Raw genomic sequence first — 72089 nt, forward strand, 5'->3', positions numbered from 1 at the left:
CCTTATTCTTAACCCTATAAAAACTAATAAAATCTATACCAAAAAAACCCTTGGGAAATATTTATGGCAAAAAGAATAAAATAAATTTCTGATAAATATCTCTTATACAAGCAGGTTTTGAAGTCTGGCACAGATGCCTTTCTAAAGAAGTACAGTTCATAATACTAGGCATAGTGTTTCATTCCTGCAACAAAATATAATTTATTACTAGATCCAACTGTAATAAGCTACATCTTAGATTTGCCTATAAATGTGAGATTCTTCTGAAATTTACTTTATTTTTTGAACTGCTTTTTCCACAGTAGAAAAAGATGGCCAATTTTAAAGGTCATGCTCTTCCTGGAAGTTTTTTCCTTTTGTTTGGCTTGTGGTGGTCTGTGAAATACCCATTCAGGTACCTCTGTCAAAGGAGGAAAAGCATTTCTCTTGGTTCAAAGACAGGATTTCAACGCTTAGAATTTACTGAAGGCATACTCAAGGTTGTCTTTGCTCTTATTGGTAAGTTTACATTTTTTAAAAAGACATTATTATTCTAAATAAGTATGATTATGATTTAATATAGTAGATTCTGTAATGTATTGGGCCTTTTACTTGAACTGTTTCCACATCTCTTTGAATGCTGCTTGAGATTGCTTAATCAGGGAATCTGTGTAACGGTTGCAGGCTGCCCAGACATGCAGTCTCCAGGACGACCATTGGTTGGCTCTAGGACAGGAATAGGTTCCTTCAAATCTATTGGCTGCCGCCTAGTGGCCAGCAGTATAAGTAGCTGCATAGAAGCCTTGGTTACTAGTTCAGTTCCTGTTATTCAATAAAGCAATGTTCCTGTTTGAACTCTCTCGTCTTGCCTCCTGCTTGCAAGAAACCCAGTACACAACAGATTCTATCTAGTGTCTATGGAGATTCTCAATCAAAGGTGCTCTTTCAAGAGTACTGAACAAGCTTCTTGGATGCATCAGGGGAAAAATCCAGCAAAAACAAAGACAGCACATTGCAAAAGTCTCACTTTAGAATTCAGAGGTTTATTTTATTGAATTTAGAACACACATCAACAACCCATTGCAATGAAGACCAACATTGGACTGGCCGTCATGACAGTGACGACTAGAGGCCATGTGGCTCTGAACCAGGACCACTCCCAAACTTTTATACCTTTCTACAAACAGATGACCAGCTAAGCTTGCATTACCAAATTCTGTTCCTTGTACTTTCTGTTGACCATGTCTTTCCACATATACCTGTGTACATTTGAAACTTGCACTCATTTGTTACTTTCAGTTCCTATTTCCCATGGATTCAATTTGTATGTTCTAAATATACATTTGGAAACAAGCAACTTTGCAAAATTCTATTAACCAAGGCACAACTTCACCTTAAATTCCAAATATTTCTTTAGCATTATGAATAAGCGACAGTAAGAACTTTGGCTCAGTATAATATTTTTACATTAGGCCTAACTTTAACTGCCTATGCCTATCTGTCCTAGAAAAGCTAAGGCACATATTTTCTCTTTTGACACGTAAGAAATGAAACTTCTTCAAGGAAAAACAAAGAAAGTTCAGTTGCCTCTTGAAAAAGCACCTTTGGGTTTCTATCTAGTGTTGAATGTTGTTTCCCTGCACTGAGATCAGATTCAGTGACAAAACTGAATAACTAACCTGTTTATTTTGTACCTTAATCTTTTAAAGAAATATACATCTCATTTGGAATTGTTATTATAATGCATTTTGGCTATATGTTTATTTAGAGTAGGATATTATTATATATTGGGGTTGTTATTTGATGGTTAGGTATGAATATCTTTTATATCTTAGGTTTTTGTCAAACTGAAACCAGAGATTATTTTATTATATAATTGTAGCTGTATTGAAGAGAGTTACAAGTAACCTTTTTTCTTTATGTTGTATTTGTAAATTTTTTGTATGCTACTTTTTGAACTTTTCCCATTGATCCTCCTTCCTCCTTTTCCCTTTTTTGTAGTTTTATATTTTGACATTTTATCTCTAAAATTAATAAAAATTCTAATATACATAATGTAGAACTCCAAGAAAGAGTTAGATCAGACATGTCAAACTCCTGACATCATGTGATGTCGCGCAATGTATCGGAGCTTTTTTGCCATTGCCAGCAATGGGGTGGGCATGGTTTCCCAATGATGCGTCCGGCCGATAGGTCAGCAATTTGAGACCCCTGAGTTAGATCTTTCAAGGAGAAAATGACCATATTGTAAGATCCCAGGCCCTTACTTAAACTTGAGATACCATATCAATCTAATCAGATAACCCAGAGACTTCTTGATCAAGCAGCACTTTATTTGATCAAATTAAGCAGCTGGGTGGCCAACAATCTGGAACGCTGGCAGAGTTATGTCCAGAAGTGCCACACCATAGAAAGTTAGTAGCATTGCTTTATAAACTTTGTTAGCCAACAAAAATCAGACAACAGAGCCATTACATCATAAAGAAGACATCAATCATTCCTGTACACTCCCTTATTCCCTTCTTCAGTATATCCCATCCATATACATGTTTCCCAAGCTTGCATGAGATTTCCTGGTGCAAAAGCTGATTACAAAAAGCAAGAAAGCAACAGTTAGACTAAACAATTTTCTTTTATTCCAGAATCCTTCAATATCTTGCTAAATTTCAGTAGAGGACACAGCGACTTTCACTTGTCCTTATCAGGATAAACATGCTGGCTACATTTATACTTTTTGACTTAATTAATAAATCACAAAGCAAGGAATTTGGGGAGCTGAAGTCCTCACTTTTGAAAAATGGTTTCCAAAATGGTTGGGGTAGCTTCCATAATCAAATGTTAACAAATAAGTATTGCAATAGTGCCCAGTATCTGCAGCTGAGGTGTAGGATGTGAGTGGAGATCTACTTCTCCAAGCTTGTGGGTTGGTTTCTGAATGTTTCATTACCAGGCTAGATAATATCTTCAGCAGAATTTAGGGAATGTCAATGTTGGTGTTCTTTTGCTTATAAGGGCTTCATATAAGAGCACGTGAAGCTCTTATAAGCAGAAGAACACCCTGACATTCTCTAAATTCCACTGAAAATGTTATCTAGCCTGGTAAAGAAATGTTCAGTAACCAACTCACAAGCTTGGAGAACAAACCTCCATTCTCAGATTAGTATTACTTGCCTGCAATTAGTGCAGGTTCGCATCCCACCAGGCTCAAGGTTGACTCATCCTTCCATCCTTCCAAGGTAGGTAAAATGAGGACCCAGATTGTTGGGGGCAATAAGCTGACTTTGTAATAATGCCGCGGGGGGGGGGGGGGCGAAAGCCCTAATGAGGAGGCATATACACAGAATGAAGGCTATTGCTAAGCACATTGGTTTGTGCTTAAATTGTAAGCCGCCCTGAGTCTTCGGAGAAGGGTGGCATATAAATGGGATTAAAATAAATAAAATAAATAAATAAATGATGAATGAATTCAGCTGGTTGTGGTTTATTCAAGAAACAATAAGTAAAAAAAATCATTACATAAAATGAACTGTTAATTTAAAGATTGTCTTGGTTACAAAGCATAGTTTCATTCTTATCCCAGTTCTTGGTAGCCAATGGCTCTACAATTAGGCAGGGTAAAGCAAGGGTATAGATGTAAGGGTGATCTGGCTGTGGCATCTGTCATCCCATTGATTGCCATGGTTGATTCGATTGATCTAGCTGGCTAAGTGGGTGTCCTCTTCCTAACTTATAGTTCCATTTTCATCCCTCTTGAAGCTGTGTGCTCAGTGAAAGAGGATGACCATCCCAGACAGAAGGAGTGTACTAATTGTTATGTATTGGGCTCAATGGTAAACCACATGGTAAGCTGGAGCAGCTAACGGCTCTCCAGCAACCCAAACTTCAGGTCTCCAGTGCTGCTATTGGCTACCCCTAGGCAGCAAATGGCTGCTTTAAACCTATTGGCTGGCGTCTAGTGGCCAGGCTATAAATTGCTGCAAGCTGCAGCCCATTTCTCAGTTCAGATCCTGCAAGCAATAAACCATGAGCTTTTTTAAACTCACTTGCCTAAATCTACTTTCCTGCGCGAAGAACTCACTACACAACACTGGCGACGAAGGTGGGATCCTGCTTCTCTAGAAGAGCTGAAGTTCACTAGGGGAGAGGCAGCTCATGCCTGGAGGGAAAAGGCATTTCCCCCCCCCACTTCGGTCAGCTAGCAAGCGATGCTAATGACCTCATGCTCAGTGGATTCAGTCCCTGGCCCTCGGAGAAGCAGGATCGGAAACTGCAGGAACCAGCCGAAGACAGCATGCCGAAGGTTGGAAGACTTCGTGAATTCGATGTCAAGCATCCGGAGGGATGGCTTTCCTACTTGTCCCAGGTAGAGAGCTACCTCCAGGCAAACCAAGTCGCAGAAGACGGGCTAAAGGCTGCCACGCTGCACTGCATGTGCGGCCCGGCCACATTCGACCTGGCCAAAAATCTTTTCACACCAACGCCACTGGAGTCAGTTTCCTACGCTGACCTCAAGAAGAAGCTGGGAGAGCATTTCCAGCCAAAGATGTCAGTAATTGCTTGGCATTTCAAGTTTGAACAGCAATTGGAGAAATAGCATCTGAATACATCGCGGCCTTGAGGCAGGCCGCACACCTCTGTAAATTTTCCGACGTGGAGGAGTGACTGCGAGATCGGCTCGTCTGCAGCCTACGGAATTGAACGCTCCAGCAAAGACTTTTTGCCAGACCGAATTTAACATTCATCGAAGCCCAAGACGAAGTAATGGCAGATGAAGCTGCTGGGGGTGCAGTCCAAACAGTCCAGCCCGCCAAAACAACAAAGCACGAAGAAACAGACCACCACGAGTACGCCAAACACTCAGAGGAATCTTCGGAGGAAGAAGATCCTGAAGTCAACAAGCTTCACAAGCAACCCGACGCACAGCACCGCAGCAGCAAACAGCAAGAGAACACTTACAAGGCAGTTCTCTTACCTAGATGTAAGGGCTGCGGTGGCAACCACCAACGCACTGATTGCAGATTCCGGTCAGCCACGTGCAGGGCCTGCGGCAAAACAGGCCACATGGCAACGGTTTGCAGAGCTCTCTAGAGGGACCGGCCACCCAAATATCAGTCGGAAGATCTGATCAGGAGAGGTACTGGGGCCCAGGGTCCATTTAGTGTGGGGTTTTGTAGAAGCCGTAGAAGTGTATGCTGCACTGAGGCCCAACGCCCCCTCAAACCTAAACTCAAACTGCAGGTGGAGCTACAAGGAGTCCCTTGTAAAATGGAGTTGGACTCTGGCTCTGCTGTCTCCATTATCTCCCAGGACACCTTCAACTTTGTGTGCAGTCGCAGTAGGCAATGGGCCAAGCTAAGGCCCTCCAACATAATTTTAACTGACTTTCAAAATGCTCAAGTCAAAGTTAAGGGAGAAGCCACCTTGGCCGTAAAATTTAAGGGGTTTTATGGGCACCTGGATGTCATAGTAGTAGGGGGCCAGAGAACGAGTCTCATAGGACTCGATTGGTTTGATGCTTTAGGCATTCAAATAACTGGTATCAATCAGACACATACTGCAAACCTTTAGTCAGTCTGAGAGGACTTTGCAGACGTTTTTGATTCAGCCCTAGGAACATACACAGGCCCGCCTATCTCATTCAAGCTAGATCCCAATGTAGTCCCCATTAGGGTTAAGCCTAGAAGTGTCCCTTTTGCCCTAAAGCATAAAATTGATTTAGAATTAGACAAGTTTGTAGAACAGGGCGTTTTACAACCAGTTGATGGTGGGGAGTGGGAAACTCCTATAGTCATGCCACTTAAGGCCAATGGAGAAATTAGGATATGTGCAGAGTATAAATGTACACTGAATAAAGCCCTTAGTTGCTATGATGTTTAAGTCTTGTAACTTGTACTATTTGCCAATTATTGATATGATGTTGTCTGATCTAAGAGGGGAGGGGTGTTATGTATTGGGCTCAACGGTAACACCACATGGTAAGCTAGAGCAGCTAACGGCTCTCCAGCAACCCAGACTTCAGTTCTCCAGTGCTGCTATTGGCTGCCCCTAGGCAGCAAATGGTTGCTTTAAACCTATTGGCTGCCGCCTAGGGGCTAGGGTATAAATTGCTGCAAGCTGCAGCCCAATTCTCAGTTCAGATCCTGCAAGCAATAAGCCATGAGCTTTGTTAAACTCACTTGCCTCATCTTCTTTCCTGCATGAAGAACTCACTACACAACACTAATCTTTGGTCAAGGATATATGTGGTGAAACCAGTGGCAAGCCTTGACCATTTCTCCTGGGCTTATCCAACTGTCCCTATCTGTTGGAAGATAGAACTTTGTTTGCTACATAGTCCATCCAGCACCTCCACAACCAACCTCTTCCACTGATGTTAGTTCACTGTTACAGCTGACATAAGATTCAGGGTGACCATCCAAATATTTTAGGAATACTATAGCAAAATATCTTGGGTGACTCCTGTCAATCTTAGGAATGTAATTTAAATATGAAATACACTTTACGAATATAAGCATGCAATGAATTTCACAGACTTGGTGCTATGGTCTATGATTTGTTCACATTATAGGTATTGCATAGAACTGCAGATGTTGTGACATTTATTTCAAGAAATGAAAATGTGCAAGATAGTGTATGAATGTTTCCAGACAGACCACTGCCAATGAAGTATGTTTTGCAGTGTTATTTTTTCTCTGTATGATTTTATCAAAAAAAATTCGGTAAGAAAAAATATGGAGGATCTGATAAGAAAATGTGGGAAGTTTTACAAATAAAATATGTTATTTATGGAGCCACTTAGTTTTATTTCTGAAGCAGGCCTATTGCACAGTAGCACTCTTAGCTGGAAGCAGCTTAATATCCATTAGATAAAATAACAATTTGATATATATTTTTTGCATAATAGCAAAAAAAAGTTGCCTGTGTATTCTTTTGTTATTTTATACAGGTATGATGGCAGAGCAGTTTGTTCCTGATGGACCTCATTTGAAGCTATATAATTATGAAAAAAAGCAGTGGAATTACTTAATGAATTGGCAGCATGCAACCATGTACCTCTTCTATGGCATCTCAGGACTAGTGGACATTGTGACTCACAGCACAAATGCATTACCTGAGGCCTTAGACCGAATGATGCTCTCACTTGCTGTTTTTGTGGAAGGTGAGCTTATGGTATTTCACTGCACTGTTTATGTAGAAAACTTTTCTGAACCCAAATGAAAAAGAGTAGACTAAATAAGGTAACTATGTCATTGTAATCAATATGAGAAAGGATGTAACAGAAATAGAGAACAAAAACAGATGTTTAAAGACTATGAAATAATGAATTAATAAGCGTGTTTTAATAAGCATCTGTTTCTTTATTAGTGATACATGCAGAGTGAAAGATTTGTTTTATTTAAAAAGATTAAGAATTCATTATGTTTGAAATAATTTAGCACTACTATCTGAGGATTTAAAGAGATTAAAGAAAAACCACTGTACAGTAGGTACCTCAAAGGATAATGTTTAACATATTAATCATGTAAACAAACAAAAATATTCCATAGTAGCAGTCCTGAATTACACGTATCTAGCATCTGCTTAAAGTACCGGTATATGGCTCAAGTAAATAGATTGTGTTATTTATTTGTTTGTTTGTTTATTAAACTTTATACAAAGTTAAATACAACATCTTCTGCAAATTTGAATGCATACATCCTATATAGGTTTAAACATTCAAAATAAGAACATCATGACCCATGGCACTTATACTTTATAACTCCTGTGGTGGCAATAACAGCTTCCAAAGTTTTTTTTATATAAGACTCTTTGGAATTAAATACATAGTTTGAATGAAACAAAACCCAAAGGTTTTTAGCAGCAATCATGTACGAAACCTGCAGAATAAAAAGTAGTTGACTTCTCATTCCCTTTCAACAGGTTTTCTATTTTATTATCACATCCATGGGCGTTCCATGTTAGATTTTCATGTTCATCAGTTACTTTTAATAACTATCTTTGGAGGTGCCATCTGCATATTCTTGGAAGTCTTTTTCCACAATAGCATTGTTCTTGAGATGTTCCGAACAAGTCTTTGCATATTGCAAGGAAGTTGGTTCTGGCAGGTAAGTAAATAATTTTTGTTTTTCTTCTTCTTTTTTATTAAAGAGTTTTACAAAAAAAGATTTTACAATACATATCCCCAAAACCCACCCACCCCAAACCACCCCCCTTCCCCCCCCACTTTCCAGAGCTGAATATAGGGTTATAGATATAATAATCATATTCTAACTAAAATTATCCATAATATAAAATTAACCAAATTCATAATGTGCTTTAACTCCCCTTTAACATAGATACATACAAGGTATTAAAACATAATGATAATATCTTAAACAAAAATATAATAAATACTAACACTACAATTAATAACAATATCCTTCTAAAATCTATTCATAAGCTAAATGGAACTTTTTAGTCCCATATTTATTCTGAATATAATCTATCCATCTCCTCCAAACTGAAATATATCTTGTGAATGATCCTTCAAATAAGCAGAAATCTTAGACATTTCTGCAAGATTCGATACTTTAAATACCCATTCTTCTATAGTAGGCAAACTATCCTTCTTCCAGTATTGTCCCACCAGTAACTGTGCTGCTGTTATCAAATTCAACATCAAATTGGTTTCTTTAACATCACAATCTACAACAATACCCAATAAAAACAATTGTGGAGAAAACTTTATCTTTCTCTTAAAAATCTTTTGAATGTACCACCAAATTTTAACCCAAAAAGCTTTTATATTTCTGCAAGTCCACCACATATGAAAATAGGTGGCTTCTAAACTACCACATCTCCAGCATTTAGACTGTAAATTAGGATACATATTAGACAACTTCTTGGGATCCAAATGCCATCTATAAAACATTTTATAAAAATTTTCTCTTAAATTTTGAGCCTGAGTAAATTTAACATTTCTAACCCAAATTAAGGGACGCGGTGGCTCAGTGGGTTAGGACGCTGAGCTTGTCGATCAGAAGGTCGGCAGTTTGGCGGGTCAAATCCTGAGTGCCGCGTAACAGAGTGAGCGCCTGTTACTCATCCCAGCTTCTGCCAACCTAGCAGTTCTAAAGCACGTAAAAATGCAGGTAGAAAAATAGGGACCGCTCCGGTGGGAAGGTAACAGCGTTCCGTGCGCCTTTGGTGTCTAGTCATGCCGGCCACATGACCACGGAGATGTCCTCGGACAAGCGCTGGCTCTTTGGCTTTGAAACAGAGATGACCACCGGCCCCTAGAGTCGGAAACGACTAGCACGCATGTGCGGGGGAACCTTTACCTTTACCTTAACCCAAATTACCTCCCAAGTATCCAACGGAATTGGTTCCTGAATATTTTGTGCCCACTTTGTCATACAATCTTTAACTAATTCCGTTTCTGAATCCAATTCAATTAAAACATTATATATCCTCTTTATATGCGCACAATTTAAATCTCTAATTTGTTTTACTAAATTTTCATCTGTAATTGTGATGCCAACCTTCTGATCCAGCTTCCACCTAGCTTTCAATTGGGTATATTGAAACCAAGAGTAACTTATATTTTCTTGTCTTAACTCATCTAATGATTTAAGTTGCCAATCATTCCCTTCCAGTCTAAGTAATTCCTTATAAGAAAACATATCCAAACTCACTCCCATAGAGACACCTTTTTGTTTTTCTTCTTGATGCATTTAAAAAGAAACTTTTGAGATTAGAACCAGGATCATCAAATGAGATTCTCAAACAGCTGCTGGACACCAGCTTATTCACTGCTTCAACCTGTCTCTGCTTCTCTTTAACTGCTAAGGTGACTGCAGTGTAATGATACTGGAGACTACTCTGCATTATTGTAAATATTGGATGACTGGTGTGTAATACCTGATTCACACTTTCCCCTGTCCAAAATAAGTTCTTCATCTTGGACCATGATCCCCTGCTTATTTGAGTTATCATCATCCCAACTAACTTGACCTGTCTCCTTAGTGTCCCTAATAAGGTCAGCAAGCGTACTTTTAAGATAGTCAAGAATGCCAGCAAGGAGTGTGATGTGGATGCTATTGTACATTTTGGCACTAACGATCTGTCCAAAAATGATGTACTCTCTGTGCAGAACAATTTCCAGAGCTTGCGGCAGGAACTTAGCAGGATAGTTTTCACAGGTTTTACCAGTGTATAAGGAGCAAAATGGAAAAGGCCAGTGTATAGCAGAATTCAATATGTGGCTAAAGGAGTGATGTAAAGGGGAAGGCTTTGGTTATATTAGTCATGATGTCTCCAGTTGGTCAAATGAAAAAGTGTACAAAAGAGATGGTTTGCATCCATCAAAGAAAGGAACTGAGTTGCTTGGCAATAAATTCACAGATTTTCTGGAGAAATATTGAAACTGAAAAATGGGGACAGTGAGTTAATTGACACAGAACAATACTTTCCCTGGCAATCTAAAAATTATAGGCTTATCAGTGCATGTAACATAGACGTGTGTGTGGACAAGAATATCAACCTTGCTATCAAGCAAAATCAAGCTTTTAATAGTGAGTGCCACACAAAATGCACTAATCAAACAGGTGTTAAGAAAATAGGGGAACTCAGGCACCTCACAGGTTATGTAGAAAGTGAACACAGGGTTAGTCATAAAGGACTCAAATGTCTTTACACCAATGCACAGAGCAAGAGCAACAAACAGGATGAATTAGAAATGCAGGTAAATGAGGGCAGATATGATGTTGTTGCCATTACGGAAACTTAGTGGGATGAAACCCACAAATGGAACACACATCTAGAGGGATTTAAATTATTTGAAAGAAACAGACCAAATAAAAGAGGAGGTGGAGTTGCTCTCTATATAAGAAATAACTACATCTCTACAGAAATGGAGCACAACAATGATGAAAACTTTCTGGAATGCATTTGGGTCAATATAAAAGGGGATAAAATGCCATAGGTGTATATTATAGGCCACCCAACCAAACAGAGCTAATAGATGAACTTTTTGCTTGTCAGTTAACTAAGGTATGTAGGAAGCATATCACAATAGTAATGGGGGACTTTAATTACCCTGATATCAACTGGGAGACAAACTCTGCACCAAGTGGAAGATCAAACAGATTCCTGACAAACCTAGCAGACAACTTTGTCTCACAAAAAGTAGAGAAGGGAACTAGGGAATCAGTCATATTGGACTTAATTCTCTCTAACAGAGATGAAATGATAAAAGGTGTTGAAACCACAGGAACTTTGGCGGGGGAAGTTACCATGCAATATTGGAATTCAACATTATGCAAGAACAAGCAATAGAACACAGTCAAGCTATAGTTTTGAATTTTAAGAGACCTAATTTTAACAAACTTAGAGAAAGCTTGGGAAGGATTCCATGGATGAGAATCCTCAAGGGGAAAACAACTCAAGAAGCTTGGGAAATTTTGAAAAGTGAGATTATAAAAGCCCAGTCTAGCATAATACCAACGAAGAAGAAAAATAACAGCTCTCAAAAGAAACCAGCATGGCTGCATAAAGAACTCTCTGATACAGTGGCGTAGCGTGGGGGGTGCAGGGGGGGCCGGCCGCACCGGGCGCAACATCTGGGGAGGCGCGCTCACACTGAGCTGCTCAGGGAGCCCCAAGGGCTGCACAGAGTTGGCTTGGCGTGACAGCAACACCATATTAACACTAAAAGCACGCGCGCTGCCCAGCGTGCAATCGTATCTGTAACAGCCGTTTTGTTCTCTTTCCCCTCTTCCAAACAATAACGAAACCACGCTAATACTACATTGTGTTAATAACAGGAATAATTACACCCCGCCCCTTTGTCCCGAGAGACACGTGGTCTCGATTGTGGCTTGCAGTAGACTCGCGGCGGGGGGCTGCAGCACACCTCGTCATTTACCAGCCCTCGGAACTGTTTGGCGGAGTGTCCAGCGCTGCTCGCCGTTTGTAATAAACAGGGGTCTTCAAACTTGGCCCTTTTATGACTTGTGGACTTCAGCTCCCAGAATTCCTCAGCCAGGCTGAGAGGAGCTGAAGTCCACAAGTCTCCTGGGAGCTGAAGTCCAAAAGTCATAAAAGGGCCAAGCTTGAAGACCCCTGGTAATAATAAAGAATGAGGCCCGCAGACGGCGAGAAGGCTGAAAAGGGCGTCGCTCCTGGGTGCATCTTCTGCTCGGAATTGCGTCTCCCGAAGGCAAACTTAAATCTTCCTTGAGCTGGTTTTCGCTGCGCGCGGGCGCGCGCAAAAGAGAGAGAGAGAAAAAAGATCTCCGGAGGGGGAGGGGCGGCCTGGCGGAATGCGCCTTGTTCTAATTGTGGAATATAGGGCAAGGCTTCCGCCCCGCCCGCCCCCCCCCCCAGCCTGAGCCTGCCTTGCGTGGCTGGTGGCTCTCCTGCGGTAATTGCAGCAGAATCCCAAGCAGACATTTCTTCCTCTAGTGCAGCGTTTCCCAACCTTAGGAACTTGAAGATGCGTGGACTTCAACTCCCAGAATTCCCCAGCCATGCTGGCTGGGGAATTCTGGGAGTTGAAGTCCACGCATCTTCAAGTTCCTAAGGTTGGGAAACACTGCTCTAGGGAATGTGGCGGAGTTTTCTAACCTCGCAGGGAAGGGGTAAATCGGACCTCCTTTGTCTGCTTGGTGTGTTAGGACCAGTGGCATAGCGTGGGGGGTGCAGGGGGGGTCGGCTGCACTGGGTGCAACATCTGAGGGGGGCGTATTAGATGCATTTTACTTTAATTACATCAGTATTTTCATAACAAACAATACATGTGCTTAGGGGTTAAGGGTTTCTTTAACTAATCTAGTGGAAGAAACTCGAGTGCTAAAATCCATGGGTTAGGGGGCGCAAATTACTTGCCTTGCCCCGGGTGCTGACAACCCACGCTACGCCACTGCTCTGATAAATTGAAAGACAAAAAGGACAAGTATAGAAAGTGGAAAGAGGGGCACATAATTAAGGGAGAATATCAGCAAATAGACTGAGCCTGTAAAGGTGAAGCGAGGAAATCTAAGGCTCAAAATGAACTAAGGCTTGCAACAAAAGTCAAAAATAACAAAAAAAAGATTATTTCAACATGTAAAAAACAAGAAAAATGTTAAGGAAATGATTAGTCCATTAGTGGGAGAAAGTGGCAAGAAGGTGACAAGCAACAGGGAGAAAGCAGTACTATTCAACTCGCTTTTTGCATCCGTATTTACACAAAGGGAAAAAACAGTCCAACCTATCAAAAACAGTACTGTAAAAAACAGATTAGAAACACAAGTTAAGATAGGCAACAAAATTGTAAGTGAGCACCTGTCCACCCTAGATGAGTTCAAATCACCAGGACCAGATGGACTACACCCCAAGGTTCTGAAGGAACTGCCAGAGGTGATCTCAGAACCACTGAATTATATCTTTCAAAGATCCTGGAGCACTGGGGAACTACCAGAGGACTGGAAAAGAGCTGAAGTAGTTACCATCTTCAAAAAAGGGGAAAATGGATCCAGGAAACTACATACCTATCAGCCTGACCTCAATACCTGGGAAAATCTTGGAAAAGATAATCAAGCAAAGAATCAGCGAACACCTAGAGGCAAACCAAGTCATTACCAAAAGCCAACATGGGTTTGTTAAAAACAGATCGTGCCAGACAAATCTTATTGCATTCTTTGACCAGGTGACAAAATTAGTGGACCAGAGGAATGCTCTGGATATAATTTACTTGGACTTCAGTAAGGCATTTGATAAAGTAGACCACAACTTACTACTTGATAAGATAGAAAACTGTGGGTTAGACAGCATCACCACCAGATGGATTCATAGCTGGCTGACTGGCTGTACTCAGCATGTGAGATAGATGGGGAACTCATCAAATTTGCAGACGACACTAAGCTGGCAGGAATAGCCAAAACTCCAGAAGATAGGCTTAAGATACAGAAGGATCTTGATAGACCTGAACATTGGGTGCTATCTAACAAAATGAAACTCAATGGTGAAAAAAGTAAGAAAAACCAAATGCACAGGTATAAGTATAGGTGGTACCTTACTCAATAGCAGCAACTGTGAGAGGGATCTTGCAGTCCTAGTGGACAATCACTTAAAGATGAGCCAGCAGTGTGTTACAGCTGCCAAAAAAGCCGACACAGTGTTAGGCTGCATTAACAGTGGGATAGAATCAAGATCATGTGAAGTATTGATACCACTTTACAATGCCTTGGTAAGGCCACACTTGGAATACTGCATCCAGTTTTGGTCACCATAATGTAAAAAAGATGTTGAGACTCAAGAAAGAGTGCAGAGAAGAGCAACAAAGATGATTAGGCTAAACATATTGTTGTTGTTGTTGTTATTGTTATTATGTTACAGAGGAGTGATGACCACTATTTGTTCTTCTATCAGTGCCTGCTTCAGACATTTTATCTCTGTCTGCTTGTTTCTTTGGAGGAAAAGAAAGTTAATTGCCAGCATTTTCCCCTGTCCTGCCCCTGGAGCTCTGATATAGTCCAAGATAACAAATCTTGGACAGTTATGGGAGACTTTTAAATGATCAGAAAGAGGTTTTGGTTGAGAGATGAGATGAGTGGGAGGGGAGAGGAGATCCTTAATTAGCAGAGCAGTGAGGCAAAGTACAGGTAATCCTTGACTGATGACCACAGGTGAGATTAGAATTTATGTTGCTAAAAAAAAGAATATTGTTATATGACTCATGTCCAACTTTATGACATTTTTGCCACAGTTGTTAAGTGAATCATTGCAGTTGTTAAGTGAATCATGCAATGTTTCCCCATTTACTTTGCTTGTTGGAAGCCTGCTGGGAAGGTCAAAAATCGTGAACGTGTTACTTTGGGATGCTGCAACCATCGTAAATACATACCTGTTGCCAAGCCACGTGAGTTTTGATAATGGGACCATGGTGATGTTGTGATAGTTGTAAGTGCAAGGATCGGTTTTGTAAGTCACTTTTTAAAAGTGCTGTTGTAACTTCAAATGATCACTAAACAAATGATGGTTAAGTTGAGGATTACCATACATTGGGTCATGTGGCACATTTAGATAAGGTCAGGATTTTACAGGTTTCTTTTCCTCTGTGAATTACAGGTTTATTTTATTAAGCCCATTTTAGTGTTTTCTTTAAACCCACTTTAGGATTTATGCTACACGTGTTTAAATGTAGAAAAACAATTATGTTATATACTTGATGATTGAAAGGTCTTTAGGATTTAGCAGCATTTTTAGAAAGTCTTTATGGATGCTATGATCTGATGATTCATTGGCAGAGTTGCTAGAATACTTTCATTTGTTGCATTTCTTTGGGCACAGGACTACATTACTTTGAAATTATTTCATATTTCCCCTTTTATAAGGATGGATAGCTAACTTTAATATTAGAATAGAAAGGAATAATAACTATCACTATAACTTTTCTTTATTTTTGTATATTTGTATACAAATCTTGTATATTTGAATTTTAATTTAATTTCCATCTTATCTTTCTGTTATTATGGAAACTTAGGTAGCATATAAGGAACCTATTTAAAGGTTAAGAATTGTGGTTAGACTCTTCTAGCCTGCCCAATGATTGTGACCTGCGCAAGTCTATATAGTGAATATCAAATGAAGTTAATATCTAAATCAGCCTTCCTCATATCATCCTAGTATAGAGCAGGGGTGTCAAACTGCTGGCCCGCGGGCCGGAGCGTCACGGAGAAATCACGCCCATCCCATTGCCAGCAATGGGAAAAAGTTCCGATACGTCGCACGATGTCACGTGACGTCGTGAATTTGACATGTCTGACCTAGAGAATGCCTTTGTAGAGAAGGCTGATATAAAACAGTTCTAACTCTCTATTCTTATAATAGAGGTAGATAATCTGCTAACTTTTTGGTATATGCAGCCCTCAACTTGAGTTTATGTGGCCTTCAGCCTAATTAAAGAACTGTGCAAGAGATAAATTTTTCATCGGAACTATTGGAAATGAGAGAACAGAAAAAAAGTGGATATCAGAATGAGAATAGGCATTTTCAAAGAAGCAGTGGCATAAACATTTGCTTTTCACTCCACTCCCCGCATGACATGTTTCAGCACTACTGACTATATGGGAAAAAAGGGATCTTAACCAAAGAAGTGTAGCCTACCTCAGCCTTAAGCTATAATAAAGAGCACACAAGGCAGAAAGGAAATCTTATAAAACTGTATTTATTCATGGCAATTTATATAGCCACCCTTTCTAAAACAATACAGGATGATAACTAATAATAAACGAACTTAAAATATAATTGGACACAAAGCAGTTTTCATCAAAGGCAATTCAAGATTTGAAACAGCCATCCCAGAAAGCTCTACAAATCCTCCTGACCCAATGCCCGGATCTTCAAAGCATTACTTAAAAGCAGGAAAGTTTGGGGGCATGTGGATCTGGAGGGGGATGCTGTTACACAGGGTAAACCAGCTTGAGAAAAGGCATATTAGGTATGAATGACCAGACCACATGTGTAAAGTGTAAACTAGATATTTTATTGTTCTATGCTAATTTCACAGGAATCTTACCAGACGGCAGTTTGCCCCTGGGAAAGACTAGATAAAATCCAACAACATTCAAGAAGTCAGGCCTTGCCTGTTGTGTTTAGTTAATGACTGCAAACTAATTCCCAGTTTGACCCCTCCTGACTGAGATAGTCGCTTTCCAACAGCTCCCCAAATCTGGATATATTATCTCAAATTGGGTAAAAATGTGCTTTCCTTTGGGCAATGACACACAAACCCATTATCCAATCACAACTGGGACATTTAAATAAGGACTTTCTGATAGGCAGTTTTGGATAATAAAGGAAAAGGTTTGGAAAGCACTAGTTTAAGAGATGGGGCCTGAAGCATGGAACCCTACCAGATCTTATTGAGAAGCAGATATAATTGGAGAGAGGTAATCCCATTAAAAACCCAGTATTCTAATGCCCTTTTCTTTTTCTTTTTTTTACAGATTGGATATGTCCTTTACCCTCCAAGTGGTAGTCCAGAATGGAACCAAGTGGATCACAGTAATATCATGTTTCTCACCATGTGCTATTGCTGGCATTATACAATTATACTTCTTATCATGGCAGTCAATTATATTCTAGTCAGCTGGTAAGTGAATATTATTGGTATTCTAAAGAGCTCCACTTAAATGTCAAGATTTTCATATTTTATTCAAAATCTCCATTTATACAAAAATAGGTATTCCAATTGGATAGGAATGAAAAATTATAGTAGTTTACAGATGCAATGGCATTCAACCTATAACTTTTGAAATACACAATTGTTCCTTGATGCCTGCATAGAAATTGCAAACAAATTGCATATGTACAGTTGTAAACATATAACTGTGTATACAATTATATACACAGTTATTTAAAAGCTGTTCATACTAGTGCTGGAAGAATGCCAACTCTTTAATTTCTTACTGAGATTCTTTTAGTTAGCTTTTTTATTTTGATATCTATGTAGTCCTTCAGCTCAGCACACAGGTTTGGAAGACCTTACTATGTAATACTTAGATTTTGCCTATTATTTTTGTTGTTGTTTTATAATCTAATATTCCCAACAGGTCTTACTTCTCTGAGATTAGGATATAAGGACAAAATCAGAGGACAAAAACATATTGAGACAGTAGATTAAGCCATGCATTGGATTTCATATATCATAGATCTATATGACACAGATTATTATATATTAACGGGATGTCACTGGACATAATATCCTAGTGATGTTAAACATTAAGAATGAAGGGTACATTTATCCATCCATATAATTTATTGGCCACACAGTAATACCGGTATAATAAGAACAACTTTGGAAAAAGAAGGCTAAATATGTAAAAATAGATGAAATAGTAGAGTTGGTTTTCGCATTCAATGTGCCATCTTATGTAAAAATAACTATCCCTCTACTTAATCACTGATTAGCTTAGAATGTGTGATGGTTTAGCATGAATTGTTCTTGTAACTTTTCTTCTCCAGGGTGGTTCGTACCAAAATAATGCAAGTCCCATCCATGGAAATCGGATTGCTGAAAACATCTGAGCGAGAACAGGAGTCAGAAGATGAAATTTAATTCTACGGAAACATTTTCTCATAGTTCACTTTCTATTTTAGTATTTCTAGTCCCTAGTGTTTCTATTTTTTCATTATTTAGTCTTATACAATTTAAACATTAATTTATGAAAATGCCATTATGGCATTGTTTTTCTCAATTGAAGTAGAAACAGATGGCATTGTAGCATCTCAAATGAGAATCAGTTCTGGCCATTAATAATGGTGGATCCATTCTTTCATTGTTCTTGGGTAAAGTGGGAAATTTTCACCTATTGTTCAAAAGCCAGTTGCAATCCTAATGTAGCAGAAAATGGGATATACCGGTATGTTAAAATAGTAAAATGAATCAATTATACATTATCATTATTTATAAATATAAAGAATTTCTAGGATAGATTTCAAATTTATATTTGTAAATGTATTGCTTTGTTTCTTTTTATTATTGTAATTATTTATTATCAAAGAATACAAAAAGCCAAATATTTTGTTTCAGCAAATAATGATCTCCACAAATTACTGTGTATATTATTTTGCATATGAGAATTACCTACAGCAGAGTTGGCTTATTTTTATAAAAAGAAGAAAAAACTATGAGGTCAAAGTATGTTTTAGATGATTTCTGTATTTTGAATTCATTTAGTGCAAAGAAGACTCATGCCATGTTTCAAATCCCTATTTTGCAATGACGCTTACGCAAACCTTGGAAAGAGATTCACTGGGTTCAAGATTCACATTATGAAGCAACTTTCTCCAAGTCATTAAAGCACCTGTGCAAAGGGCACTTCTGGTGTGCATGTCTATGTGTCCAAAAAGTCATGATTGTGTTGCAATCACAGCCCACCCTTTTTTATGTGCATCACAGAAAATTTTGCTGCATACAGACAGAGAACCTATGAATCACTGTCAGATAGGATCACAGCTGGTATTTTTTGTGACATGAAGATAAGTATAGCTTTACAAAATGTGGAGAGGATTTGACTGCAGACAGTGTGTTTTTGACAAGTAAACCAAAAATTGTTATTTGTAAACAAATTGTGTCCCCTCTTTTCTCCTTATGCTAACATACCTTTGCAGTGTTGTACTGTAGCATGGTGAACATGTTTAGAATACTGTGTTTATCCAGAGCCCCGAGCCTACATTTGTTTTTAGTAATAAGTGATTGCTTAATCTGTTTTACTTTTAAGTTTCAATTCATGGGTATCTGTAGGGGCAGGGATAGTGACACAGTAAGCCATCACTCATTGAAGCAAATGATGTAATGTGACATCCTTGTGTTCCATTACAATCATTTATAGCATTACATCACCCTGTTCAGGATGCCTGTCTTTCAGTGAGTACTCCAGTTGGGAAATCCACTCAAATATTGACCCAGCCTAAATATCAGATTGCCTTTTTTCTCCTTGGGTTCATGTTTACAAAGAGCTTCTATTCCCTGTATCTTTCCCCAGCCAGACTCTCTTCCCACCAGTCACTGTTAACTGTCAATTGTAGCTCTTCCACCATCACTCCCTACCCAGCCATGGGCATCTACAAGCATTGCCTGAGTCACCTTCACCAAGTCAAAGATGCAAATTTTATTTATTTATTATTAAATTTTTATGTCACTCATCTCACTGATACAGGTAACCTGGGCAAAGACAGTACACCATAGGGTTGCTTATCTGTGCTCTTTGTTAACACAGATAAAAAGCAATCAATTATAGGCAATCTTCCCTCTCTCCCCAATATATTAGTAGATGCCTTTTATCCTTTCTCCAGTTTGGCATTTTAATATCATCTCTGGATATTGCGAGAAGGACTCTTTGCAAGAATTCTATTTATCTGAAGTAATATGACATGAAACAATGCTCAGGAAAGACTACAGGATATGTGCCTTTAGCTTTAACGTACAGTACATACTCAGGTTAGATAAAACATTAAGAATGTTAACATAATTAAAATATGTATATTATGTGTCTCTTTTTTTCAACAATTATACATTGGAAGAACTCTGTGGTTTTATATGTATATGGAATACAAAAATGGTCATATTCATTGCTATTTGAAATGTACTTTCTGTGTACTGAATATTTGTTTTAAAACAAATTTTCTAATTCAGGAATAAGGAGAATCCTCTCAGCTAATCATAGGTGGTTCAAGTCTTTTAAAATTATCAATAGTTATTAGGTTTTAATAATATTTCAATGTTTTATAGTGTATGTTGAAATAAAAAGTTTTGGTTTATTTTGAAGTAAGCACAAATGTATGCAATGAGCTACTTTTTATTCTAGAATCTATAGACAAATCTAAATATGTTTGTTCTAAAAATTGGATCTTATGACCTTTGGAAACAGCTGGTGATTTGTTACTCAAATGAGAATTCTGATTGATTTGTTGTATCTTTGTTTTCTTCACTATTACGCTGCTTAGCATCTCTCTCAAACAATGGTCATGTATCAATGGGGTCAGTTATGTAAGAACAGGAGTTTAATATAGCTAGACATGATGGTGTCCTGGAAGACATAGTTGCTATCTGTTTCAAATTCACTGCTCTGAAATCTCAGCAATCGAGCATTAGGCTAAAGAAAAGCATTGAGGATATCTCTCTTTTGTCTTCTCCCCATAGCATCTCCTAGCCAGGTGAGCATCACTGAAGATATCCATTAATATGGTAAAGAGAATGTTGTTATTCCAGAGATTCTATTACCTTAAGGTTTTTTATATGGCTCCAAGAATCCTGCTTTTTATAATGCTTATTTTTTAGACTTATAGGCTGGAGAAAGTAATTTTTATTGCAGCTTTGACATTTAGCCCAGTCTCAATAACAATATTAATATTTAATGTGGAATTTGACTCTTAGACTTGGAAACACTGATCAAAAGAATCTGGCATGCTTATCCTAAACATTCTAATACAAGAATATGTAGCTCATTAAGGATTTTTCATTTTGTCTTCTGACTGCTAATTGGTATTCGTGGATGTTGCCTGCCTATATGTCCTACATAGTGGCTGCTATTGTCCTTACACTGTATGTTGTAGATGACTTCCATCTTTTGATCTTGGACTTCTGGATCTTTTGGTTACTTAAGATGTTTTGGAGAATTAAATTGATTTGAAAAGCCCTTAATGCCACAACATATAGACAGCTGAGTGTCTATGAGCATCTTAGACCAATCTAACTAACTAAATAAAGCCACTAGAAAATTCCTGGAACTTGGAATTCAGACAAATTAGCTATCAATAGACACATAGGATAAACCACATTTTCACACCAAAGAGACAATTAAAAAAGCTCAGAAGGAAATTAAAAGAGCAGAACACGTTATCTTTAGCAGCCTACACTCAGATAAGCAGGGATTAACACCAAACAAGCAGAAAACAATATCCTACCAAGGAACTACCAAGGGCAAAATCACCTTGGAGAATAAATCCTTTGCTGTAATTATTGCTTTATTAAAAACTTTATTTGCATGACATGGGATTCCAATTGAACTTGCTTGTGACCATATTGCTTTTTCAAGTCAAGCAATGCAGGAATTTAGATCCAAGAGGGACATTAATATAGTGCATAGGATAAACAGAATAGTTCAAACAGTGAAAGAGATACTAAAAAAAACCCCTCATATGAATGCCATGGGGCCATATCTTGCATTATTTGCTTGGAGGAATAAACCAAGGACAGAGGTTCTTTTAGTTTCTTTGCAACTGTTAATGGGAAAATCATTAGAAACTATCCCCACAGTGCCCACTCATTTGGCTCCTAAAGTACACTCTCCTTTAGACCAGGGCTTTTCAACCTTTTCAGCCATTGTACCACTTTTACGATATGGCAACATCCGAGTACCACCAGGTACAGCAAGGTGTCAAAAACTGGCTTCCATACCTCAACCATTCATCATATGATTTAGCCTTCAGACCCCTTAAGGGTACCACCTGTGGTACATTGGCACCTGGTAGGTGGTACACAGCCATCCTAGAAAAGTGGTAGCGGGGGAGGGGAATGAGTTGAACCGGTGGCAGCATCGCACAAGCCTGAACGAGAAATGGCTGGAGCTGCAGGGCTGTCAGGGCTCAGCGGAAGCGCCAGGATCAGTGACGCTTTCCAGCTGATTGGCGCTTCTTTGGGGCTGTCAGGGCTCAGTGTAAGCAGCCGGATCAGTGCCAGGCTCCAGGTAGAGCTCTGCGCTGATCCTGGCGCTTCTGCTGAGCCCTGAAGAAGTGCCAATCAGTTGGAATTTTGCAGCATTTCCAGGGTCTTGTGATTTACATTCAGATGCTTGGCAACTGATTCATATTTATGATGGTCACAGTGTCCCAGGGTCATGTGAAGTGACCAAAACCTGCTGCAACCACCCAGCAGAGGGGGAAAAATAAAAACCAAACACCCCCTCTACCCCACCCCCACTACCAATCCTCAACAGAAATGCTCACAACAATGAAAACCTTGGACAGGAGGAAGAGCGCGCCAGGCAGACAGGCAGGTGTCTTGCTTGGCTGTGGCTTGGGGAGCACTTTTTTCAATGCCATTGTAACTTTGAACAATCACTAAGTGGACTGTTGTAAGTCGAGGACTACCTGTACTTTATCACTTTTTCCTTTTTTTCTTTTTTTGGTCATCAAGTTTTTGACCCCTTGTTAGGTGACTGGTGGTACTCGGATGTTGCCATATCGTAAAAGTGGTACAATGGCTGAAAAGGTTGAAAAGCCCTGATTTACAACACACTAGTGAGACCACACTTAGAATATTGTGTCCAATCCTGGTCACCATGATACAAAAAAGATGTTGAGACTCTGGAAAGTGTGCGGAGAAGAACAATAAAGATGATAAGGGGTCTGAAGGCTAAATCATATGATGAATGGTTGAGGTATGGAAGCCTGTGGGAAGACTGGCCACATCACATCCATCTGTAGAGATCGCCAAAGGAACCGGCAATCGAATCGCCAGTTGGACATTCCAATTAGGAGAGGTACCGGGGCCCCGGGCCACTATAGCATAAGGTTTTGCTCCAGCCACGGAAGCATTTGCCACATGGGAGCTCACTGCCCTATTAAGCTGAAGTTTAGATATCAGGTGGAACTGCAAGGGGTCCCTTGCAAGATGGAGCTGGACATAGGCTCAGTCGTTTCCATTATATCACTTGAGACATTTAATTTCGTCTGCAATCACAGCAAGAGATGGGCCAGGCTAAGGCCATCTGACATTATACTGACCGACTTCCAGAGTTGCAGTCAAAGGTGAGGCCACATTGGCCGTAGAATTTAAGGGGTTTTCTGGGCACCTGGATGTTGTTGTAGTAGGGGGTCAGTGAACGAGCCTGATCGGGCTCGATTGGTTTGATGCACTAGGCATCCAAGTAACCGGAATCAAGCAGACGCAAGTCGCGAGTCTAGTGACTATGCGAGGAATTCACAGATGTGTTTGACTCAGGTCTGGTGACGTACACAGGCCCACCAATAACATTCAAACTAAATCCTACTGTAGTGCCGGTCAGGATTAAACCTTGTAGGGTGTCATTTGCTCTTAAATACAAGATAGAAACTGAGTTAGATAAACTTGTAGAACAGGGGTTACTGCAGCCCGTAGATGGGGGTGAATGGGAAACCCAAATCATCATGCCACTAAAAGCCAATGGGGAGGTCAGGATCTGTGCCAATTACAAATGCACAATTAATCGTGCACTCAAACAGCATGTGTACCCGGTACCAGTAGTAAGCCACATCCTGGCATCCTTGCAAGGGGGTACAATTTTTGCAAAATTAGATTTGGCTCAGGCCTACCAACAGCTTCCTGTGGATGAGGCCACAGCCACGGCACAGACAATTGTAACCCACAGGGAGGCGTTTAAAGTAAAACGCCTGCAATTTGGGGTCAGCGTAGCCCCTGGTATTTTCAAGGCATTATGGAGCGAACGCTCAAGGGCATTCCAGGGGTTTGCACCTATTTCAATGACGTGCTCATCGCAGGTGAGTCCACTGAAGTGCTGGCAAGGAGGTTCAGAACCGTCCTTCAGAGGCTGTGTGAAGCAGGCCTCAAGCTTAAAAAGAATAAGTGTAGTATTGGAGTCCCTTCAACTGACTTCTTGGGTTTCCGTATCGATGCCGATGGCATCCACCCTGCTGAATCAAAAGTGAAAGCCATTCAGATGGCACCCAGCCCCAAAACGAAGGGAGAGCTTCAGGCATTCCTAGGCCTCCTAAATTTTTTACCATGTGTTCCTTCCTAACAAGGACACTGTTCCTTCCTAACAAGGACACTCAGACAACCCATCTCCAGCGCCGCCATTGGCTGCTTCTAGGGCGGAAATAGGTTGCTTTAAACCTATTGGCTGCCACCTAGAGGCCAGGGTATAAATAGCTGCATTCGCAGCCGTTTCTCAGTTCAGTTTCTGTAAGCAAATAAAGAACGATTCTTGCTGAACTCACTCGCCTCGTCTTGTCAATCAAGCAACGAACCCAGTATATAACAGGCTGGACAACCATTTGACAGGGGGTTGAACTAGAAGACCTGCAAGGTCCCTTCCAGCTATGATGACTAATGCTGCCCAGACATTCACTGATGCCATTTCTAAACATTTCAGCAACTGCAATTCCCTAGTGGGGTCCAAATCTGCTCAAAACAGCAATAATTAATAGCAATAATAGTAAACATTATTACAATTATTTATTATAGCAACAAAAAACAAACAAAAGCAAAATTATATTTAACTTTTCCATAGTATACTAAAATGCCTGAATGATATTCTAATATATGAACACCATAATTCAGCACTGAAACAGCCATCTAAAGTGATTATCCATTAATACGATGTCACTTCTAAAGAGGTCTTTGCCCAAGTGGCCATTCACCTTGCTCCATTTAGCGAGACACTGGAAGTATAGCCTCAGGTTGCTCTTGCACATATATATCTAGTCCATCGACATTTTTAGGGATTTGTCTTCTTTAACCAACTCTTTCTGGCATACTAGAAAAGAAATGTGAGAAGGAATACTTATGCATGATCAGAGTCATCAGATTTACTCAACTCAGTTCCTTCCTGATTTGTTGAATTTCAGCTACTGGTAATTTATAGATTTAATGATTAGAAAAGGTAGCAAATGAAAGAAGGAAATTATGATGTAACCTTAGAGAGAGAAGGTCAAATATAATACCACATATAGCTGTTGCCAAGAAAATTGGAAGCCATTATCTCTCCTCCCCTCCCCTCCCCTCCCCTCCTTTTACTTTATAGGTTGCCCTCAACTTACAATAGTTCATTTAGTGAGTGTTCAAAGTGACAACGATCACTGCAGATGGGGACTGTAGCCAAGAAATTAAAAGATGCTTGCTCCTCGGGAGGAAAGCAATGGCAAATCTAGACAGCACACTAAAAAGCAGAGACATCACCCTGACAACAAAAGTGCGTATAGTCAAGGCTATGGTCTTCCCAGTTGCAATGTATGGCAGTGAAAGCTGGACCATAAAAAAGGCTGAGCGCCAAAGAATTGAAGCCTTTGAACTATGGTGCTGGAGAAGACTCCTGCGAGTCCCTTGGACTGCACGGCGATCAAACCAGTCAGTCCTAGAGGAGATCAACCCTGACTGTTCTTTAGAAGGCCAGATCCTGAAGCTAAAACTCAAATACTTTGGCCACCTAATGAGAAGGAAGGACTCACTGGAGAAGAGCCTAATGCTGGGAAAGATTGAGAGCAATAGAAGAAGGGGACAACAGAGAATGAGGTGGCTGGATGGAGTCACTGAAGCAGTAGGCGTGAGCTTAAATGGACTCCAGAAGATGGTAGAGGACAGGAAGGCCTGGAGGAACGTTGTCCAAAGGGTCGCGATGAGTCAGACACGACTTTGCAACTAACAACAACAACAAAGTGACAACGGCACTGAAAAATGTGACTTAAGACCAGTTTTCACACTAACGACCATAGTAATATCCCCATGGTTGTGCAATAAAAATTCAGATGCTTGGCAATATTTGTGATGGTTGTAGTGCCCTGAGGTCATGTGATTCCCTTTTGTAGCCTTCTGCCAAACAAAGTCAGATTCACTTAACAATAGTTTGACTAATTTAGCAACTGCAGTGATTTACTTAACAACTTTGGCAAGAAACGTTGTAAAATGCGACAAACTCAATTAACAATGTTTCAGTTAGCAACAGAAATTTGCTTGTGGTCATAAATCAAGGAATACTGTATTTCCTTTTTTACTTTCTTCTCACTTTTTGCTATCTTTTTTATAATTTATCCATTCAAAATTGTATTCTTTTTATTCTATTGAAAACGCTTTAATAAAAATTCTTTCTATCTATCTATCTATCTATCTATCTATCTATCTATCTATCTATCTATCTATCTTATCTATCTATCTATCATCTATCTATCTATCTATATCAGGGGTGTCAAACTCAATTTCATTGAGGGCCACATCAGCATTGTGGTTGCCCATGGGGGGCCAGGTGGGTATGGCCAGGGTGGGTGTGGCCTACTAGTTGGGCGTGGCTAGAGTGCATATGGCCTACTGGGTGGGCATGGCCAGCTCTACATCATTGGCATCAAGGGTGCCTATGGGGGCCTGGGCAGGAGTGGGACAGATCTGGGGGTCTCTGGCAGAAGAAGGGTCTCTGGGCCAGGGACAAGGCAGTGGGAGCCGTTCCCTCACTGTTTCCAGGATGGCTTCGGGGGCCACATGAAACTACTTCACGGGCCGGATCTGGCCCCCGGGCCTTGTGTTTGACATGTCTGATCTATATCTATCTATCTATCTATCTATCTATCTATCTATCTATCTATCTATCTATCTATCTATCTTCTATCATTTATCTATCAAAATAATTTATAGGTAAAACATATTTAGACTATAGGACCCATTTTATAATCTTGCTTGACTTTTATAATCACCATGTAGTTTTCCCTTTAACAGTCATTATATAGTGTTATTTCAATGTATTAATAGTGATAGGGCCACATGCATTTCCTTTTTATCATATTATAATCCCTTGTGATTTGCATTCTCCCTGGCTTTCTCTGCTGCAGTAGAACCCATAGGAAGCTATCTTAACAATAGGGATGTCAACCAGAAGAATCTGTTGGCGGGGGTGGGTGGATGAGGGGAGTAAAAATATCAAGATGCTGAACCATGATTTGTGGCTCAGCACACTTTCTGAATTCATATCCAGGGAATGTACACATCTTCTAAAAAAAATGACATCTTCTGTCCCATACCCAGCTATAAAAAACAAAAAAACCTATTTTTAACGTTTGATTTTAAAGTCTTCAACTTAACATATTATCAAGAGAATATGGATAAAGATCGGGAAAAATCCTTTCCATGTTGAAATCAATACACGAAAACATTCTTTCAGCTTGTGACAAAATAAGATGCAACATAAAGGAACAAGATGCCAGCTTAAATATACAAACCCAGATCTTGACTTACAACCAAAGAACTAACAATGCAGAAAATAACAGGAAAAGTGGAACAACTAAACACTAAGAGAGAGGAACGAATTGACCAACAGACCCAGCCAATGGAAAAATCAGAAAAGAGACTGACAACACTGAAAATGAAAAAGACCTTTTACAAAAATCAGAAGAAATTTGAGGAAAAGGAAGAAGAACAGACTGAATGGAAGATAAACCTATCAGGACAATTGTGGGAAATTGGAGTAAGTGGGAGGTGATCTAAAGAATACAAATGGGCTAGTTCTTCCAAAAAAACTTCCGCTAAACAGTCTTTCTTATTCCAAATAATACATATACTGCTTAAAAAAATAAAGGGAACACAAGATAAGACATCCTACTATTAAATACAGTACATTGTGTTGTTTAAGTGTTCCCTTTATTTTTTTGACAGTATATAATAGAGGGAGAACTATTTGATGATTCAAAGGCACTGACATGGAAGGTTATTTGGCAAAGGAAGAAAGCCAGAGTCAAGCTGAAGAAAATAATGGTTTTGATTTATTAGAGGGGATATCATATTACTAACTAGAGAGTTGAATACGGTGGAAAATAGATAATTTTTAGAAAATAAAGTAACATTACAATTGAATAGGTAAGATGTGTAACAAGACTAATAGACTTTGGTATAAAAAGGAAAAAAGGGAGAAGTTGAGATAAGGGAAATTTTGGTCACCTAATATAAAATATTTGGAAATCATAAATAACAATTTTCCCCTTTTTTCTCCCCCCCTTTTTTGAATATTGATGGGAAATTAAAGTTTATGTATAGGCTAAAAAGTATTGATAAATGTAACAAGATTTTTTTTTACTCAGTTGAAAATAAGAATTCTTTTTGCCCAATATGAGATAATAGATATTACTAGAAAAAGAGAGGGAGTATTTCAGCTTCTAAAATTTAGACCTAAACTAAAAGATTTATATATATTACTGATTTATTGGTTAACCCAGACAATACATATAATGGTTTTGATTTATTAGGGGGGGGATAGTGTATTATTAATTAGATGGTTTAATATGGTGGAAAATAGATAACTTTTAGAAAACAGAACAAGATTATATTCAAATAGATAAGATGTGTATTTAGAATATTAGATTTTGTTATTGAAAGGGAAAAAGAAAGAAGTTGAGATAAGGGAAACTTTGCTTATCTAAAGCTTGGAAATTATAAATACCAAATGTTAATTTAAATATGGATGAAAAATTAAAGCTTGGGAAAAAAGCAATAACAGGACATTGATTGTATATAAGGATTGAATGCAAACACATTAAGATATGTATAAGCCAAAAATTATTGATAAATGTAACAAAGATGTTTTTACTTAGTTGATAATAATAAGAACTATATTAGCCTAATATGAGATAATAGATATTAAAGGAAAAAGAGAGGCAATATCTGATGTTGTAACTTGAGATTTATACTAAAGACTTATGTATGTTATTGAACTATTGATTAACCCAGTCATCAAGTTGCTTTTTAAATACTTAATTGTAAAATTAGAAAATTAATAAAATATTATAAAAAATAAAAATAAATAAAAATGGCACCTTCCATGTGAAGGCTTTGTATGGATTCCTATGGTTATGAAAATAGACCACAAGGCTTTGCAATCAAAACCATGTTCCCTTTTAACGTGTGAACAATACACAGGGTAGGCTCTGATCTCATGGTTGTAATCAGCGTCTTCATTGACATCTCAAAGATCTCTCTCCCAATGACTACTATGGGGAGTCCTGCTCTTTGAAAAGTGTTGGGGAATTTCTTCTCTTGGAGAAAATTAGATACATATATCTCCATACATTTCCCTTCTACAAAATCCTATGTTCTCAATTTACCACTATATAGGAAGTTGATATCTATTGTGAACATTATGAGCATTTCTAATTCAGTAGTGAAACTTATCTCACAGAGGCAATGCAAAATTTTTCTGTGCACAGCAATTCCAATGAAAAAGTAATTTAACAGTTACCTTTCAGAAAGCCTCTGCTTGTGTTTTTTTTCTTTTGCCCCAAAAGTTAAGTACTGTGTCAGAATAAAGGGAAAGATTAGTTTGTCCCTCTACCTTGATCCTGATTTGCAGCTTTCCCCCAGAGTTCCAGGGAGAAGACTTTCTTATCTCTTCTTATCTGAACATTGGAAAAACTTTAGCAAAAAAAAAGTTACCTATCTTCCATACATGTTCACTACTTTGCACAACTACTTATGCTTCAATACCACATATCATTTCCTCCTGGTACTACCTCAGGTTAAACAGTGGCCATTAATAACAAAGGCATAAATGAATGAATGAATTAGTGGCTTTACCTTACCTACAGTATATTATTCAAAAACTGTATTTAAGCCATAACATTGTTTGCAAAGTTCTGGCTTAGGATGGTTAGCGGTTAAGGTACTAGCCTAAAAACCAAGAGACCGTGAGTTTGAGCCCTGACTTAGGCATGAAAGCCAGCAGGTGATTTGGGGCCAGTCACTCTCTCAGCCCATCTCAGCCCACAGGTTGTTGTGGGGAAAATAGGAGGATGAAGTAGTATTATGTATGTTTATTGCCTTAGTTACTTATCAAAATAACGGAATTAAAAAAAATCAAAGCACTCAATTATCATACTTCCACCTGTTGTGTGAATCTAATTAATCATAACATGTTATACAAACCAAGCCTAAATAGGATTTATGGATCCAGTTCGTAACGCATCAACATTCCTATCATCTGCTCACTTGAAACCAGTAAGAGTATCATTCATGCAACATTATATGCAAGACTACTCAGCCATCTGTGCTGCTCCCTTGAACACTATTAAATTCAACAGCATTAATAATAATATCCCTGCAGGACACAATCTTGTGAACTTTGATCTTCCACGCAATATGAACTTTAGATTGTTTCTTCTTTAGAAGAGGAAACCAAGATAGCTATTCTAAATACCAGTAAAAATGAAAATCACTGGTCAAAAGATTTCATAAGAAAATGATAAGTATGTGAAAGACTTGCTTCCCCTATAGATTAACCTTTGTGTAATAATGTGTGTATAAATATTAAAATAGTCTATGTATTCTTTAAGTGGCAAGTAAATCAGAAGGCTCATACCCTTGCTGCCAACCTGAAATATTTCCCTGCTTGTAACTTAATCTTGAGTCTAATGCATGAAAACCCTCTGGCAAATAAAACAAGTCAGACAAGCTTAAAATGAAATCATTAGCTTGGTGATTATGACATAACATTGCTAGCTTTGATAATTCTAAAAGCTATAAAGATCTCAGATTGGAAATCTATTGTACAAGAAGATTAATTACCAGGATAGTTTTTCTTATACAAAATACTTTACAATTCATTTTTTAAAAGATTTCAGTTAACTAAAAAGTTAACTAAAAAGGTGCTGGAACTCACATCTTGTTAATGTTTTATTTAAAAAATTATATATTCAGTTCTTAACATAAATTTATTGTATTTAGGGCAAATGTTCATAGTAAATTTTACACTAAAAATTTAAAAAAGATTTTCAATTCACCAATGATTTTTTAAAATAATTTACCTTTCACACGTAGTCAATCACTGTCCACACACCCACACAGGTCAGTTGTGTAACAAACATAATGGTCGCGGCCCACAGTAAGCTCTCAGCGCTCAACCACAAGACCAATCACAAGCTGAGCAGCACCCTCACAACCAATGTGGATGAAGTACACATGCATCGAACTCAACACACAAGCAGCCCGCATGCACCTTTTTAATGATTTTGCCACTGACCTGCTACGCTCAACTGGGCGATTCAAGTCCATGTGGACCAAACATCAAATTTTCAAAAGTTACTTTTAAAACTTGGAAAATCCATCAGAAAAAGATGCCAGAACTCTGTTCTGGTGTGTTCTATGACAAAAAAGCAATGACTAAACTGTTTGCAAGGACCCCAAAATGTGTCCTAAAGATACTTTTTTGACAAGGCAACTGGACTTCCTTGTTTGTCTTTGAAGACCATTCGCTTCTCATCCAAGAAGCTATACATTGTGGAAACAAAACAACAACTTTACAAACATATGGCATAACATAGAAGAACAAACCCAGTCAGGACAAGTCAGCTGTCCATCTGCATTTAAAAGACGAAGGCCACTCTTTCAAAGACAGCATAGTCCACATTTTGGACAGAGAGATCGCTGGTTGAAAGAGGGGTCAAAGAGGCCATCTGTGTCAAAACTGAACAGCCCTCTCTCAACAGAGGGGGAGGGATCTGACATCATCTATCTCCAGTCTACAACAAAGTCCTTTCAACAGTTCCAAGAAGGCTCCACACCCATTTGCACTATTCAAGTGACACTGACACTACCTCCAGGTAGCATTAACAACTTGCTAAAAGAATGCAAATGAACCGCTGTTTGCAGGAGTATAAATATTTCCATTCCCTACCATCCTGTCAGAGCTGAAGAAGCTTCTTGGATGAGAAGTGAAACATCTTCAAAGAAAAACAAGGAAGTCCAGTTTCCTCATGAAAGAAAAGCATCTTTGGGTTAACTATGACCTGGATGACTGAGCAAAAGATATAACATAGTCTGGTACTGCTGACAGAATTTATGTAATTTTTGAGAAAGAAGGCGTTGAAGGAAGTCTTCATCAGGGTCCAGTCCAAACAGGGAATAAACAACATGGCGACTGCTTTAGTAGGAAGCTTGTAGTTTATTGAAGAGGAAAGCTAGACAGAATGATGGCTTTGGAAGAAAAAGAAAGCACACATGTAGTAAGGAATGGGTTTTATACTCTCTTGAGCTTTTGTTTGGAGTTGTTTCCTGTTTAGGCTTTGTATTTCCTTTGTCATGTACTTTTGATCTGAGTCTGAGTGTGCCCCTTTGGCATCTGTGGGTTAATCCTATTATGTCCCATCTTAGAGTTTGGGTGGGGTATGTAGATTTTAGTTGTCTTACTAAGCTTCTAGCTGGAGGGTTACAACCTTCCTGAATGGATTATTACATTTGCATTTCTGCAGAGCTGGTTTCTGCTTGGGGGAGGGAGACTTGGGGCTGTTAAGAAAAACTGGGCATGCTTTTTTTGCCTCATTAAGATATTTTGAGGAAATATAACATTCTTCCCTTTTAATATTTCCTTCTCTGGGGTGTGTGTGTGTGACTCCCCACAAAGGCAATGAAAAATGTATTAGGACTTGCACATTAATAAGATGGCATACTCCCTCTTTGAGGAAGCTCGGCAGTTCAAAACACTGAAAATTAAAATAATTTTTCCTAATGTCCTAAGTAAGAGGGAGAGAAATTCGTATTTTAAATTGCATAAGATAATTACGTAAGACCAAAGTGGCCGTGAGAGAAGAATGAACGTCTCCTATGCAGAATAGAATGCTCAGGAGCAGGAGGGTGTATTTTTTGTTTCACTTTCATCAAAAGTCAATGGTTTCATGGCAGAATCTAAAAGCAACCTTCGACTGAACACGCATTCACATACCCGTCAAAAACATGGTGTAATGCAAAAAGGATAAACGTTGACACTGAACCCCGCACACTGCAAATGTTATCCATTATTTTTATTTTATTTTTTTTTAAAAAAATGTAAATTTCACAAATCCACAAGAAATTATTTCCGGCAATCTTATCACGTGTAAGAAATAACATCTTCCTCAAGTTACGGAGAAAAATGCACAGGATTCCAAATCGCGTATTACGACTTCCCCGGCGACTCTTCTGGCGCCTGCGCACTTCCGTTTTCCTGTGACGAAGCGTTTCAGGGCCCAGATACCCGCTTGTCGAGTCGTGGGAGCGGTGCGCGTGCGCGGAGGTTTGGGCCGCGGGCGGAGCCGTGACCACCTTGGCAGATTCCCTTTGCCACGTACGGAAAGCGGTGGTGGCGGCGGTGAGTAGCGAGTGACCTTAGGCCGGCTTTGGCCGCCTGCGTGGCTGAGGGAAGCGCTGGTCATAACCTGGTGCTAGAAGAGCCCAAAACGTGGCGGCCGGGGAGCCGTGGCCTTGTTTTGAATGGGCGCGGCCGAGCTGCTCTGTAGGTGTATTGCGGGGGCGACGGTGTTGAGTAACCGGCCGGAGGATCGAGAGGGGAAGAAGAGGGAGACCCGCTCGAGACTTCGCCTTCCATTTTTCTGTGGGAAGGAAGGAGTTAGCTGAGCCCCGCTCAGCTGCTGCCACTTCCTGCGTCCGCTTCGCTTTCCCTTTAGCCGCGCAGGGGTCTTCAAACTTGGCCCTTTTATGACTCGTGGACTTCAACTCCCAGAATTCCTCAGCCAGCGTGCCTGGCTGAGGAATTCTGGGAGTTGAAGTCCACGAGTCATAAAAGGGCCGAGTTTGAAGATCCCTGCTTTAGCGTTTGTGGCCCAAAGGCGGGTAAACCTCTTTGGCCTGTTGCAACCAAGACTGGAAACTTCTGGGGCACAGTGCGTTATTCTGGGGTGTCAGGACAGATCTTTAGGGGAGAAAGATCTTTGCTTGAAAAGCTGCTTTTTTGTTGTTTTTTGCATCCCCCCCCCTTTCGATGTTGGAAACTACAATGAGCAGTTTGCACCTCTGTAAATTAAGTTCCCCGAGGCTGGGCTGTGACCGACGTGGTTCTCCCAGCGATGCCTGATTTAAAAAGCTACAACGGATCGTTATTTGAAAGAAGGGGAACATAACAGGCAAGGTCATTCAAGCTAGATCTCCACGTTATCAAAAAAAAAAAGCTTGAGACTCTAGAATCTAGAGGGCAGAGAAGAGCAACAAAGATGATTAGGGGACTGAAGGCTAAAAACGTACCAAGAATGGTTGCAGAAATTGAGTATGTCCAGTGTAATGAAAAGAAAGAGTAGGGCACGGGTAGGCAACCTCGGCTCTTTTATGACTCATGGACTTCAACTCCCAGAATTCCTGAGTCAGCTAAGGTTGCCTACCCCTCGACTAGGGGGTGACATGATAGCAGTGTTCCAATATCTCAGGGGCTGCCACAAAGAAGAGGGAGTCAAGAAATTGATAAGGGCTTGGATTCTTGAGAATTTTCAAATGAGACAAGCTTCCAGGTCATAAACGTGGAATAAATCCATTCATTTCAAAGGTCAGAGCTATTCTCCAAAGCTATTCTCCAAAGCACCTGAAGGCGGGACAAGAATTCAAGGAGAGATTCAACCTAGAACTAAGGAGAAATTTCCTGACAATTAGACCAGTTAATCAGTGGACCGACTTGAGTCCACAAATTGTGGATGTTCCAATACTGGAGTTTTTAAAGATGAGATTGGTCTGAAATGGTTTAGGGTTTCCTCCTTGAGCAGAGGGCCGGATTAGAACCCCTCCAAGGTCTCTTTCCAACTCTTGTTATTCTGTTATTGTTAGAGGGTGGGTTTTGCTTTAAAATCTGACCTTTGAAATGAATGGATTTATTCCACGTTTATGACCTGGAAGCTTGTCTCGTTTGAAAATTCTCAAGAATCCAAGCCCTTATCAATTTCTTCATGTCAGGAGCTCTTTATTTCCTCAACAATGTAGGTATTCTGCCTCCTATTTGAGTCTAATACTTAATCACTGCTCAAAGTGGAGCATTCTACTGAGAAGTGTTCAATTTTTAAATCTTTTAAAGTTGTTATGTGGTTATGTTACTTTATTAGAATTGAAGAACTTGATGGTTTCTGGTGTAGGGTTATAAAATGTATTGGTGCTTTTTGTATGCTTAAAATAAAAGTGTAAATTATGCTGAATATACTCATATGGAAGACTTTGGGGATTTTTTCTTATGAAAGTATTCTTAAAAATTTTTTAGAGTCTGCCACGAATGAGACAGGCTGTGTAAACATTGTGAAATAAATATTAAAATAATATACTTAAATAAGCTCTCCTTCTTAGACCACAACTTAAGGAAGCTTTTATTAAAATAATTGCTTTGTAATGCTTCAAACTGAACCAGAGGTACATAATACAGGTAGTCCTTGACTTAGGACCACAAATGAGTCCAAATTTTCTGTTGCTAAGTGAGTTTTGTCCCATTTTACAACTTTTCTTGCCACAGTTGTTAAGTGAATTGCTGCAGTTAGGTTAGTAACATGGCTGTTAAGTGAATCTAGCTTCCCCATTGACTTTGCTGGTCAGTTTATTACATGATCCTGGGACACTACAATTGTCACTTTTTCAGTGCTGTTGTAACTTTGAAAAGTCACTAAATGAATGGTTGCAAGGACGACCAGTAAAGCAATCCACACTTAAGCTATAATTGCAGGTAGTCCTTTACTTATAACCATTCATTTATTTACTTACATGAGCAATGAAAAATGTGACTTACAACCAGTCCTCACACTTACAGCTAACATAGCATCCCCAAGGTCACATATAATCAGAATTCAGGCACTTGGCAACCAACATGTATTTACAATGGCTGCAGCATCTTGGGTGGGTCATTTGATCACCTTTTATGACCTTTCCAACCAGCTCCTGTCAAGCAAAATCAATGGGAAGAGTCAGATTTGCTTAATGACCACATGATTCACTTGACAGCTGCAGTGATTTGCTTAACATCTTAGCAAAGTCAATGGGGAAGCCAGATTCACTTAATAACTGTGTTACTAACTAAACAACTGCTGTGATTCACTTAAGGACAGTAGCAAGAAAGATTGTAAAATGAGGCAAAATTCATTTAGCAACTTTCTCAATTAGCAATAGGACTATCTGTAGTATAAAGTTCCTGAGCATTAGTTAATTTGATGCAGCAAAGATAGTAAGCTTTATGGCATCATAAATATTGGTAGGATTCTTGTGGAATATCTTTTAGTGGTGATTCTGAAATAGATATTGATTTTTAAAATTACTGTATGCCACTATAGATTAATTCCTTTATACTTTCCTGTTCTATAATATAATCATTAAATTACAAACAAAAAGTTAAAGCAGAAGAAATGTAAACAAATAATATAGCATTTAAAAAACACTTTGGGGGGAACTTTATTTCAAAATGTTGTTTATGTTTGGATCTTGACAATAATAAGAATAAATTCGTGTTTCTATTTCTCGGATATCCAAAGTCAGAGATTGTTCTTAGGGCTGTAACACTGCATCACAGTTCTTGCTGCAACTTAAAATATGTACATTAACCAATAAAGATTTCATTAAAAATTAAGGCTGAATTCTCAATTAGATTTAAAATTATTCTTCAGTTCATCTAAATAGCAGTAGATGATAGCCTCTTTCCTGTTTGCGTCAAACAATTTTGCTGAATTATGCTTGTCACTGCATGATACAGTATTTATTTTGTAATGCATATTGAGCCCATCAAGCTGGTCTCGTTGCCAGAGGAAAGGGGGTTTATTGTTTTGTGTACTGGGTTTTATCTTTGTAAGCCACCTGGAGTCACCGAGAGTGAGTTGGGCAGCCATGTTCTTAATAAATAAATAGTAATTATTGAAACAAATTGTTTATACTTTTCTCTCTCTCCCCTTCCCTCTCTCCCGGTGTGTATAAGTCTTTTACTTAATCAAAGATAATGCAATACAAAATATTCAACAGCAATTGGATTAATTGTTCCTCATAATGTATGTTACCTATTGAATGAGATCTCTCCTTTCTCTTCTCCAACATAGGTGAAATTCATTCAGAATTTTGTTCATATGCCTGGAGTTTTTAGTACTGGAAGGAAAGAGATACTGTACATCTAATAGAGAATTAGGGAATGTTTTTCTGTATGTTTTGGACGGGGGGGCTGTCAATATGCTGTTATACATGTTATTTGAATTTGGTTTTGATTTGATAAAAAACTGAAATTTATAAAAAGCATCTTGTGGTTTTTGACACTATTATTAAATATTAAAATATAAGTTTTACATGGGAACATGTAAAGAAGATGTTCATTTTCGGGCATTCTTTCCAACCTTCAATCCTCCTAGCAAGATTCAGTTTTTTGACTCTAGAATTACAGAAGTGAATGTTTTATAGTTTTGAACTATGTGTAACCTTCTGGCCACCAAGTATCATGATCACCGAGATGTGTTTGAATATTAGTAGCTTGGGTTGGTAGTTGGGCTGTTGGTTTGATCTCCCAGCAACTGAGTTATATGGTTTACAGTCCTAACTTATTCTTAATGGAATACTTAAAAGCAGGATATTTTTGCAATAATACAAATCAAGGACTAGTGGAATCAGTGTAGATTCAGGGTTATATCTTCAGAATGTAAACATTTATATGCAAACTTGCTTATGAATGATATTGGTCTCTTGAGAGATGAAAACTAAATCTAACTTAATGTTCTGTGCAGGTATTGTGCACTACTGCCTATTTTGCTAATTAGCACTGCATGGCGGGGCATTTGACATCCAGCTGAAAGTTAAAAGAATAATTATTCTCTTGGAAACCAGTGCAAAACAGGTAATTTAAACATTTGATATTTTTATAGAATTTTATCAAAGTATAAAGTATCATGAAGTTAAGAGTAATTCCTATTTTTTATTTTTTTATGATGATATGTCATTAGTAAATTGGGCTCCAACTGTTTAAAATAGCCAAGTTTATCGAAACTAATTGAAACATTGTTTTCATCATCTCCACAAAAAAATCAGCCAAAATCTCATGATACTTCATGAGAATCGACACAAAAATTATGAGATTTCATGTTATAACTCCAGAAATCTTGCAAGATTTTGGCATTCCCAATGAGATTTCTTAATCTTTTTATATCTATTATTTTTAAAAAATGGAACTTTAAATGCTGACAGTGAATATCTTGATGCCTGTGTCACTCTTGTAGTAATAATGTACTGTGCTTATGCTATGCATGGTTAACAAAGTTGCAATTGTCTCTTATAATTTCTTACTTTTCCCTGTGTCTACATTTTTGGAATTATGTTTTAAAAGGTTTGTTTATTAGCATACAGTGAGGGGAAAAATTATTTGATCCCCTGCTGATTTTGTAAGTTTGCCTTCTGAGAAAGAAATTAATAGTCTATAATTTTAATGGTAGGTTTATTTTTACAGTGAGAGACAGAATAACAAAATCCAGAAAAATGCATTTCAACAAAGTTATAAATTGATTTGCATTTTAATGAATGAAATAAGTATTTGATCCCCTATCAATGAGCAAGATTTCTGTCTCCCAGGTGTCTTTTATACAGGTAATGAGCTGAGATTAGGAGCACTCTCTTACAGCTTGTTACCTGTATAAAAGACACCTGTCCACAGAAGCAATCAGATTCCAAACTGTTCACCATTGCTAAGACCAAAGACCTGTCCAGGGATGTCAGGGACAGGATTGTAGATCTACACAAGGCTGGAATGGGCTACAAGCAGCTTGGTGAGAAGGTTACGACAGTTGGTGCTATTATTTGCAAATGGAAGAAACACAGAATAACTGTCTCCCTCGATCTGGGTCTTCATGCAAGATCTCACCTTGTGGAGTTTCAGTGATCGTGAGAATGGTGAAGAATCAGCCCAGAACTACACAGGAGGATCTTGTCAATGATCTCAAGGCAGCTGGGACCATAGTCACCAAGAAAACAATCGGTAACACATTATGCTGTGAAGGACTGAAATCCTGCAGCGCCTGCAAGGTTCCCCTGCTCAAGAAAGCACATATACAGGCCCGTCTGAAGTTTGCCAATGAATAACTGAATGATTCAGAGGAGAACTGGGTGAAAGTGTTGTGGTCAGATGAGACCAAATAAAGCTCTTTGGCATCAACTTGCTATGTTTGGAGGAGGAGGAATGCTGCCTATGACCCCAAGAACACCATCCCCACTGTCAAACATGTAGGTGGAAACATGCTTTGGAGGTGTTTTTCTGCTAAGGGAACTGAACAACTTCACTGCATCAAAGGGACGACGGATGGGGCCAAGTACCATCAAATCTTGGGTGAGAACCTCCTTCCCTCAGCTAGGGCATTGAAAATGGGTTGTGGATGGGTATTCCAGCACTCCAGTTGCAATGTATGGTAGTGAAAGTTGGACCATAAGAAAGGCTGAGCGCCAAAGAATTGAGGCCTTTGAACTGTGGTGCTGGAGAAGACTCCTGCGAGTCCCTTGGACTGCAAGGCGATCAAACCGGTCAGTCCTAGAGGAGATCAATCCTGACTGCTCTTTAGAAGGCCAGATCCTGAAGCTAAAACTCAAGTACTTTGGCCACCTAATGAGAAGGAAGGACTCCCTGGAGAAGAGCCTAATGCTGGGGAAGATCGAGGGCAATAGAAGAAGGGGACGACAGAGAATGAGGTGGCTGGATGGAGTCACTGAAGCAGTAGGTGTGAGCTTAAATGGACTCCAGAAGATGGTAGAGGACAGGAAGGCCTGGAGGAATGTTGTCCATAGGGTCGCGATGGGTCGGACACGACTTCGCAGCTAACAACAACATTCCAGCATTGCAATGACCCAAAACACACAGCCAAGGCAACAAAGGAGTGGCTCAAGAAGAAGCACGTTTAGGTCCTGGAGTGGCATAGCCAGTCTCCAGACCTTAATCCCATAGGAAATCTGTGGAGGGAGCTGAAGGTTCGAGCTGCCAAACGTCAGCCTTGAAACCTCAATGACTTGGAGAGGAACTGCAAAGAGGAATGGGACAAGATCCCTCCTGAGATGTGTGCAAACCTGGTGGCCAACTACAAGAAACATCTGACTTCTGTGATTACCAACAAGGATTTTGCCACCAAGTACTAAGTCATGTTTTGCAAAGGAGTCAAATACTTATTTCTCTCATTAAAATGCAAATCAATGTATAACTTTTGAAATGCATTTTTCTGGATTTTTGTTGTTGTTATTCTGTGTCTCATTGTTAAAATAAACCTACCATTAAAATGATAGACTGATCATTTCTTTGTCAGTGGGCAAACATACAAAATCAGCAAGGGATCACATATTTTTTTCCCTCACTGTACCAAATACATGAGTATTTTTTTTTAAGGATGACAATTCTTCAAAATTAAAATCACAAATTCAGTTTGGGTCACTTTGAAAGGAATCTAACTTTCCTTCAGAATTTTACAAAGCTACTGAAAAGCCAGGATATGAGATAACCCTATTAATAATGCCTTGCCATTTATTTTCACACATATAAGAACACACACACACACACACACACACACACACACACACGGGAGGGGGAGGAGAATTTTGTTCCTTTTCCCCCACCATGAGCCTACTTTGTCTTTTGGTTAAATTGATAGATATTCATGTTACTAATCCATTTTTATATTTCTATAAGAAGACCTGTGGTAACTATGAACGGCCAACTGGATTTGAGTGGAAAGCTAATAATTAAAGCTCAGCTGGGTGATGATATTAGAAGAATTCCAATTCACAATGAGGATATCACCTATGATGAGTTGGTGCTCATGATGCAGAGAGTTTTCAGGGGAAAACTGCTGAGCAATGATGAAGTTACAATAAAATATAAGGACGAAGGTAGGATTTTTTACCTTCCATTTTCTAATGTTATTTAATAATGAAAAATCTTAATGGAAGTCTTCAGCTTTTGCTTTGGAACACGTTTTTTTCCAGCACATGCAAAGCTTATGAAATTACAAAACACAGAATAATACAGCGTAATTAGATCTTTCTGAATTACATTGAATCTTACATTGTATAGTAACTATGTGATTGTATCATTAAATTGCAATAGATTTTCTGTAGGCAGTAATGTTTTGTACAGTAATACTTGTATATGTATCTCCTCCTTTATCTTCTTCTGTGTTGGGCCATTGGCCACATGTTTGAAACCAGTCTATCATTGCCTTAAAATGATACAAGTATGGGGTAACTTATAGTAAAATAGAAGAATGCAGACCTAAAATTTAGGAACCAGTAACCTACGAAAGGATTTATAATATGAAATGTATCCACTGGAGTGGACTTGTATTGTAGAGGCAGGTGGATGAAAGAAACAGCTTGGAAAGATAACCTGTCATTGATGAATCTGTTGGGCATTGATGAAGACACTTATAATATTCTCAATTAAAGATTTATATAGTCCTACTTTGCTACAATTAGAGGGCAGACATTTTATGAATCCCTGGAGAGACAATAGTTAATGCAGTAAATATAAATTCTGACATATATGTATAAAGTTTACATAATTTTCAGTTTGAATGGAAAGCCTCAGATAGTGCTTCTCAGGTATATATTATCCAAACTTTGTCTTTTGTTTAGCACTAACCAGAAATTTTTTTTCCTGGTTTTTGTTGGAACACTAATAGAGCATGCACATTTCATAAATGATTCAGAAGTGCATTACAGCTCTTGTAAATGAAGTATTTTAGTAATTAAAACAGACATTTGTTTATATGTTTCCATATGAGTATTTGAAAAAAGCAGATGTTTCCATGGAATAATTAAAGCATCCCATTTTTAAAGTGACTAATAGAGTAGCTACATCCTTTTTCAGAATTCACATGGAAGCCTGAAAAACTATATCGTTAAATAAATGGCAAAGAGATATTCTGTTTGTACTAGAGCCCAAACACTTCTTTCAAAACATTTTCAACCTATTCACAGCTCGATTAAGTGGCATAAGCTGAGTGGTTGCATTTTGTAATTGTTGCACCATGGATAAGCTTAGTGTCATTTCTTGTTAATTATTGACTGGCAATAATTGCATCTTGGAGCATTATTATATGAAAAATACTGTGAATGGTTATAGCACAGCTTTAAGTATTATATACCCAAAGTGTCTATTAGAAAATTTGCTGTAAATATTTTTAATTACCTCCACTTGAAAATTTAGTGCTAATTTTGCACTAAAATTAATTCCAATGGTATCTATGCTTAATGTCTTGGTAACATCCCTGCATTCTGTCATAAGACATAGTCATTTTACGTTTGGACTACTGCAACAGTTCTACATGGGACTATCCTTGAAGAGTATTCAGAAACTATAGCTGGTGCAGAGTGTAGTGGTACTGGAAGTTTTTTGGGCCCCAAGAGTGGACTATGAAACATCACTTCTCCGCGAGCTATACTGGGTGCAATTCAACGTGTTGGCAATCACCTTTAAAGCCCCTCATGGCATGTGTCCAGGTTACTTGAGGGACCATCTCATCTCAGTGGGATTGGTCCACCTCACCCGTGCTAGCAGAGGAGGCAAGCTGCGGGCCCCATTTTTAATTTATATATCACAAAGAATCTTTATGATATCAAAGCTGCCCTACTGTTACTTGCAGATTATGGAGCAAAGCCTTGGAACAAGTTTTGACAGCACTTCAATTGCCTGTGCTGTCAGGCTTTATTTGGTTCCTGCCCTCTCCCAACTGCTTGCCATCTTTTGGAAATAGATTTTTAAACAACTGACACTGATATGTGGGAGGTTTTTTTGGAAGTTGTATCTGATTCCTCATTCTCCTTAATTAACAGATGGAGATCTTATAACAATGTTTGATAGTTCAGATCTTTCCTTTGCAATTCAGTGCAGTAGAATCCTGAAACTGACACTATTTGGTAAGTAAAAATATTGTTAAAAATTGCTTGATACTTTTTTATTTTATTTTACTTGGTAATAATTTTTCCTTAATTCCCATGAAATTATGTAACATAGATGGTACATACCATTTGTTCCAAAGCAGTTCATACAAGTTATAAGGTCTTTTGTCTTGTCTTGTGAAAACTTACTAGTGTATTATCTCTTTTATAGTTAATGGGCAGCCAAGACCGCTAGAGTCAAACCAGGTAAAATACCTTCGCCGAGAACTGATAGAGCTTCGCAACAAAGTGAATCGTTTATTGGATTGCTTAGAACCACCTGCTGAGCCAGGACTTTCTACTAGTCTGCCTGAAAATGGTAACTTGATAACTGTTACTTAAAAATAGATTGGTGTGGATGTCCCTTCTCATAAGCTATGCTTGCCTAGAAATGTGTAAACATCCCAGGGTGGAAACGCTCTGTTCCCTAAACATCCTATTCCAGCCTCATTTGCCATTTGTTGTTGTTAGCTGCGAAGTCGTGTCTGACCCATCGTGACCCTATGGACAACGTTCCTCCAGGCCTTCCTGTCCTCTACCATCTTCTGGAGTCCATTCAAGCTCACACCTACTGCTTCAGTGACTCCATCCAGCCACCTCATTCTCTGTCATCCCCTTCTTCTCTTGCCCTCAACCTTTCCCAGCATTAGGCTCTTCATTTGCCATTTAATTTATTTAAAGTATTTACATGGCTGCCCATTTTAAAATGAGAGCTCTGTGCCTCATAATCATAACAAAGCAATAACAGAGTAAAAAGAAAAAATAGAAAAAGAAAAAAAACAGCCCCATAAACTCTCCAGTGCAGCCTGTTCTGTACCAGCCTGATACCGGCCCTGCAGAAAAGGCAGGGACAACCCCTTTTACAAGAAGGCAAGAGGCTGGAACTAAGCCTGCCAAATTTATGGACACAAAAGCAAACAGAACAAGACATGAACCATGAAACAGGAGCTATTCAAGCGGTTGCCTTCAGCAAACCAGCCCTCTCACGCATTCCCCTTTTATACAGTTCAGGGCGTGGCTTCTCTCTGCCTCCTTCCGAGGTGCCCCATTGCCTTCCTCTGTTTACTCCTGATTGATTACCTCCTGCGTCGGGCGTCCTTGAACAGGGCCAGCTGTGGGTCATCTTCATCCACGCCGTCAGGCTCACACAGCTGGGTCTGCGTCATAACCAGGTGGGAGGGGCCTGGCTGAGGGCTCTCATCAACAAGCTCTCCAACCCCCTCAGCAACCTCTCCAACACCCCCCTCCTCCTCCTCTGAATCATCCGACCCAAATGCCGAACCCACAGGCTGACCCTGAATCACAACACTGCCCATAATACTCTCCTCCATTTAGTTTTATTTTATGCTGCCTTTATGATTTCTTTTATAAGTAACTCGAGATGGCAAATAAATATACATGACTCCTATTCTTACAACAGCACTGTGAGGTGGGTTGGGCTGCAGGGTAATAAACGGCCAAGAACACCTAGGTGGCTTTCGGGCCTGAGGTGGGACTGGAACTCACAGTCTCCTGGTTTTTAGGCCAGCACATTAAGCACTGCATCAAGTGGCCTTTCCTTTCTTAACAGAAATATTCTGACTGCAAAATTGGTTTGAATGATGTGTTTTAGGTGAGGACTAAATGCTTTTTCCAATAAGGAATCATTTCTGATAAGGTCCAATTGAAATATTTTGGGTGTGGAGTTTTCACCTTGAAACATTTTCTGCCTTGCTGTCACTGCTTTAAATCTGTAAAGTTTGGGCTTGGTACTTAACAGCGTTAAGTACTACTATCATTTTCATAATTTCAGGCCTCTGAAAATTTCCATCTCTGTTCCAGATGTTGCAGAGGGTAGGGAAGACAAGCCTACTGCCGATTCAACTGTCAAGCCGTCTACTCAAGTTATAGCAGCAAGTATGTCTGCTTTTGATCCATTAAAAAATCAAGATGAAATCAACAAAAATGTCTTGTCAGCATTTGGGCTGACAGATGATCAGGTGTCGGGTAAGAATATATATTTTACTGAAACTGTTGCTGAGGTTTACTCTTTCCGAAGTGGCCAGGCATACGGCAATTTTATAGATGGTATAGGTAGCTCTCATTTAAAGGCTTACCAACCATTCAGTTTAAAGACAGCGCTTGTACAGTACTACTGACCATCACAAAACACACTCTCCCTCCCCTCTCTCTCCCCCCCATACACACACACACACACATACACACACACACACACACACCATGGTCATGTGAGAAGGCATGAAGAGAAACGGAGATAAGGATTTTAGCTCCATGTGTTCGCTTAACAACTGCAACCAGGAGTGCTGGAATCGGGGAGGTCGCTGAGTGCAGCATTCACATGACATCTTGCTTAACAACTGCTTCACTTAATAACCAAGATTCCATCTCAGTTGTGGTTGTTAAGTGACAACTACCTGTACGTGAAGGAACTTCAAATTTCAAAATTTTGCATTAATAATTTTTATCTCCCCCAATGGAGCTGAAACTTCTTATTCTGTTTCTTTTTTTCCCCTTTGGTGTCTTTTATCTATACTTCTTTCCAAGTTGAATTCAGTACAAACCTGTAGCTCTTGAGACCACCAAGAATACATTTGAACCATCACACAGATAGTCCTCGACTTAACCACCATTCATTTAGTGACTGTTCAATGTTGCAATGCCACTAAAAAAGTGACTTATGACTGTTTTTCACACTTAACAACTCTTGCAGCATCCCCGTGATCACATCATCAAAATTTAGATGTTTTGCAACTGGCATGTATTTATGACGTATGCAGTGATCCAGGGTCGTGTGACCATCTTTTGCAAGCTTCTGACAAGAAAAGTCAAGGGAGAAGCCAGATTCCCTTAACAACTGTGTTGCTAATTAACTGCAGTGATTTACTTAATCATGGCAAGAAAGATTGTAAAATGGGACAAAACTCAGCAACTGTCTTGCTTAGCAACAAATTTTGGTCTTGGTTGTGGTCATAAGTCGAGGACTACCTATGATCAGTTGTTGAACTAAACAGGAGACACACAGGTTCAAGTTCCCACCTTTCTTACTCTGTGATTTTGAGTCCATTTTTCCTCTCTCAGCCTAAATCACATCAGAAGATAGTTGTTGAAATAAAACTGAGAAGATTACGCTATAAGACATCTTGATATTTCAGTGAAAATTTGAGCTGTAAATGCAATAAAGACAGACTTGGTGTCGATTTATTATTGTATTAGTTTACTAGGGGCATAACAAGGCCTGTGCAGATTAAACATTTATCTGTTCACATAGATTGAATTTTAAGCAATGGAAAGTGATGTTTCAGTAGCCAGTCCCAATCATTTCATAACAGCTGTTAATAGCATACTCAAGAATTACCTTGGTTTACATAAATCTGAATTTCAAAATCTGGGAGATCTGTATATTGGGAATATATGTATACTGAATTTTTGAACAGCAGCAGTGACAATATATTAATCTCACACCTGAAGATTAATAGTTAAAAAAACACACAATAAGGAATAAAAGAAATGGAAAATCCAGTCTGTACAGGAAAATCCTGTCTTAATTTTTTTTGCATGTTAACTATTAGCACAGTGTTTTTTGAAATGACAAAATTGTTATTGCATACTAGATACACATGACTACTTAAGGCAGTTGCAGAAATATCCATGAAGGTTAGTGGAAAGATAAAGCTGCAATATTGATTTAATGGTTTGGATTCATAGCTGTTTGCCATGTGCTGTGAAGTGGATTGGATTCAACTTAATTAGCTTGGAATAGGCTGTTGAAAATAAGTTGCAGTTAATTTCAGTACCAATTAAATCTTTTAGTATGATTAATATCTGAATATGATGAAGTTTAGAATTTGTTCCTTTGGATGCACTCCAGAATATCTCTGTTGTTGTTGTTGTTAGCTGCAAAGTCATGTCCGACCCATCGCGACCCCATGGACAACGTTCCTCCAGGCCTTCCTGTCCTCTACCATCTTCTGGAGTCCATTTAAACTCAGGTCTACTGCTTCAGTGACTCCATCCAGCCACCTAATTCTCTGTCGTCCCTTTCTTCTATTGCCCTCAATCTTTCCCAGCATTAGGCTCTTCTGCAGTGAGTCCTTCCTTCTCATTAGGTGGCCAAAGTATTTGAGTTTCAACTTCAGGATCTGGCCTTCTAAAGAGCAGTCAGGGTTGATCTCCTCTAGGACTGACCGGTTTAATTGCCTTGCAGTCCAAGAGACTAGCAGGAGTCTTCTCCAGCACCATAGTTCAAAGGCCTCAATTCTTTGCCTCTCAGCCTTTCTTATTGTCCAACTTTCACTGCCATACATTGCAACTGGGAAGACCGTAGCCTTGACTATACACACTTTTGTTGATAGGGTTGAATCTCTCTGTAATGGTAATTAATTTAACATTATAAGGTACATTATAGAAAGCTAATGTCAGTTGGAGTTGGTATAACTCTGAATAATTGTGAAACTCATTTTATGACTTGTGGACTTCCTGGCTGAGGAATTCTGGGAGTTGAAGTACACAAGTCATAAAAGGGCCAAGTTTGAAGACCCCTGGCCTAAGTTAATGGTTAAAACAGGTGAGGAAATTTGTCAGTATAAAGTCAACAAATACTACTGTTTGTGATTCAAAAAGTTATACATGCAAACAGCAGATGGCAGCACTTTAAAGCAGATAGAAAATGGCACCACTTAAATTTAAAAATGTGGTTCAGAGCACACAGCTGTCCTGCTTTAGCTGTTGCACAGAAATTGCTAATTTGGAATCTAATAGCATATTTGCATAGTACTTGAGAGATTATTTGCATTATTTAATATAATATTTCTGTAAGTAGTGAAATATGTATTATGTTCCCAATTTTATGACCTTTCTTGTGGCAGTCATTAAGTGAACATCACATCATTAAGCGAATGCCGTGATTGTTAAGCAAACCAATTGTTCACGATGTAGTGGCTTTTTTCTGAAAACGAAGTAAATGCTTGGTTTTTGGCAAAAATGTCACAAAAGACATTTACATGACCTGAAAACTTGGCTATGACTTCCAGAAACCCTCCTAAAGTGGTCACAAGGTAGTGATTTCTAAGTGAGAGAAGGGAAAGCTACATAGGAAGTAATATTTATGAGGTTATATTTATTAAGCCATGGTGGCACAGTGACTAGAATGCAGTATTGCAGGCTAATTTTGCTGACCGCCAGGGGTTTAGTCTTCATGGGCTCAAGGTTGACTCAGCCTTCCATCCTTTTGAGGTCAGTAAAATGAGGACTCAGATTGTTGGGGGCCATAGGCTGACTCTAAACTGCTTAGAGAGGCTCGTAAAGCATTATGGAGTGGTACATAAGTTTAACTGCTATTGCTATTAGTAAAGGTAAAGGTAAAGGTTCCCCCGCACATGCGTGCTAGTCGTTTCCGACTCTAGGGGCCGGTGCTCATCTCCGTTTCAAAGCCGAAGAGCCAGTGCTTGTCCGAGGACGTCTCCGTGGTCATGTGGCCGGCATGACTAGACGCCAAAGGCGCACAGAACGCTGTTACCTTCCCACCGTAGTGGTCCCTATTTTTCTACTTGCATTTTTACGTGCTTTCGAACTGCTAGGTGGGCAGAAGCTGGGACGAGTAACAGGAGCTCACTCTGCTACGCGGCACTCGGGATTCGACCCGCCAAACTGCCGACCTTCCGATCGACAAGTTCAGCGTCCTACCCCATATTGCTATTACCTATATTTAATTAATTTGATTTAAAGGTTACTAAAGTTATGTGAAATTGAATTTTATTTCATTGGTTTTATTGTGGCTCCTACCCCTTTTTTTTGAAGTACGAATCCAGTTATCCATTCGAAGACTAACTAGAAAGCTATGCATTTCTGACACAGAAATATTAATTGTATTAAAGTTATGCAGCTATCTTTATTTGTTTCTTTATTTGCACCCCGCCTTTATTATGAAAGTAAGAATGTTGTATTTCAGAAGACACTGCAGATTATTGTTCATTATTTTTGTTTCAAAATACTTTCTTTTCTAGGGCCGCCCAGTGCCCCTGTGGAGGAACGTTCAGGAACACCTGATAGCATCACTTCTGCATCCTCCGCAGCCCATCCACCGTGTGTTCAACCACAGCAACCGTCATATGGAGGATCTCAGCCCCAAACTGGTCAAATAGATGGTAAGCAATTCATTCATGCTTATCCTACTTCCAGTGAACATATTTACCCTTTCCTATCTCACAATATGATACAATTTATGATATTTGCTCCTAGGGTTCCACACCACTTTTGGCTGTTTGCAGTTTTGTTTCTTGCCGCCCTTACTTTCATGACTGTGTGCTTCACCTTTAGATTTCTCTCAGACATTTATATCTTGTGATATATTGCTCCCTTGGTCACATTTGTTCACATTCACTTCTGGCTATGTTTTTTGTTTAGTCACTGCTTCTTCATTTTTTTTCACTGTCAAAATGTAATTTGGTTTCTTGGAACTGGGGATTTTGCTGCATACCAAAGTGCTTTATATGCACACAGATGGCTTTTAGATGTTTTAATTAATCAAATACAAGAAACATGCATTATTTTTGATTTAAAAATGTTATTTTGATTGACCTAGCACTAGGTGGTGCACTAATGCTGAGTCATAACAAAGAATTCTCTAAAATAAAAAACGTAAAGGCTATTTGAAGGATTAGCATAGTGGCTTAAAAATGAAGCGCTCTTACTAGAAGGATTAGTTAAATTTTCTAAATAAATAGTTAGAAATATTATTTGTTAAATATCTGGTTCATTTATTTCATAGACATTAGATACATATGATAGAAAATTCCAATGTTATTTCTGGCCTAAAGGTATGCACACAAAACTGGCTTTCCAAAGCAGTGTGTGTACGCAGGATCTTCTGTGATTGTTGTTATCTTCGCCTTGGTAGGTGTTCTTCCCAGAGGCAGTTAGTGATAATGTGGACTCAAAGAGAAGGAAGTGTGCTCCTTTGTTGATAAAGTAAAAGTTTTCTTCCAAAGTGTTTTGCATATAATAAATCACTGTCCTTCTCTAAATCAATTTCTATTTACTGCCAAAAGGCAATGATATTGTGATAACATATACACGTATGTATGTTCTTATTGGGAAATGGGTTGGAGGAGAAAATATAAAGTATATTCTTGCTACTTATGTCCCTAGAAAATAATCAGTTACCGGTAGTTCTTGATTTACAAGCACAATAAGGACCATAATTTCTGTTGCTAAGCAAGGCTGTTAAGTGAGTTGGACCCAATTTTACAGACTTCTTTCCCATGATTGTTAAATGAATCAGTGCAGTTAAGTAAATCAGATGTTTGTTGAGGAGTGAATCAGGAGGAAGCTGGCTGGTAAGGTCACAAATGGCAATCACATGTCCCCAGGACACGGTAACCATCATATATACATGCCGATTGCCAAGCACTCAGATTTTGTTCATGTGATTGTGGGGAAGCTGCAACAGTTTTAAATGCAAGGATTGGTTGTAAGTCAATTTTTCAGTGCCGTTGTAACTTTGAACAATTGCTACACGAAGCTGAGAATTATCTGTAAATTAATTCTATGTTTGCTTTTAAACTCTTTAAGACATGGGTGTCACTCGTCGCTTCATGTGACGTGTCGCGATGTATCGTGACTTTTTTCACATTTATGAAGCTGGGGTGGGCGCAGCCTGCACATGATGCAACCGGCCTGCAGGGCGGCATTTTGTCACCCGTGTTTTAAGAGAACAATATGAGAAAGATAAGACTAAGCAAGCAATATTCTAAAGTTGTAAAATTTTTAAATTTTAAATTGATAGGCCAAATGTATCAGCAGTATCCACAACAGGCTGGATATCCTTCTCAACAGCCACAAGCTCAACCTCAGCCACAATATGGTGTACAATATCAAGGTAAGCAGGTGGAAGGTGCTTAAGCATTGCTAAATAGTTTTGCAACCTATTTGGAATACTTCTTTATAGGTTAGTTCTCAAAGTAAAAATAAAACAGGAATGGGATATATTATTAACGCATAAGTACTTTTAAAGCTCTTCTGAGTTAGGTACTTTTAGATATGGTTTAGAGCTGTTTTGGAGAGAATATATATATATATATATATATATATATATATATATATATATATATATATATATATATATATATATATATATATATTGGAGAGAATAAGTAGCAACTGAATGCTACCATTTCTCACAGAAAAGTATTGCAGGAACACATGTTTTGCTATACACAGGTTTATTCCCTTTGTATTGGAACACAACAAAAAAGGGAGGAAAAAAAGCAAATTGGACATAATGTCAAACAAAACTCCAAAAATGGGCTGGACAAAATTATTGGCACCCTTAACTTAATATTTGGTTGCACACCCTTTGGAAAAAAATAACTGAAATCAGTCGCTTCCTGTAACCATCAATAAGCTTCTTACACCTCTCACCCGGAATTTTGGACCACTCTTCCTTTGCAAACTGCTTCAGGTCTATCTTATTGGAAGGGCGCCTTTTCCCAACAGCAATTTTAAGATCTCTCCACAGGTGTTCAATGGGATTCAGATCTGGACTCATTGCTGGCCACTTCAGAACTCTCCAGCGCTTTCTTGCCATCCATTTCTGGGTGCTTTTTGATGTATGTTTGGGGTCATTGTCCTGCTGGAAGACCTAAGATCTCGGATGCAAACCCAGCTTTCTGACACTGGGCTCTACAGTGCGACCCAAAATCCTTTGGTAATCCTCAGATTTCATGATGCCTTGCACACATTCAAGGCACCCAGTGCCAGAGGCAGCAAAACAGCCCCAAAACATCATTGAACCTTCACCATATTTCACTGTAGGTACTGTGTTCTTTTCTTTGTAGGCCTCATTTCGTTTTCGGTAAACAGTAGAATGATGTGCTTTCCCAAAAAGCTCTATCTTGGTCTCATCTGTCCACAAGATGTTTTCCCAGAAGGATTTTGGCTTACTCAAGTACATTTTGGCAAACTGTAATCTTGCTTTTTTATGTCTCTGTGTCAGCAGTGGGGTCCTCCTGGGTCTCCTGCCATAGTGTTTCATTTCATTTAAATGTTGACGGATAGTTCGCGCTGACATTGATGCTCCCTGAGCCTGCAGGACAGCTTGCATTCCTTTGGAACTTGTTTGGGGCTGCTTATCCACCATCCGGACTATCCTGCATTGCAACCTTTCATCAATTTTTCTCTTCCGTCCACAACCAGGGAGATTAGCTACAGTGCCATGGGTTGCAAACTTCTTGATAATGTTGCGCACTGTGGACAAAGGCAAATCTAGATCTCTGGAGATGGACTTGTAACCTTGAGATTGTTGATATTTGTCCACAATTTTGGTTCTCAAGTCCTCAGACAGTTCTCTTCTCCTCTTTCTGTTGTCCATGCTTAGCGTGGCACACACAGACACACAATGCAAAGACTAAGTGAACCTCTCTCCTTTTTATCTGCTTTCAGGTGTGATTTTTATATTGTCCACACCCAGGTGAGTTTAAAGGAGCATCACATGCTTGAAACAATCTTGTTTATCCACAATTTTGAAAGGGTGCCAATAATTTTGTCCAGCCCATTTTTGGAGTTTTGTTTGACATTATGTCCAATTTCCCCTTCATGGATTACTGCTTTGTCGTGGCGAAGGGGCTTGCGTAATTCAATGAAGCTATGAGCTATGCCGTGCAGGGCCACCCAAGACGGAAAGGTCATAGCAGAGAGTTCTGACAAAACGTGATCCACTGGAGAAGGAAATGGCAAACCACTCCAGTATCTTTGCCATGAAAACCCTATGGACAGTACCAAAAGGCAAAACGATATGATGCTGGAAGATGAGCCCCTCAGGTCGGAAGGCGTCCAATATGCTACTGGGGAAGAGCAGAGGGCTAGTACTAGTAGCGCCAGAAAGAATGAAGCGACTGGGCCAAAGCCGAAAGGACGCTCAGCTATGAATATGTGTGGTGGTGAAAGGAAAGTCCGATGCTGTAAAGATTTTTTCTCCATAGGAACCTGGGATGTAAGATCCATGAATCAAGGAAAGCTGGACGTGGTCAAACAAGAGATGACAAGACTAAACATCGACATCTTAGGTATCAGCGAACTAAAATGGATAGGAATGGGTGAATTTAATTCAGATGACCATCAGGTATACTACTGCGGGCAAGAATCCCTCAGAAGAAATGGAGTAGCCTTCATAGTCAGTAAAAAAGTAGGAAAAGCAATACTGGGATACAACCCTCAAAATGACAGAATGATCTCAGTTCGAATCCAAGGCAAACCATTCAATATCACAGTAGTCCAAGTCTATGCCCCAACCACCAGTGCTGAAGAGGATGAAATTGACCGGTTCTATGAAGCCCTACAGCACCTTATAGAACTAACACCCAAAAATGATGTCCTTATCATCATGGGAGATTGGAATGCTAAAGTAGGAAGCCAAAAGATAACTGTAATAACAGGCAAGTTTGGCCTTGGAGTACAAAATGAAGCAGGGCACAGGCTAATAGAATTTTGTCAAGAGAATACGATGGTCATAGCAAACACTCTTTTCCAACAACCCAAGAGACGGCTTTACCCATGGACATCACCAGACGGTCCACACAGAAATCAGATTGACTATATGCTCTGCAGCCAAAGATGGAGAAGCTCTATACAGTCAGCAAAAACAAGACCAGGAGCTGACTGTGGCTCAGACCATGAGCTTCTCGTTGCAAAGTTTAGGCTTAAATTAAAGAAAGGGAAAAGCGCTAGGCCAGTCAGGTATGAATTAAATCATATCCCTGTTCAATATACAGTAGAGGTGACAAATAGATTTAAGAAATTAGATCTTATAGACAGAGTGCCTGAAGAACTATAGAGGTTTGCAACATTGTACAACAGGTAGCAACCAAAACCATCCCAAAGAAAAAGAAATGCAAGAAAGCAAAATGGCTGTTTGAGGAAGCTTTGCAAATAGCTGAAGAAAGGAGGGAAGTGAAAGGCAAGGGAGAAAAAGAAAGATATGCCCAATTAAATGCAGAATTCCAAAGAATAGCTAGAAGAGATAAGAATGCCTTCTTAAATGAACAATGCAAAGAAATAGAAGAAAACAATAGAATAGGGAGGACCAGAGATCTTTTCAAGAAAATTGGTGAGATGAAGGGAACGTTTCATGCAAAAATGGGCATGATAAAGGACCAAAATGGCAGGGACCTAACAGAGGCAGAAGAGATTAAGAAGAGGTGGCAAAATTACACAGAAGAACTATACAAGAATGAGCTTAATGTCCCTGATAATCACAATGAGGTGGTCACTGACCTCGAGCCAGACATCCTAGAATGTGAAGTGAAGTGGGCCTTAGAAAAGCTGAGCAACAACAAAGCTAGTGGAGGTGACAGTATTCCAGCTGAGCTATTCAAAATCTTAAAAGACGATGCAGTAAAAGTGCTACACTCAATTTGCCAGCAAATTTGGAAAACTCAACAGTGGCCACAGGATTGGAAAAGATCAGTTTACATTCCAATTCCAAAGAAAGGCAGTGCCAAAGAATGTTCAAACTATCGCACCATTGCACTCATTTCTCATGCTAGTAAAGTTATGCTTAAAATTCTACAAGCTAGACTCCAGCAGTATGTGGATCGAGAACTACCAGAAGTACAGGCAGGATTTCGAAGAGGCAGAGGAACTAGAGATCAAATTGCTAACATACGCTGGATCATGGAGAAAGCTAGAGAGTTCCAGAAAAACATCTACTTCTGCTTCATTGACTATGCTCTAAAGCCTTTGATTGTGTGGATCATAACAAACTGTGGCAAGTTCTTAAAGAGATGGGAGTACCAGAACATCTTATTTGTCTCTTGAGAAACCTATATGCGGGCCAAGAAGCAACAGTGAGAACTGGACACGGAACCACTGATTGGTTCCAAATTGGGAAAGGAGTCCGGCAAGGCTGTATACTGTCGCCTTGCCTATTTAACTTATATGCAGAGCACATCATGAGAAAGGCAGGGCTAGATGAATCAAAAGTTGGAATTAAGATTGCCGGAAGAAACATCAACAACTTAAGATATGCAGATGATACCACTCTAATGGCAGAAAGTGAAGAGGAACTAAAGAGCCTCTTGTTGCGAGTGAAGAAGGAGAGTGCAAAACCTGGGTTGAAACTAAACATTAAGAAAACCAACCTCTCAATTCCTGGCAAATAGATGGGGAAGAAATGGAGGCAGTTACACATTTTATTTTCCTGGGCTCCAAGATCACTGCAGATGGGGACTGTAGCCAAGAAACTAAAAGACGCTTGCTCCTCGGGAGGAAAGCCATGGCAAATCTAGACAGCACACTAAAAAGCAGAGACATCACCCTGTCAACAAAAGTGCGTATAGTCAAGGCTATGGTCTTCCCAGTTGCAATGTATGGCAGTGAAAGCTGGACCATAAGAAAGGTTGAGCGCCAAAGAATTGAAGCCTTTGAACTATGGTGCTGGAGAAGACTCCTGCGAGTCCCTTGGACTGCAAGGCGATCAAACTGGTCAGTCCTAGAGGAGATCAACCCTGACTGCTCTTTAGAAGGCCAGATCCTGAAGCTAAAACTCAAATACTTTGGCCACCTAATGAGAAGGAAGGACTCACTGGAGAAGAGCCTAATGCTGGGAAAGATTGAGGGCAATAGAAGAAGGGGACGACAGAGAATGAGGTGTCTGGATGGAGTCACTGAAGCAGTAGGCGTGAGCTTAAATGGACTCCAGAAGATGGTAGAGGACAGGATGGCCTGGAGGAACGTTGTCCATAGGGTCACGATGAGTCAGACACGACTTCGCAACTAACAACAACAAAATGTCCAATTTGCTTTTTTCCCTCCCTTTTTTTGTTGTGTTCCAATACACACAAAGGGAATAAACCTGTGTATAGCAAAACATGTGTTCCTGTAATACTTTTCTGTGAGTAATACTTGATTTTCTGAAAAAATTTCTGGGGTGCCAACAATTTCGGCCATCACTATATGATGCATATTTCAGTGTTCTCATTTTTAAAAGGGATATTGTACAACTGTTTCAAAAACCAGATGGCATGCATTATTATGAAAAATGAGTTTAACATAAAAATACAATCAAGAGAAAATGCCCAATGGTTATGTTTTACTTGGTCATTTACCACTCTGCAGATTGCCTCTAGAAAAAAAAATCTAGAATCCTTCAGTTACAGTGAAACTAGTTGAATAATTTCAAATGCCCAATAAGTCATATGACTTCTAGAAGAAAAGTTGCATCTGAATGGTTACATTTCTCTTGAACGTTTTGTTTAGGATGAATCTTTGCCAAAACAACCTCTGAGGCCCAACCTCTACAAACACACAAAATAAATGCCTCCTGAGTTTTAGCAGCTGTTAATATAGTTACCAACAGTTCTTTCTGCATATGGAAGTTAGTTTTGTGATGCCTTACAGCAGGCCTGTCAAACTCGCGACATCACATGACATCGCACGACGTATCACGACTTTTTCCCCATTGCCGGCAATGGGGTGGGCGCGGTTTCAGTATGATACATCTGGCCCGCGGGCCGGCAGTTTGTCATGCCTGCCTTACAGAGAAGCCATTCAATTTTCTGCATGATATTCATGTATGGTTTTTTAAAAAAAAGTTTTAGAAGGCTTTACACGGTACGTTACAGATGATAATCTTTACTTCTTAGTATCATCGCTAGCCATAGGTCACTTAGTTAATCCAAAACTATGTTACAGTGCTCTTGATTGTTTCAAAGTAAATTTTGAGCCCAAATTCAGGTGAGTTCAAAAGTGTATTTTAGTCATTGCTTTCTTGTAAGGATCCTGTGTTTTTAATATTATGTATCTGGTATTTAATGCTAACAGGATTCCAGTCATTGGAGAGGTTTCATTGCAAGTAGCTTCAGGTGTGTTTTATGCAAGAGATAAATTGAGTTCTTAGTCCCCCATCCCCATCCAGATTTTTGTTTCACATTACCAGTGAATTTGTCTTTGAAAGTTATTTGTGATGTAACTGAATGCATAGAATTAAAAATATATGCACTCCTATCTACATTTTTGTATTTATGAAAATGATATCTAGAGATAATCTTTTGAATTCAAATGTGTATTAATTGTTTCACACTGGGTTCTACATGTACACACACATACTGATACTAAGCATTTTGAACTTTTCTAAAATTTTTGGATTGAAACTTGGCCGTTTTGAGCTCAGATGTTTTCAGCAATCTGGTTTTAGAAACAATGTTGAAACAGGCTCTTTTTACTTTTTAATGGATTAGTGTTCTGAATGCAGAACAAAAATAGTTTCTAAAATAGCATTTTGTGGTCGGAACAAAACACTCAAGTCATTTATAGGTTTTGTTCTGATGGAGTATAATCATTGGCCACTCCTATGGAACATTTTGAGTGGGACTATTTTGTTGCAAGCTTGAAACAAAACATGTTTTCCATTTTGTCCATACTTCTTTAAAATGTGCATTTATTCTAAAGAAACCTTATATATATCAAAATATATGAAATAAACTATATTATGTTTAGATACTATTAATATTATGCGTAAATAATACAAATTCATATAGTTTCACCTTTTCTACCACCTTGTCACATTTTTAACAGTTTATATAGATTTTTTCACATGTTTTGTTGAATTGTGTGATCTGTAGTTTTGATGGTGCTAGGTATTAAAAAACTATTTTGTTCACCTACACACACACACAAACACACACACATAGGGCTGTAGAACTCTGAATTCATTTTTCAACAGCTGTACTTAAATTTTATAGCATTCCAAAATATGCATACACATATGTGTGTGCGCGCGCACCCACACACACGTATTAGAAATTATTAATTTTGTACGTGGTAATAGATACAATGGCATGCACAAAGATGGCAGAGTATTGAAATTCCCACAATGGAGGAATGGATCATAAAATTGTCAGAATTGGCAGAAATGTGAAACTGCCCTGTTTATTAGCCAGGGAGAAAACAAATGCCTTTCTAAAAGGCTGGAAGCCTATTATGGGCATTTTGCTAAAAAAGAAAAGAGAGAAAAAAATGAAACAATTATTTATAAGGGGTTGAAGAGATTTCTGGAAGAGATAAAAGGGATGGGAGGTGATAGGTTGTCAGTATCTGTTGAAGAAAAGATTGGAGGCACCTTTTTCTTTTTTTTTAAATTTGTCTTTAACTTCATGTAAAACTCAGTGTAAATAAATAATGCCAATATAAAGAAGCAAGTTCTACTTTCACCTCAATCTGTTGTTTTACTTGGATCTCTTAGCAGGCTACAGCCAACAGACTGCTCCTCAGCAAGCACAGCAGTTCCAAGGGTACAGCCAGCAAGCTTCCCAGGCTCCAGCTCCTGGCTTTCCTGGCCCAGCTCCACAGCTGCCAGCTCAGCCTCCTCAGCAGTATCAAACAGGCACTTATACTCCACAAAATTATACAACTCAGGCTTCCCAGTCTGCTAATTATAATGTAACTCCAGCATCGCAACCTGGAATGGCTCCTAGCCAGCCCAGCACCTTCCAGCCAAGACCTGGTTTCACTCCACCTCCTGGAACTACTATGACTCCTCCTCCAAGTGGCCCTAATCCTTATGCACGCAGTCGTCCTCCATTTGGCCAGGGCTATACTCAGCCAGGTCCTGGTTATCGATAAGGAAACTATGCTGTTAAAGAGCCCCAGGTAAATCCAAGCAGCTACTGATGCTGTTCCACCTGTATAGACAAGAAGATTCTTTAATTGATATTTAAAAAATAACAAAAGGCAAAATATTGTATGGTATCACCATTGCTCTTTAATTTTCTGGTATAAATGACCAAATGAATTTTGTTTCCTGCTTTAAACTGTATTGGCTTTCTAGTTTAATATTTGTCCTATTGGAAACACTTACCTTAAATGTATGTAAAGCAGATGACAATTCTAGCTTGCCACATTAAACTGCTAGGTGAAAATCTAGCTGACTTACTTGAATTGGTTTTACTAATAAAATGAAGTACTAAACTAGATCCACTTGTTAAAAATTAGATATATATAAATTGTAACCTTCACAATACAATTGAATAAAAACATTCAAATCATTATTCAATCATTTGCAGAGAAGTCTGTTTAGTAAATGTTGTACCTATCTTTCTACAGAAAACTAGTTTCCAACTCCCCAGATTTTGTTGAAATATTTTTCACATAAGCAACACATTCAAAGCAATTTCTGTTAGTGTAGCAGGTGAAAAATGCTGCAGTAAACGTAAATTTGTTCTTTTTCTTACATAAATCAATAAAAATGACAGGTATTTGAGTGATGATAATAGCTGAGTGCTTGGCAGAAAAACTCAAGTGAATTAAACAAATTAAAATGCCTTTCGTAACATATTAATGGCAATCTAGTACTCTCAGCATAGCTTATTTTAATTAATGTTTGTAAGTCAAGGTGATGTTACCGTGGCACGGTTAGTGAATTACATCAGAATACTGGTAAGGCAAGATGATGGGTTATTCAGAAGGGCGTGTTGGTTTTTTGCTTAGAGCATTATGCGCATTAAAATTCTTTCTTGAATTCTATTCAGATGTCCCTGTTCAACACTTTCTAAATCAAGCCCATAACATTGCTAGGATCAAAGACTACAATGGTTTATTAAAAGCTGTATTATTTTTATCTGTTATATAATGAACTTAATGGAGACCAATCTTAAAATTAGTTGATTTAAAATATTGGAGGGAAGAAAAACTATGGTAACTAAAAAGTATGCAACTAATTCATACTGTCTTTAGCATCTATCTTTTATGAAATATATTTTTAAAAGTTTATTTTTACAACGCTGAATATGCCTGTCAATTACAGCATACCACAGAATTTCAGCATAAGTCCTTGGTAAATTTCCCCCACTCTGCCCTAGAACTACTTTTTAGTGTCTCTGCTTATTCCATTTTATCTTGTGCCTGTCTTCTTGCACTTTGATTTGGCATGTGAGAAATCCAGGTTTTGTATGCATCTAATGATTTTTACCTATGTATTGTATTCTTCCTTTTCCACCAGACCTATTTTGAAGCTTAACATTCAGCTCTTCTTTCCACGAACCATAACGATTACTTAAATATATCTTGTTTAAAGAAAGTTTATTTATTGATTTATTTAAAAGATTTCTGTTAGAAATACAATTAGAGTACAACTCTGGGAGGCTTATAACAAAACCATAACCATGAAAGCAACAAGAAAAAAACTAAAAACTTGATTCCTCAGTCATCATCCCAGGGTATCCAACAACTACTCTATGGCTGCCACCGCACTTTTTGCTAAAGAGCCAAGTATTCTTGACCTTCTGGAAAGCTAAAAGGGTTGGGGACTGCTGGAATACCTGGGAGAGGGTATTCCATAAAGCAGTAACAGGTTTGGAAAATGATAAATTCATAGATCCTACTTCATAGATCCTACCAGAATGGCAGACGTGGAACTTGCCCATTTTATTCAGTCTAGTAGGACAGGCAGGTATTATCAAGTGAGAGAGCTTATTCTGCAAATAAGCTAATCCTGTGCCATTAAAACTTTAGGTAATAAGTACCATTTTGAATTGCACTGGGAAGAAAACGTAGCCAGTGCAACTGACACAATAGAATGTAACATGGGAAAAGCTGAGACACCCAACATTTAACTTTAAAATTTCTGATCTGGTTTTGAGAGAAGCTTTATGCATGTCAACCCTCCCAGGTAAACCAGAACAGGAAACATAACCAGATCCGCTAATTCCACTTTATTGTAAGGCTACATTAACAAATATTGTAACGATAAAAATACAGATCTGCTGCCATCTCTTTCAAAGTCTGAGAAGACGGGGAAGGCTTCTGCTGAGTCTTAGTCTTCACCCATTAAGCAGATGTACTATAATGTGATGGTTCCCCAGGCAGCATCTGTCCCCTGTCCCTTGAGATTTTTCTTACATATCATTACATGTATTACAACAATCATATCCGTAGCTTGAATGAAGCTTCTAGAAGATGCTCAGAACCACTCAGGGCATGTTAACAATATCAATTACACACTTATTTCTTCAGGGATATATACTCCTTGGTCTTAGCAGTTGCCAGTGCATAGTGTCTGCCTTGTCAAGTGTGCTTCAAATTGAACTGAATCAACAAGCTAATTGGATCTGACTTTCCCACAATAAGCAGTAGAACTAATCTACTCCCCCCCTTCTCAGGTTAAGCTCTCACTGTATAATGTTTTATGCAAGTGGTTATGCCAATAATTTCTTCTTTCTTACTTGATGCCAAAATATTGTGGAATTTGCCACTGGTTATCGGCTTCCAGAAATTGAGCAGGGGTTAACAAATTGAGTCTCAATTCAAAGAACATACTGTAAGTGTTGGCAACAGAGTAGCCACCACAGGGCTTTGAGTAGAATTTGTTCTGGGTAAAGATGTACAACTTGCACATACTCTTAATAGCCCAATTTCAGAGTGTTAGAGTGTTTTTACCTAGTTTTAACTACCAAACCAGCTTAATGAGTCATGCTTTAAATTAGATGTATCATGATGCTGTCCTTGAAAGGTTTTTAGGACTTTCGGATAGCACAAATGCAGTTGCTAAATTGGTGTCCTTTATAGACTACAGTTTTCTTCATTATACTGATTTTTGGATATGTTGTAAATAAAAGGAATTAATGATTATTAGTACCTGATAGGACTTTTTGCCAAGGTGAACTGATAATATAAACAAGTTTCAGAATCCCAACAATGAACTAAAATGCTGCCCATAAGCATTCCTACAAGAATCTTTTCTTGATAATTCCAAATATCTGTGTTCTATCTCTTATAACTGCACACAATTCACATACTCCTCCAGCTTTCAGTGTACACATTTTATATACAGGGAAAATATTTTTGAATGGCACTTATATAATACATAATTGTCAAGCCCTTCAATTTTCTGTGGATAAGCTTGTGAAATTTTGAAACCCTTCTAAATGACCTTTGAGATGGGGTCTCAATATAGTTTATATCTTAAAAAGCTCATGAAATAGGTTTTATTTGTTTTGATTTTGTCAATCAGATAATTTAAAGCAGTATTGTCCCATGTGTCTTGTTTTCATTATTTCAAAATGATCTGAAGGACACTGAAAAGCCTAATGGATTCTTAAAAAAAAAGTGGGAATATGGATTATCTTCAAAATAATTCCCACTGTCACCTTTTTTTCAAAGAATAAATCTTACATTTCAAATTAGGTAATTTTAGCTTTGTGTAGGCTTAATATATCAATAAATACTAATGGTTAAAAATATTTTATTTATTTATTTATTAAGAGTACAATGTACCTGCAGTGTACTATTTTTTGTAAACAACCAAACCAATATTCCTTGTGTTTCTTACATTTTCATACATTAAAACTTACATCTCTTATAATGTTTAAATGTTTAAGTCATACAAACGTAGCACTGTAGGGAACAGTTAAATTATTTTCAAAAACAGTCTTCATTTTCTATTTCATAAAACAGATCACATTACTCTTCAGTTTTATATAAAACAAAACATTTTTAAATACATGTACTTTGGATATCCTTTGACAGTCTTTTATACAGCACACTAGGCCACATTTCTCCATGTTTAATTGAAATAAAACTGCCTGATTACATTCTTGATATGATTTACACCGTTAATCTGAATACACACATTTCCCACAAAGCAGCTTCAAGAAGTAAATGATTGAATCTGCTGTGTACTTAAAGAAGGAAAATCTGTTTGAAATACTTAATGTAGCCTTTTTAAATGGCATGTGTACTTTGTATTCAGATATATATATATATATCTATATACCAGATATATATATATACCAGAGTACACAGTATTTTTGAGAAATATTCTAACATTAATAACAGCAAAAAATAGGAAGGCTTTTGCATCTTTATTTCACCGTAGCAATATATTGTTTCCCTGTAAATAGGTTGTGTGTATATATGTGTATGTTTACCATGAATTAGTTCAATTTCTGGTGGGAGACTAAAATATAACAGCCGTTACAGTATTATTTATACATATACCAGTGAATTCTATCAAAACCAATAACTTTCTGACATACAACCAATTTTGATGCCATTTTATAAATTTGTTGCTATAATCCAATGTGTACTGGGAGTGCAGAATAAAAGTTTGTACTATTGAACTGAAATCTCCCTTGCATTGAGGAGCTCTTGCACAATTTTAAACATTTGTCATATATTTAGGATAGTAAGATGGTTATTGGTATGGGTTCAGTTAACATGATTCTTTTTTTCTGAATGATATTTTAATAGAGGAAATCTGAGGTCGTGTCAATTTTGTCTAATGTTCAAATAACATCTGCAACTTTTCAAATGGATTGGATTTCTTATAAAGTAGCAAAAATGTCCAGAAATTAACTGAGAGAATAATTTAAGTGTTTGAAAAGAAGTAGAATGTGACCATTGGCAATGTACATTAATACAATTCAGACGATACTTTTTTCTTACCAGCTTTTCAGTAAAGGTGCCTCAAAGTATCACAACAATAGTAAAAAATAAACTACACCTTTTACAATAAGAAGATAATATAAGAGACTATTAGGGAGCCAGCTTCCCAAGACATCACTTTATGATATTTCTGCAACATAACTGTAAATCTGAACATTTATAATTAAGCAGCCAATGCTATTGAAAGTTACGCAGTATTCTTGCTAGATTTCAGTTTGTAATATCATAACAAACTGTTTTGTCTGAGCATGGAGCATCAGTTTGTTTCTTGTTCTACCATTTTCCAGGTATTGTAGTTCCACATTCATACCAATGAACATAAGTACTGTGCGTTCCAGCTCCTATTTTTCCAAAATGGACAGGCTCCTGACGGACAGCTCTAAAATAACCTAGTTGAAAGAGAAGTTCAACATTTAGTAAAAATTAAAAATGGGGAAAATGACGCATGTATGTATAATTAAGTATCTACACTTCTAAAATATGAAGTCTAAGCAAAATTTAATTACAGGTGTGTATTACATATGATCATTGTAACACATACCTAATTGTTACAACACCAACCTTTTAAATGGCTTCCTGTACAGTGTAGTTTTCAGGGTCATACACAATTATACAGTAGCAACATTATTTTGTCAAGTATTTCTGGGAAAGTCCTAAGCATGAATGCCCTTTTTATTTTATTTTCATCAAGATGCAAAATGTAAGTAAATACAATAGATAAATAAATAATATATATCTGCACAAGTAGTTTTGGAGAGAGCAGAATGTAAGCCAAGCACAATAAGTTGATTAGGAGGTAATATTAAAATCAATACAAGACTGATTTTTTGCTTAGTAATAATTAAAATAGTAACAATAGTAATAGTTTGCTTAGTAATAGTGGAATTGAGAATCTGTATGTCAATACGAATGAAGATCTCTATAGTTATGTGTTTCTAATCTAATTTTATTCTTAATAAATCACTAGAAATTAATTTGGAAAATGAAAGTTATCAAGCAGACTGAGATGGCAAAATACAGTTTTATGTATGCTTTCCTTCTAACAGGATATTCTGCCACCAGAATATTTATTTTATAATCTTTGGGATGGTCATTTCTGACATTGCTGAAATACTCATGCACATTGTGTTCAGTTCCTATTTTACAACTGGAGAGATGGAATAATCTGATGGAACACCGTAAAGCTTTGTAGAGGAAATGCCTTTGCAGTTGGTTCAGGAATTTAGGCTTCAGAACTATCTGCTGTCAAGGCAGGGTATCTGCCTGTTCCACACATTCCACTAGGGAGGGCATACTTATGGTCCCTTCATTGAAACAATATGATTGTTTGGGATCCAGGAGGCACAGGCTCTGTGGGCAGCGTCTGCCCTTCTGGACAATTCCCCCCCCCCCTCATGCAGTTGGTACCAATTCTATAGGTAGTTAAGACCAGGTTTTTTTTCTTTTGAGTTTTGGAGTCATGAATTGAGTCTCCAGTGAATAAATGAGAAGTTTTCAGTTCTGTTTGTTATGCTTTTAATGTTTTTTAATAAGTATAATGAGTTTGTATTAATTATAATTTTATTTTTGTATGCTGCCCAAAGCCACAGGATTTGAATTGGGTATCCATATAAATGTATAAATAAACATGGTTATGAATGTATACTTGGTTGTCAGGTATGTACTGTATCAAAGTTGACTCTTGTTCTACTTTTATCACAGATGACAATTCTGTATTATATTTAAAGGTTGGAAATAAACTTAAGAGCTCATTCATTATCCTCGGTTTAGAACATACCATTTTTGGTAGCCAGTTGATGTGATGGAAGCTTTTGCCCTGTCTTTCCATCAAAATATGAATCCACAAATTGACAATGATCTTCTCCATGTCCTCTCTGATCTCCTATATTATAAAATGTGCCTAGAAAATATTATAAGCACTTTTAAAATACGATTAAAATTCAATCAATCAAAGCACAAATAGGTTACAATGGTAATTGGAAGCTAAATTTCCATCACTAAGTGATGTAGTCGTAAGATAGCAATAGCACTTAAGAGTTATATACCATGACCACATTGTTTTTTAGCACCTGAATCCCAGCAGTACTTGTTGCCATAATTAACCAAGTTCCACCAGTCTTTAGGCAAAGACCCTGATCTAAGCCCTGGCGTGGTTCCTCCGACATTTACACAAATATAAACACTATGCTAAACTAGGGAAGATTATCAATACAATATACTGCATATAAAGCAATGTAAGTTCTGAGAGATTCAAAAGCTTGTCTTCAGTTTGGAGAATATCAGTCTCCCAGTTGACATTGATCTGTTATATGTTTATATAACCACACTGCTCTATAAAGAACATGTTAGACTCTTCAATAGCACATTCCCACAGGAATCCTGTATTGTATAGAATAATATACAGTATGCTGAAACTCAGCAGTTGCCAGCATGAAAAAGAGGACTCATGATGTTTCATTGTGTCCTCCATACTGATTATCCATAACGTTTCATGTTGCCTGCATACTGATGGATCTGCCTTGGTGATGGCACAAACTTTTTGATCTCGTACATCATAAACTTTCCTAGAGTTATCAGTCAAGCTTGCAAATATCCAGTGCTGTTCTACAAGTTGCTGTGTCTGAAATCTTATATTCAGACTGCATATAATATTGAACCTAGCAATGTCCTGTGCTGGCCACATAAATAGCCATCCTATATGCTTACTTGTTAATAGTCAATAGAGTTTTGATTTTATACCTGTAAGTGTGTCACTGAGGTAAATTTTATATCGAAGGGAGTTACACAATTGAACCCCCACAAACTTCTTGTACCAAGTCCTCTTGACATACTGTTTTCCCTTACATTCAGAATAGTCATCGGAATTAAAGCTGACTTCGGTCCAAATCGCATCTTTCCCCACTGCAAGAAAATAATAAATGAGATCTTGGTTATAATAATGCCAATATACATCTGACATAAGTGAGTGAAAAAGCAATGTATAAGAATATTAGCATTATTATATTTTCCCTTTCTTATCATAAGTGTAATTAAAACATACTGTAGTAAATAGCAATAACAACAGCACTTAGACTTATATACTGCTTCACAGTGCTTTACAGCCCTCTCTAAGTGATTTACAGAGACAGTGTATTGCTCCCAACAATCTGGGTCCCCATTTTACCAACCTCAAAAGGATGGAAACCTGAGTCAACCTTGAGCCGGTCAGGATCAAAGGAATCGAACTCCTGACGATGTGAGCAGAGTTAGCCTGCAATACTGCATTTTAACCACTGCACCATCACGGCTCATGCAAGTGTACAAGTAAACACAAGTAAATACAAAATATAAGTACAAGACTAAGTGCAAAAATAACAAATAACAAGGATATTACTAAAATAGGAAAGAAATAATACGGAGACAAAAGATTATTGTGACTTCTCATATTATTTCTTTTTATTTCTGTTTTATTATGTTATTTATGCAATTGTTAATCAAATGGTTTTTATATATTTTATTGCTAACAACCCTACAGACTATTCTATGTCAAAAAGACTCATTCCAACTTCTATGAATGAACAAGTAAGGTAATCATATAGCCTGGCATCTAAAGGAAAACAAAATTGGGGCTAAATAAATATATATGAGAATAATGTTGCTTAATTTTATTATATTTGATAGCACAGTATCAGCAGTAAACTCCCTTGGGTTTGTGGTTTCTATAATATCCCAGGGTTTGAAATGGACATCTAACATTAGAACCGTAATTTAAAAAGCACAACAAAGAATGTTCTTCCTGTGTCAACTTAGAAAGTTGAGACTGCCCCAGGAGCTTTTGATACAGTTCTACAGAGAAATTTTTGAGTCTGTCATCTGTTCTTTGATAACTATCTGGTTTGGTACAGCAACTAAACAGGACAAATACAATCTCCAACAGATAGAGCTGCAGAAAGAAACAATTGGAACCAGCCTGCCTTCCATTGAAGACCTGTATATTGTACGGGTTAGAATGAGGGCTAAGAAAGCATCTACAGACCCTCACATCTTGGACATAAAATGTTTTACTCCTCCCCTCAGGATGCCACAACTAGACACAGGGACAGTTTTTCCCTTGTACCATTCACTCTACTGAACATCTAATCCTCACAGTATTGTTTTACATCTAAGTATATTTACCCATGTTGTATGGCTATAGTATTATTATCCTGCTCATCTTCTCAACTAACCCCTCTTATTGGTAACACTATGATTATTATTATTCTGTTGCTATGCATATACATTGAGAGCTTCTACATGGAAACCAATTTCTTGGTTGTCTAATCATACTTGGCCAAATTATTCTATTCTATTCTATTCTATTCTATTCTATTCTATTCTATTCTATTCTATTCTATTCTAGTCTAGTCTAGTCTAGTCTAGTCTAGTCTAGTCTAGTCTAGTCTAGTCTAGTCTAGTCATCGTTGGTTTTGACAAAAGACAGTTCTCTAATAGCTGCCCACCATATTTCGAAATGACAGACTATAAAAAAGGCAAAATACCTTTCTCTTCTAAACCTTTTTTTGTCATATAACAGCACATTATGCAATCTCAGAAATGGTCTCCAATAAGCATGCTACTTGTAAAGAAGACTTACTTGAAATAGATTCTGTCACTCTTGGGTCAGCTGTAAAGAAAGTGGAAGAGAGAGCAGACAGAAAGAGAAAAACACGTATAAAGATTAGCCTTCAAGAAACAAACCAACCTTCCCCAAACCTACCTAAAATTTTATACATATAATAAGGAAATTATAAAATAAACTTTTTGAAAAGAAAACAAATGCAATTAGCATGGACTTTTAGAATTAGAAAGTTGTTTGACATTAGAACCAATTCTGTCTGAACACTGAATACTTGAGTTCAAACTACTCAAAGATAACATGTTAGCAAATGTCTATTTAATGCTTCTTATTAGTAAATTATTTGTAATAATTTAGGTAAGGGAACCAATCTGACAACAGTCTGGGATGCTTGTAAGTCTGTGATACGAGGTTATTTTATACAATACAATACAGCAATTAAGAGGAAGATTGGACAAAAAAAATCCAAATTAACAAATTAAACTGAAGGAGAAGGAACTCCAGCCAGAAGATCCTAACATACAATCAACCAAAATTTTTGCAACAGCAAATTTCTTTGTTGATTATTTCAAAGAAACTTAAATATACAAACAATACTTTTTTGAACATGCAAATAAACCAGGAGGATGGTTGGGATACAAACTAAGAAAACAGGCAGAAAAGAAGATAATCAAGCTTCAAGAGATGAATAAGACTTATATGGATAACAAAAACTTTCAAAGACTTCTTTGGAATTATATCAATTTATATTAAGAACAAGAAATCTCTTTAGATACTTTGGAGGAGTATATAACAACTAAAAATCTTCCTAAACTATTGGAAATCTACAAGCAAATTTTGAATAGTTCAATAACAACCTTTGAAATAATAGAAGCAATTAAAAGAGCAAACTAAACACTTCATGGAATTTTTAAACATATTTTAATCAGTGGTTGATATTTTATTTTTTAAAGAAATTTTACATCAACCCAATATTGGTTTTTACTAATAAATGAAATGCTAATTATTCATTCTGAATTCCAGTTTAAAACAAGTATTATTTTCAAAGTTTGTTCAGATGCTATAACTTTTTTTATCTAAACACAATTATAACTTTGTTTTGTTTTTCTCTATAAAATTGTAAAGAATTAAAGGAGAGTTATATTTAATTGATGCAGTTATTGAAATTCCTACCTGATTCCGTTCTAAATGGCTTTGATTCACTACTTGGACCTTCCCCAAGAGGGTTGCTAGGTATCACAACAAATTCATAGCTAGGAAGGAAATAAGCAAAACAAAGTGCATTTATAATTTACAATGTGATGTGAAATAAATAGGAAACATGTATTTGACATGTGTAATTAAGATAACTTTAATATTTAAAATTTCAATATGGTTTGGCAATTTTTTAAAATTTAGGCAACATATATTGTTTCAAACATGTTTAAGGAAATAACAATATCCTAAGCAGCCTTTTGTCTGGATAATTGATAGACAAAAAGTTGTTAAAACTGATAGTTTAAAAACCCTTAAAACAATTTAAAATATTTTTTTATCCTGCTTTTATTATTATTTTTAAATAACTCAAAGTAGCAAATATACCTAATACCCCTTCTTCCTCCTTTTGCCCCATAACAATTTGTGAATTGAGTTGGGCTGAGAGAGTGACTGCCACAAAGTAAATTAATCAGATTTTCATTCCCAATTTTCCATCTAATTTTCTGGTTCAAAGTGAAATGTACTGTATTCTTAAACTTCTCAGTGAAACCCCAATTTAACAGGCTCAAACTGCCATGCTTTAAACACATTACAGGTAGTTCTCAAGTTATGTTGACATTGAGGTTGAGATTACCATTGCTAAATGATGCGGTTGCAAAGTGTGATATGTCTAGTTTAATGAAGAGAAAGACAAGGGGTGACATGATAGCAATGTTCCAATATCTCAAGAGCTGCCACACAGTGGTGGGATTCAGCCACTTTGCACCACTTTGGCAGAATCAGTAACTAAGCAATGGATGGAAACTAACCAAAGAGAGAAGCAACCTAGAACTAAGGAGAAATTTCCTGACAGTTAGAACAATTAACCAGTGGAACAACCTGCCTCCAGAAGTTGTGAATGCTCCACCACTGGAAGTTTTTAAGAAGAGACTGGACAGCCATTTGTCTGAAATGGTATAGGGTTTCCTGCCTGAGCAGGGGGTTGGACTAGATGACCTCTAAGGTCACTTCCAACTTTATTGTTGTTGTTGCTGCTGCTGCTGCTATTGTTATTGTTATTATTATTATTATTATTATTGTTGTTGTTGTTGTTGTTGTTGTTCATTGCTTAGTGGCTGATATCCCAGCAGTCCCAGTTACTGTTGTAACCACAGGACCAAGTAAGTAAAGAAGTACATATAATCAATTAAACAGTCCTTAACCCTGCTCCATCTTATGCTGCTGTGCTTTAACTCTAAACTGGTTTAAGAAAAATCTGCTTTGAATATGTATGTGTGTGTGTGCATATGTGTATGTGTACATGCATGCATAAACATATAAAAATAAAGTAAAAAGCATATTTAAGTATTTATTTGTATCCTACCTTTATTATTTTTATATTTACATTTTACAAATATCTCGACAGCAAACATATCCAATACACCTTCTTCTTATTTTCCCCACTACAACCCTGTGAGCTGGATTGGGCTGAGAGAGATGACTGGCCCAAGGTCAATCAGTTGGTTTTCATGGCTATGGCAGGACTAGAACTCATGGTCTCCTGGATTCTAGCCTGCAGGATATACAATATATACAACCTCTCTCTCTCTCTCTCTCTCTCTCTCTCTCTCTCTCTCTCTCTCTCTCTCTCTCTCTCTCTCTCTCTCTCTCTCTCTCTCTCTCTCTCTCTCTCTCCCTCCCTCCCTCCCTCCCTCCCTCCCTCTCCCTCTCCCTCTCCCTCTCTCCCTCCCTCCCTCCCTCTCTCTCTCTCTCTCTCTCTCTCTCTCTCTCCCTGCATGTGTGTGGCTGTGTGTAATCAGCTTTAAAATAAAATCCTTTTTTTATTTTCCCAATTTTGTTTTCTCATGGTCATTCTAGTTATAACAATTGCTTGATTCAAAATCTGCTACATTTCAAAGCTGGGACATTCTGCCTATGGATCCTCATAAACAGTATGCCACTGACAAAGACTACATGTTATATGCTGCAGCTGCCACAGACTTATTTGAGGAACAGCTGGGAAAATGAGATGGAGGTGGTTTCTACCTCTGTATGGGAGCCAAAGTGTAGTAGTTTGGCTAGAACGAAGTGTGGTGCAGCAGATAAACCCAAGCCAACACAAAATGGAAAATATTACTTTTAATATGAAGTGGAAATGGTTGGAGGCTGCATTTGTTGGGGATAGAGATCAGCGGAAGACAATGTCCATTCCTTCCAGAAATTATTGGTGGCTTATACTTGTGACGAGGCAATCTGACAACGCAGATATGGCCAAACCATTAAACAGAATAGGCATTTAGCTCTGAATATAAAAAACCTATACATTTCAGTGGCTTACAAAAATCTTTCTAAATAATATTAATAATGAATACACTTGAACATTAGCCATGAGACAGACCAGGTAATGTTGACTTGCTTTTTCCTACTCCTCAGGAAGGGCAGCTAATAAGGGCAATGGACCAACTCTCTTTGTAGTAGCTGATAGTTTCTCTATTTCCTCTTACGGGGTGGAAAGAGAAAATGGCCGCCTCTAAAATAGCTCTGTTGAAATAATGGAGTAACAATGTGGAGACATCTTAACCAATGATTCCAACTAGTGAATTATTATGCTTCCTGTTAGGCCTGGAATTCATGGTAGCATAATATGTCAACAATAATGAGTTCCTATATTATGTGAATGAAACTATGCCTGAACATTCAGCCATATTATCTAGCATGGATTATTCTGCAAAGGGTTCATTTCAACAAGACTCAGGAATGTCTATGTATATGTTGGATTGCAGCCAAAGTATAAAACTAGTCATGGGTAATTGGTGGTGCATGACATTTATTATTAATCCAACTATTATTTTAAGTTGGCTAACCATATCTTAGTCTTTGTGAAGATTTTATGTATTGTTTGTTAATTGCTTCACATTCCCAGATGAAAGCAACTGCTGAAAGATTAAGTCATCTGAGTATGAAAATCCACAACATGTAATATTGTTTTTGAATGTTTGTCAAGACAAACCTGACTAATTCCAACAG

General features: G+C 38.2%; 2 protein-coding genes across 5 annotated transcripts; both read left to right on the top strand.

Annotated features, from left to right (window-relative positions):
• Positions 1–311: 311 nt before the first annotated feature.
• Positions 312–18061, top strand: TMEM45A (transmembrane protein 45A; the record flags this gene model as incomplete). The annotated part of the gene is made up of 5 exons (XM_083363063.1): positions 312–498; positions 6926–7138; positions 7900–8084; positions 16950–17095; positions 17968–18061. The coding sequence occupies 5 exons, from the start codon at positions 312–314 to the stop codon at positions 18059–18061; spliced, it is 825 nt and encodes a 274-aa protein (XP_083219189.1).
• A 15118-nt stretch (positions 18062–33179) lies between these two features.
• Positions 33180–58899, top strand: TFG (trafficking from ER to golgi regulator). 4 transcript variants are annotated; one of them, XM_083362647.1, is made up of 9 exons: positions 33180–33317; positions 37681–37790; positions 40614–40810; positions 42755–42838; positions 43032–43178; positions 44681–44845; positions 48862–49002; positions 50643–50735; positions 58095–58899. In XM_083362647.1, exons 3-9 carry the CDS (start codon positions 40627–40629, stop codon positions 58472–58474), a joined length of 1194 nt encoding a protein of 397 aa, XP_083218773.1. In that variant the 5' UTR covers positions 33180–33317; positions 37681–37790; positions 40614–40626; the 3' UTR covers positions 58475–58899. The 4 variants fall into 4 exon arrangements, with proteins under 4 accessions (XP_083218773.1, XP_083218774.1, XP_083218772.1 ...); XM_083362648.1 differs by having other exon boundaries at positions 33188–33317; positions 40611–40810; positions 58098–58899; XM_083362646.1 differs by having other exon boundaries at positions 33189–33317; positions 40611–40810.
• The last annotated feature ends 13190 nt before the right edge of the window (positions 58900–72089 follow it).

Source organism: Vipera ursinii (genome assembly GCF_947247035.1).
Source record: "Vipera ursinii genome assembly, chromosome: 4".
Classification (NCBI taxonomy): Eukaryota; Metazoa; Chordata; class Lepidosauria; order Squamata; family Viperidae; genus Vipera; species Vipera ursinii.

Coding starts and splice junctions, on each gene's coding strand:
- TFG (XM_083362647.1), top strand. CDS start 40,627: ATGAACGGCCAACTGGATTTGAGTGGAAAGCTAATAATTAAAGCTCAG. Junction 44,846..48,861: donor GACAGATGATCAGGTGTCGG/GTAAGAATATAT, acceptor TTTCTTTTCTAG/GGCCGCCCAGTGCCCCTGTG. Junction 50,736..58,094: donor ATATGGTGTACAATATCAAG/GTAAGCAGGTGG, acceptor TGGATCTCTTAG/CAGGCTACAGCCAACAGACT.